This window comes from Sycon ciliatum, chromosome 7, assembly GCF_964019385.1.
Source record: "Sycon ciliatum chromosome 7, ocSycCili1.1, whole genome shotgun sequence".
NCBI lineage: Eukaryota > Metazoa > Porifera > Calcarea > Leucosolenida > Sycettidae > Sycon > Sycon ciliatum.
The window spans coordinates 16,311,245-16,383,333 of NC_088649.1; the positions used below are offsets into that span (position 1 = coordinate 16,311,245).

A 72,089-nucleotide genomic window follows, 5' to 3' on the forward strand; every position below is an offset into this window, starting at 1 on the left:
ACAACAATTTGATAACTGCAATCAGTAATACAAGGCTGGATCAACATTTGTGTACACTTTATTCATGTAATGTAAAACTGTGGAGACAATGTGCAATAAAACGATGAAAATGTGAAGAAATTGTGTAGAGAAAAAAAAGGAAAGGGATTCAAACAAGTTTTCGTACAACACTCATCAGGAATCTTCGTTGTACTAAAGGACACTGAAAACAAAATTGAACTATTATAGAAAATCTAAGTTTGAGAAATAACACTAAGAACAACAGCAGTGAAATTTACAAGAGTGAATTTTAACAATGAAAGCGAGAGCAATAACGAATGTGTGTACCAACACTAAACTTGCAACTGAAACATGAACAAAGAAGAGAAAGAAAGAATGAAGGACAAAGTGATAACAAATAACAGCAGTACATTACACTTACTTGGTCCGCGTCAGCAATATTGTCGCTTATCTTTCGACAATTTGAACTTGGACTTTGGACATGAACACGTGCACTTGAAGTGATACAACTTGGTACGATGGACGGCAAGGTATAGAATGACAACTAGCTGCGAGGAATTTATTGTCCAAGGAAGGGTTCCTACTTTTTTCGGTCCTCCTCGTCGCTGCTCTCGTCGCTGGCGACAAATATTTTTGCTCGGGATCGACTCTCTAGGTTTTGCAAGCTCATCTCTCTTCCTCTCCGCTGCCTGGCTATTTTCTAAAGAGAAATCCATCGTGACGGTCGCCTTCTCTATAGGACTTCGCGTGGGCAGCACGACAGCCTGTATGGTTCAAATCATACGCCGTTCTTTGCAAGATTTTATTTTGAACGACGACGACGCGTACAGTACTTGCAAATCTCCACGATGCGCTGGATACTCCGAGCGTTGCGCTGGATACTCCGAGCGTTGAGCTGGAGGTAAGGGAGCTGCGATCTCAGCTTGATGAGCGATCCCTGAGGTGAGCGATCTCGGCTATTCAGCAAAATGGAGCTGATTCCGAGTAGCCGATTACTTTCTTGTGGCTTGCGCTGCTCTTGCCTGCACAGCGTAAAAAGATAATCTATTTTTATGCGGCGCTGTATCAATCAGAATCGCCCACCTGTCGCTCTTGAAATCCACTCGACCTCTAGCTAGACCTTTCAGGTACTAGCAAACTAACTTGCTAACCAAAATTGGGATGAAATGGGCTGCCAAGTAAGCATTGGCGACATATAAACAAAGCTGAAAGATAAGCGACAATATCGCTGACGCGGACCAAGTAGAACATTAACGGCCAAGCTTGGCCGCACCAAACATGACACTTTACTTGAACAATTTCAACTATCTTTCTGTACACACAAATTAGGCTTTTACAGACGCTGAGAGATGGCTTCCAAAACTTTTAACTGTAGTCCATAACCATGACGACCACGGCACAATACAGTGAAAGAAGAGTCGGAATACGAATTGCAACAATCAGGACTAGCCAACAGATGATTGTACACTGAAGACTTGCTACCACGAAACCTACGCACAACACTAACATTCTCACTGGCACTCTCATGATGAATACAATCGCCGGTCTCCGACTCTCTGCTCCCTTCACCGTCCGCCCCATCATCCGCTTCATCTGCGCTCTCTCTCTCTGTTATCCTGGCTGACTTGGTCCATTGAACGGGACTCGGCCGTCACCCTGCTGTCATGTCCCTCCTTACGCCCTTGTCCGTTGAGTGCCTAGCTTCTGTTGTAGTTGGCTGTTGATCATCTTGGTCTTTCAATAGTGGGCTTGGATGGTGGATTAGTTGTGGTTGCTGTAGATTGCATTGTTGGTGATGGTGTGGGAGCTGCTGATACGCAAGGTGGGTCTTTTTGGGTTGGCAATTGTAGTGGTAACGCCACTGCCGGTGTTGCTCGCGGTCGGTCACTGGCAAGCTCCACCGCAGCAAGAGCCGACGGTGGAGGATCAGGAGGAGGCAGTGGGACCGGGACCGGCACCACTCCAGCCAAAGCCGCCGGGTGCACCGACGAAGGAACCACCGACGGCAGAAGCAAAGGCGGCAACACAAGCCGGCCCGATGAGCCACCCCGACCACCCTCCTCCACCACCGCCACCAGCGACGGCGGAGCAAGCACAGTCTGTGAGCCAGAATCCGCAAGTTGTTGTTGTTTGTTGTTGATTTTTATTTTGCTTCGCAAGGCCAAACGGGCAATGGTGCCCAATTCTATGGAAGCGAATTTCAAAAGGGAGAGAGCTACGGGGAGAGAGAGAGAGAGAGAGAGAGAGAGAGAGAGAGGGGGGGGGAGGGAGGGAGGGAGATGATAAGCAATTTTGTAGCGTCAACAGAGCGAGTTTGCATTGTCAATAGAGCGATTATGAAGCGTCAACAGAGGGAACACAAAGAGTTCATAAGCGCACAAGCACGCAGAGCAATTTTGTAGCGTCAACAGAGCGATTTTGCAGTATCAATAGAGCGATTTTGAAGCGTCAACAGAGGGAACACAAAGAGTTCATAAGCGCACAAGCACGCAGAGAAGAGTAAATGACGTGGTGTGTGGACGGGAAAAGTCAGACAGAGCATTCATTGCAAGGTGTAGGGGATGGAGGCAAGCTTAAATTGCTGGGCAGCCTTGATCTCCCTTACACTCCTTGGGAGAGCGTTCCAGGCCAAGGCTGCCTGAAAGGCCAGGCGAGATCTGCCGGCTTCTGACTGTGCCGAGGGGACAGTGAGGCCCCTGGAAACCTGGTGCCAGGTGGTGCTGCCAGCTGATGGTGAGAATAGGTCCTGGAGGACACTGCTGGCTTTCCCATTGACACAGCACCACACCAGGACGAGCCGCTTCTAGGCGTAGCAATCGCGAACTCTGTACAGGGAAATCCGTTCGAGCAGAGGCTGAGCCGAGGTGTGAGGCGGAAAACCGTATACCGCTCTCGCCGCTCGGTTCTGCAGGACCTGAAGGCGATCAAGCTGCGAAATCTTGAGGGAGGAAGAGAAGGCGTTAGACCCATATAGGAGGTCAGGCATGATGACTGACCTCACATACTGGATGCGACTACTGAGGCTCAGACATCTGCGGGATCGCCACAATGCTCCAATCTTCTGCACAACATTCTTCGCCATCGCGTCAACATGGGGGTCCCACTTCACAGCGGCGTCAAGGGTCACGCCGAGGTACCTTGCTGTTGGGCTCAGGGGAAGCTCTGTCTGGTTGCAGCGGACAGCGACATGCTGACCCGCATTGCGTTGTGGTACAATTGACAGCACCTGGCTCTTCTTGTCATTTAGTAGCAGATGTCGATGCTTGAGCCAGTCAGCGACGTTGGTGACGGCCCCTGACAGGCAGGCTGATGTGGCTAGCACTGATTTTCTGTGGCAGTGCACTGCATCGGCAAATTGCAGAGATGGAGCAGGATGGGCTATGGCAGGGACATCACGGGTGTACATGCTAAACAGGATCGGTCCTAGGACCGAGCCCTGAGGTACACCAGATGAGCACTTAGCAGCAACACTGTAGGTGGGGCCAATGCGCACTTGCTGGGTTCGATCGCTTAAGTAGCTGCAGAACCAGCGAAGGGAGGCATTGTCCAGGCCGAGATCGAATAGGTCCCGGACCAGTTGGCTGTGATTGACCTTGTCAAAGGCTTTTGACATGTCGATTAGGCAGACGCCTGTGGTCAACTTGTCGTCCCGGGCCTTTAAGATGGCATCTGTTGCTACAACTAGGGCGTCCTCTGTGGAGTGCTCACGGCGGAAGGCAAACTGAGTCGGTGGTATGGCACATGATCGCTCCAGATGTGCAACAAGTTGCTTCTGCACTATCTTCTCGAGTAGTTTGGATACGATCGGCAGGAGCGACACAGGACGATAATTTGCAGCTACCGATGGATCGCCATCTTTGAAGAGAGGGCTTATTACAGCATGTTTGAAAGCCAGAGGGACTTCACCATGCCTCCGCGATGAGCTGAAGAGCACTGAAAGCGATGGAGCCAACAGGTCAGCGCAAGGACGTAGCAGACACCCAGGAATCCCGTCACTGCCTGTGGCTTTGCAGGGATTTATCCGTTCCAGGAGGTGCTTGACCTCATCTGGGGTGGTTGACTGGAAGGTCAGCATTGAGCCTTGCGGCTGTGGACCAATGGGAATCTGGAGGTGCGCCGGACGGGACGGATCATGTACAATGCTGTGGAAGGCATCCCAAACTTCTGTGATGTCGCACGTTGGCTGATGATGTTGACGAGAACGGCTAGTGACAGAGTTGATCACGGACCACATCTTCCGCAGGTTGGAGGAGTGATCACGACACTGCTGTTGGAAATGCTGATTGCGTTTTCGCCGGTAAGCATTTGAGGCTTCTGCACGGGCTCGCTTGTACTCCTCATGTAGATGCACGTTAGTCTTATCTCGTAGCCACTTTCGGTGAAGTCTATTCTTGCGCATGTTCAGTTGGAATAGATCACGGTCGGACCATGGCGGGGGAGTCCTCCTGGTGGAGATTCTGACTTCACGCAGGGGAGCGTGACTTTCGAGAACCGACATAAACTTGGCATGCCAGCCATTCCACATCTCGTCTACAGTTGCAGCAGGGGGAAAGGAGTGGAGGCTGCACGAGGCAATATCTTCACGAAATGTTGCAAGGTTAATGGCACGGATCGTGCGGGTGAGGCGCACAGATTTCCGCTGCAGTGGGTGTTGCGAGGAGGGTAGAGACAGACTTGCATGCACAAGGAAGTGATCGCTTATCGTGCAGGGTACAACTTCACACTGACTTATAGTACCCACGGTGGAGAGCACTAGATCAAGCAGCGTTCCATCCGGACATCGGGGTGTGACTCGTGTGGCAGACTGAACATAGTTGCGGAGCCCTTTGAGGTGTAGGTAACGGTTGTTTTCTAGGTTGCCCTCGCTTCGGTCTTTGTTGTTCTTGTAAATTTCGCTGCTGTTGTTCTAAGTGTTATTTCTCTAACTTAGATTTTCTATAATAGTTCAATTTAGTTTTCAGTGTCCTTTAGTACAACAAAGATTCCTGATGAGTGTTGTACGAAAACTTGTTTGAATCCCTTTCCTTTTTTTTCTCTACACTATTTCTTCACAGTCATGTTCATCGTTTTATTGCACATTGTCTCCACAGTTTTACATTGCATGAATAAAGTGTACACAAATGTCGATCCAGCTTGTATTACTGATTGCGGTTATCAAATTATTTATTTTACTAGTATAAGAGGAAAACATGTACAGTTTGCGTGCGACTCGGCTAGAGGCCGAGTTTTCCACATCTATTGAAATACCCCACCCCTCAGGGGTCAAGGCTCCCATCCAGCTCCAAGAGGCAAGAGACTGGACAATTGACCAGGCAATTGTAACTCATTGCGGACGAATGAGCGTTTCGACCGCACAAAAATAGCAGGTTTGGTGATGCACATGTTCTTATTCCTAGCAAGAGCTTGATGAAACGGAATACTTGTTCTGTCGACTTTCACTCAAAATAGAAACTAGAACAAGGCCTGCATAATCAGGGCCAACCGGAACAACTCCAAAGCCTACACACAGTCAGGGGAGGCCATGTTCACACGAAAGGTATACTTTGAGAATTGCATACAATGTAAAGGAAACACTTGAAGTAGACAAATTCAAACAAGCATTTCGGAGACAGAAACTTTAATATGGCAACCAAGAGTACTAACCATGCATTATTACAAAAGTGACAAACATGCGAGAGAAATGTGAATGTGAAATGTACATGTAAAAAGAAGAAGAAGTGTGCAGATCGGTAAGGAAATTCACTTCTACCAAGAGTCCATAACCCCAAGGGTGTGCAACGGGTTGTCTGGCTGCTGTAGGCCCACTGCGCGGCGAAATTCCAACATAACGTCATGCCACTGAGGCACAGAGGACAAAACTCTGCATTCCGCGGTGCTTGGATTTTTGTTTGGCACCAGGGAGTAGTACAAGCGCAACGAACGTGTACAAAATTTTTGACGTAATGTTGGAAGTCCGCCACGTGGACCCCATGTACAGAGTTGCAAACTCTTGGGGTTATGGACGCCTGCTTCTACTTACCCTTCTGGCAATTGTCTCCAGTGAATCCCTTCGGGCAGATGCATTTGCCTTTGTCGTCACACTGACCCTGGTTCAAACACTTGCACACTGCAGCAGCCACCGCATACACGCAACATGGCGTGAAACAGAGAAAATACACGGTTTGGTTACGCAATGAGCAGTGGAGATAGAGAAATTAGACTACACAAAGTTACCAGGCAACTTTCGCTTGCAAGGAAACTGGGGCGTGAACACTGTTGAAGCACTGAAGCCAGCACTCGAAATAGTACTAGGACAAGAACACATGTAACCGTTAGTAGATCTACTCGTAACAGCCATTCATAAACAAATATGATACAATTCGCCTGTAGGGATTGCCCATTTCAAAATTTAAATAATAATAATAATCCGACAGGGAGCGAAACAGCTGTCTAGAGGCGTGGAGCAATATTATCTCTCAACGGAAGTGTCCTTGCTTGTGTCTGTATGGTTCGGCTGAAGAGCGCGTGGTTGTGATGAGTTGGGAATGCAATGAATAATAATAATAATAATAATAATAATAATAATAATAATAATAATAATAATAATAATAATAATAATAATAATAATAATAATAATAATAATAATAATAATAATAATAATAATAATAATAATAATAATAATAATAATAATAATAATAATAATAATAATAATAATAATAATAATAATAATAATAATAATAATAATAATAATAATAATAATAATAATAATAATAATAATAATAATAATAATAATAATAATAATAATAATAATAATAATAATAATAATAATAATAATAATAATAATAATAATAATAATAATAATAATAATAATAATAATAATAATAATAATAATAATAATAATAATAATAATAATAATAATAATAATAATAATAATAATAATAATAATAATAATAATAATAATAGGTAAACAGTTTCCTCTGAGACAAAAATGCGATAATACTCATAAAAAGGACACACTTCAGGCTCATTACAAACATCTTGAAAGTTTTCGTCTTCACAAGTATACTTTCAAGCCTTCTCATCAGGTGAAATACAGGCAAGGGAAAAGGAACAGGAACAGTGGATTAAATACAGTAAGAAGGTGGTAAAACAGCGCAAAAAGAAAGAAAGAAGATAGCTAAAGTAAACAGCGAAAATTGCAATAATGACACAAAGGTGCAAATGCGAGAAAACTCAATAAGCGCGACATGTAGTGCGACAACAAGAGACAACCACTGGACATACATGTAACTAACGAGGTTTTGACGACCTACCTAACAGCCTAAGTGTGAATTTGATTTGTTTCTGCTTGCAAAGGTTGGGTTTCCTTGTGTGGATGTATACAGCTTCCAAAACATTCAGCAATCTAGCACTGCGTACACGTGACACAATCGAAAAACAATCATCCGAATACACAGCACGACAATCAGGATGCTCAAACAAATGACTAGCAATGGACGACTCATACTTATCAGAACTAACATCAGAACAATCAGCATGTGCGGTGGACACTGAGGAGTCAGATCGTCTACCTTTTCTTGATGTGCTCGTTGAGAAGTCAATTGATGGTGGTGTTGTCACGTCGGTCTATCGCAAGCCTACGTTCACTGGCTTGTACATTGTTTGGGATTCGTTTTGCGCGACACTGTATAAGATCAATTTGTTGCGTAATTTGGTGGATCGTGCACGTCGCCTTTGTTCGTCTTCAAGGTTGGAGCAGGAGTTGGAGAAGTTACGTGCGCTTTTTCGTCTCAATGGATACCCCGAGTCTGTTATTGTGAAGTATGTAACTGAGACCAGTCCAAAGAAGAATGCTGAGGTTTCCACTAATCCAGTATACCTATGTTTACCGTGGAAGGGCGAGTCAGTATCACGTATGGTTCAGCGTCGGGTTAAGTCTGCCGTGGAGTCTAATTACCATAATGTTCATATTCGCTTCATCTACTCCACGGTGCGTGCGTTCACGGTGAGGAAGGACGTCCTACCTACAGGCCAATTATCCAAGTTGATTTATCACTTCGAGTGTCGGCAATGTGAGAGCCGATATGTAGGTAGGACTCTTCAACATCTGGACGCACGCATCCGACAACACGCACCGCTACACCTTATTCCACAACACGCACGATCCACTCGACCACGGAGGGGACGTCCAGCAAAGAATCATCCTGGTACAAGATGGTCCAACGCAGCGGCATCAACACCAAGGAACGTCACCTCACAATTAACTAGACCACCAGAAAAACAACCGGACAAGACACCTACGTGCGTGGCAGTGACAGGAACCGCATCAACCAGAAGAATAACAAGATCGGCAACGGCGGCGATGGCAGCGACTAAAGCACAGACAGAGGCAACGGCTAGGGTCCACTCGACTAGCCATGTGAAATCGGATGTGTCCACCGCACATGCTGATTGTTCTGATGTTAGTTCTGATAAGTATGAGTCGTCCATTGCTAGTCATTTGTTTGAGCATCCTGATTGTCGTGCTGTGTATTCGGATGATTGTTTTTCGATTGTGTCACGTGTACGCAGTGCTAGATTGCTGAATGTTTTGGAAGCTGTATACATCCACACAAGGAAACCCAACCTTTGCAAGCAGAAACAAATCAAATTCACACTTAGGCTGTTAGGTAGGTCGTCAAAACCTCGTTAGTTACATGTATGTCCAGTGGTTGTCTCTTGTTGTCGCACTACATGTCGCGCTTATTGAGTTTTCTCGCATTTGCACCTTTGTGTCATTATTGCAATTTTCGCTGTTTACTTTAGCTATCTTCTTTCTTTCTTTTTGCGCTGTTTTACCACCTTCTTACTGTATTTAATCCACTGTTCCTGTTCCTTTTCCCTTGCCTGTATTTCACCTGATGAGAAGGCTTGAAAGTATACTTGTGAAGACGAAAACTTTCAAGATGTTTGTAATGAGCCTGAAGTGTGTCCTTTTTATGAGTATTAATAATAATAATAATAATAATAATAATAATAATAATAATAATAATAATAATAATAATAATAATAATAATAATAATAATAATAATAATAATAATAATAATAATAATAATAATAATAATAATAATAATAATAATAATAATAATAATAATAATAGGTCAGACTCAGATGGAAAGACAAGGATAAAAAAATTAAAAGAGAGGATCCAAGGTTTACAAGTTATGCGTTTTGTGCCAAACACTAATGACAAGAGTACATAAACCAGAGTGTGCAACTCGGGGTGGTTCCTGTGGGAGCGTAATTTGTGCAGTACGTCATTTCTGATCTCATGGTAGGCCACAGGTAAGGTGAAAATGTGCGTAAGCAGTCCCAGTGGTGCAGGTTGCCGAGTTTGTTAGGCACATGCTATAATTTTATCGTATTGCTTTTAAAAGTTCAAGACATCTCACTTACTGACACAGAGGATTTGGGCTCGGTGATTGCTTGTGGTGTTCACAAACCTCTGTTTTCTCTCGCTAAACGTTACGGTTCTGTAAAGGGAGTTGCCGTTCACCACGATTGGTTTGACGTGGTAAGGTGCTTGCCGAATAGCCAATCTCTCTAGGAATCTCTCTCTTAATACATGGCCATGTGCTTGCAGCCAGGCCCCGGTTATGAGGTGAAGTCCGTACTGCTCACATGCCTCCTCTGCGAATTGCTCAGTGACGTTGGGCCTCAGTGCTGGCGTTGCTGTGGTGTATACTGAGGAGTTGGCGTGAAGCCACTTGGCTGCAAAACAAGGGCACATACAGTAGGCAATAGGGAATACAGTCGTCCCTCTCTAATCCGGCACTTGTGTATCCAGCACCCTTGCAAACCAGCACACTTTCTGGTTAAACGATTTTTTTCAGTTCTTTTTCTACCCTTTAATCCGGCACTTGAATTCCGCCTCCAGCAGCGATTTTCTGCAACAAATCACTCAAACTGAACATAATTTGATTTTCTAATTCAGCAGTTGTACATCGCATACTGTCAGGGACCATTGTAACATACACAACACATGTAACATACATTTGGGAATAAATATCCTATGCTAGTACATAAGATAATCCCAAGTGTATGTTATAGACATGCATTCCATGATTCCACAAAGTACTTGGTTTGACACAGAAGATCCCTATGTTTTGATATACGACACAAACATGTATGGTAACATGTGGGCCGGGTTGGAGGGCAGGATTTGATAATCCACTCGCGGCACCCTTGTTTATCCAGCAGAAAATTCCATTGCAACAGGTGCCGGATTAGAGAGGAACGACTGTATGTATAACAAACGCAATGACAACAGTGAGCATTCCCAGATGGCTTGGAGTACTCAACACCACCAGGATGGAGCGATCCAACAAAGGACTGCCTTAGCTCCACTTTGTGCATGAAACGAAGCATCACAACAATTATTTAACCGATTCTCTCTGGTCTCTTCTGCCTTTTTGACAAAAGTCACGAAATAAATCTAAATAACGGGTGCCCACAATCTAGTCATGCTCAATAAAACCCGGTCTAACGGAAAGGTCAATGCTACCATTTCACCCCTATTCTGAGACAGGTTCAGGTGTCGGCCTATATTTGCAGGCATGGGGCTGGGTGGACTTCACTGAGCAGCACCGTGCCATAGTTGGGAATCACCCAGCGGTTATACCAAGAGTACATAACCCCCCAGAGTGTGCAACTTCCACATACCCTGCTCTCCCGACAGACTTTCAAGTTGACGTCATTAATTATGGGGCTGGGGAGACTTCATTGAGCAGAACCATGCCATAGTTGCGGATTACTTGGTGGTCAAACGAAGGGAGTAGTATGATGCCGGGTTACATAAGCATATGATAGAAGTGTTTTGATTGCTTCCGTGTGTGTGGGTCTGAATCTGGCTATACCGATCAGTTTCCAATTGAACTCAGAAACCTCGGTTGTAATAACTCTTGCCGTGCCTACCCTATCCATTCGTCCCTGGCTACTCAACATTTTTCTCTCACTCGTTCATATGATCACAATGCAACAGCCTACCTTCGCAGATGACATCATGATGGCTTGCTCCGTTACTATCAAGTAACTCTTCTCTTAACTGGTTCTTGCGCTGCTGGTACATGATATTTTGGTCATCCTCCTCGAGCGATGCCGATATTGAGATAGAGTTGCTGTCACCGCTCGCCATCATCTTGACATCAAGATGGCTTGCTCCACTACCATCATCATGTAACTCTTCTCTCAACTTGTTCTTAACTTGTCCTTGCCCTGACGATAGGGAGATAGGGTTGCTGTCACCGCTCGCCATCATCTTGACATCAAGATGGCTTGCTCCACTACCATCATCATGTAACTCTTCTCTCAACTTGTTCTTAACTTGTCCTTGCCCTGACGATAGGGAGATAGGGTTGCTGTCACCGCTCGCCATCATCTCAAAATCAAGATGGCTTGCTCCACTACTATCATGTAACTCTTCTCTTAAGTTGTTCTTGCCCTCCTTGTAAATAACATGCTTGCCATCCCTCAAGAAAGATGTCCATATTGTGATAGGGTTGTTGAAATTGCTTGCCATCATCTTGTTGAGCAATGCTTCCATGCAGTCCCGCACGCCCAGAGACAGGGTTGTGAAGGCATTATAGTCTACCACGTCGTATCCTCTTCTCTTGCACATCTGTCGGGCATGCGTCAAGTTCGTCTTCTTCTGGCAGCTGTCACCGTCGAGGTGTGGATGACACGGCAAGCCGGCGAGAGCCATCCAGGTGTACATTGCCTTATCTGTACCCAGGCACTTTGTCTTGAAACCTTAACATAACACAGTGCACATGCAAGACACGGTCAGGTGAAGTAGAACACAACTGGACCACAGCCTAACAAGACGTACACTTGCTCCGTAGGGATACCGCAGTCCATTTCAGAATTTGTTTACTAAAATGATCAGAAATATCATCGGATCATCACAGCTATACAGTAAAACCTGGTGTAAGCGACCTCTGGGTTTAGCGACCACCTGCTCTTAACACGGACCATTTTTTCCATGGACTGACAGTTCCACACAGACACTGTGGGACCTGGTTCTAAAGACCACCTGGCTTTAACGACCGCTTTTGCTTGCACCTTGGAGTGGTCGCTGAAACCAAGTTTTACGGTAGTTCTGGTGATGGCAGTCATTTTTTTAATCAGACTTTTCCGCCCTCAACTTTCCTCAAACTTCCGAACAAAACACCTACGTCAGGCGCTATTTGCTTTGTTCCTTGCCCTAAACTGTTACAGTACATATCGGTTATAGTGCGGTCGTGTACAAGAATATGCTGCCTACAAGAATGAACTCTAATATCTTCATAATCGAACTTGCATTTGTTCGTAACGCTGCAAGTGCACCTGACGTGGCCAGGTATCTTGTTGCAGAGCCACATGGACAGACCTATGGGACTATGAACAGCCGCACGTACAAACGCACTACGAATGCATGTCCAATGATCTTCCCCGCCTGCAGGTCCATGAAGCTAGCTGTCCTGTTGTATGGTGCCCGTGGGCCTAGTAAACTCGGACACTGGCGTGTACATAGTGCGGACGGAGAATGCCACAAATGTAAAGACCCACCAAGCGCAGCTCACAGCCAACAGCAGCCGCGCTTTCGACTACAGTAAATCGCCCAATATCCGCGTCACTAAATTTTCGCGATTTCTTAGAACCAACAAGTTTGCGATGGCAAAAGGTCGCGAAGCACAGTGGACACCTACATACACCCACTGTTGAAGCTTGATTTCACGATGGTTAATATTTGCGTCATTTTACAGTATTCCAGAAACATGAACAAAACACGGGTTTACTTCATACGGCATATACTTACTGTGCTGACACTGATCTCCATGGAAACGTTTCCGGCAGATGCAGGTGCCATCTTCGGTGCACTGGCCGTCATTCAAGCATTTGCATGCTGCAGCAGTGATTGGGAATATTCACGCATTTCCAAAGCACACAAAAAGGAATAGAATACCGGACTGTCGAGAAATTGTTCACATGTCCTTGCCCATCATCATTGACGCCTCAAACCAGCTTTTTTAACCACTTACGAGGGTGTCCAACTCCCCATATCAATATTTTTGCCGAAGGGGTAGGGGCGCAGCATTGACTTCCGTGCACGCTGCTTTGCACACTTCACGCTTTACACTTCAAGTGCAGAGATGTATTAATTTGTAGCTTCTTCTTTTCTTATTTTTTAGATCAGTTTTTTTACAAGGCAACACAATATTTTAGCTTCTTCGCCCCTTTTGGTGTATTCTAGTTGCAGTGTTCAGATTAGCCAGAATTCTTGTAGCCGACATATGCTCTCCCAATCAGTTTAAAATAATTACATCCCGGCTACAAACTGAGCATATGTTGCAGAATAGGTCGGAGAAGCCCGCATGAGGACTCTGGAGTTGTTTTCTTGTCTTCAAAATACAACATTCAAGCATGCGTGAGAGCATAGGTCATACATTCTCTGACATGCCTACATACATTACAGCAGCTTTCTTCAGCCCTTACCTTCTGTGCAGTTAGGTCCATCTAGTCTGGTCGCACATTCGCATAATTTGTTCTTTTTCACCCAGGGATGTGTACACACAACTGCATCACACATGGCAAGGAAGGGGAAGAAGAGGAAGAGAGTAAATCAGCCAGACACGAAGTCAGACAGACTAAAGTTGCATTTAGTTGGGCAATTCCAGAATGATATTGACCACCCGTGATTCTGGATTGTTAATGATTGCTAGCATGCCGTCCTACCGGTAAGACCACGGGTCCTACCGGTAGAACCCAAGAAATTGCGCTGCAAAAGTGCTGTTGCTTGAGAATCTTGTTGAAACAATGGGTGAGATGAGGTTCTTGTAGTACAAAGTAATGACGCAAAAGGCAAGACTACATCCAGGGCATTGCATATGTGCAATTTTATCAATTTTCAAAATGGGCGCCCATGTTCCTGTCGAAGCGCTTGCAACTGCGTCCAAAGTGAATTTCGACCATGGCATATTGATTGCCATGGCAGTGGAATGCAAAATTCCACACTCTGTTTCCATGGCTACCATGGACTGTTGACATAGAATTTCTTATTATGCCTCGTACGATCATGTCCAATAAGCGTGGACTCCTTCATTAGCGAGTCAAAGTACTTGTCAGTGCATGATTAAAAAATCCCAAGGGAACTGAAAAAGAATACTTGAAGAAAACTAAATCTCTTCTACTTACCGAGTTGGCACTTGTCTCCGGTGAATCCTTTCGGGCAGCTGCATTCACCTTTGTTGTCACACTGACCCTGATTCAAGCACTTGCATGCTGCAACGCCCATCAATAAACGCATGCACGGAGTGGCATAGAAAAATGCACGGGGTGTTACTCTATGCTTAGTGGAAATCGAGACATTTATCATTTAGTCTTGTCTCCGCTGACCTGGTGAGAAGGCAGAAATGCCTGTTCACTTGGTGAAGTAAAATAAAAATAAACAACAACAACAACAACGAATTCTTCATTTCACAGAGCAAGCTGTCCGTGGCCAATGCGGATGAGCAAACTTCAGCCATCAACACCACCCCTGACATCCTCAGTCCCCTTCAAGAAATCTCGACTTCCCAAGCTGAGGTCGAAAAACTCCTCCGCGGAGTTGATACCAACAAAAGCCCCGGGCTCGACTCTATTCCAAACCGCCTACTCAAAGAAGCGGCTAAGGAACTTGCACCGTCGTTATCGTACCTCTTTAATATATCGTTCCAAACCGGAGATATCCCACAGGAGTGGAAAGATGCCACCATTACTCCAGTACTCAAGCCTGGTGACCCAACCCAACCAACAAATTATAGACCCATCTCTCTCTTGAGCACTACATCAAAAATCCAAGAAAAAAATTGCACGTCAACTCCTCTACAAGCACATCACACCCCACCTGCCAAACCAGCAGTCCGGATTCCGCGAGAAAGACGGCACTGCGCAGCAGATCGCCCGTCTCGTCCATACCCTCTCCACTGCGAGAGACGACGGGAAACACGTCAATGCCTGCTTTTTTGATCTAAGCAAGGCCTTCGATCGTGTGTGGCATGCCGGCCTTCCAGCAAAACTCTCCCACTATGGTGTCCAGGGCAACGCCCTGAAGTGGTTCCGACGGTACCTGTTGGGGCGTCGGCAGAGGGTCCAGGTGGATGGCGACCTATCGCCTTTCCTCGAGATCCCTGTCGGCGTCCCTCAGGGATTTATTCTTGAGCCGCTTCTATTCCTTGTCTACAACATAGACCTTCCACACGCAAGTGAGAATCCCGGCACCACCTGTAGCCAATTTGCAGATGACACCGCTCTGATTTCCAAAGCGAGAAATCTTCAAGACTGCACCCGAAACTACAGAGTGTCACAGCAGCTGGAGACTGGCTTCAAAGATGGCACCTGCTGGTTAACACAAAGAAAACAGTCATCCTCCCGTTCTACCACAATAACCGCCCCCCTGAACAGCTACCCCAGATCACCCTCAGGAATATTCCGCTTACCGTAGCACAAAAACACAAACACCTCGGAATAATCTTTAAGCATGACCTCCGTTGGACGGAGCATGTTGAATACATAGTCAAAAAATCACTCAAGTCTTTCAATATTCTTTTTAGACTAAGGTCTACACTCACCAGTGATTCTTTATCTCACATCTATCAGACATACATACTACCTATATTCTCATATGCGAGCAATGCTCTCACACCGTTGTCACACACTTCCCTTGACAGGCTAGAACGACTCCAGCGGAAAGCCGCCAGAATATGTCTCCACCTTCCCCTTTACACACACTTAGAACACTCCCACCTTTTGCATCGCATCAAATGGCCAACATTATTTTCACACTTTTAAGTTAAACATACACTCTTCGCGCATTCTTTGCGCCACAATTATGCCCCACCACATATACTCTCGCCGCATACTGTTAGCAACGTGCAACCTTCGTATAATTTACGTCGCTCTCATACTTGGCATTGCCGACTCCGCGGACTGACCGCTGTCTCCATTCTCCCCTGTACAAAGCCCTTCATTACTTTAATTGCTTGCCCACCCAGCTTCGCGAAATCCCTTCTCGTTTTCCCTTCAAATCCGAGATATCCCTGCTGTTGCACAACTCTGTATGCTCGTGTGGCGACCACCCCTGCCCGTACACTTAAGTAGTCATTAACCCCTACGCCTTGCCCACCCAATTCTTCCTCACTCTTTCTCCTTTCTTACACTATTATCTCTTATTGGCCACTGGCTATCGTGAGAATAAAGATTTGAAACAACAACAACATTTGACTGGGATGGGCATGATCGATAGGGCGAATCCAGAGCAAGTGCGTTCCGAGCAAGTGCGTGATCAATTGGCCTAATCTGGCCGAATCCGGAGTAGGTGTACTTGGAGTGGAATCCGACCACACCGGCCCCCAACCCGGGAGTCGCTGGAGTGGAAATGGACGTTGACGTTTTTTGGAAGCCTTCACAGAATCTTTGTACGACATGCGTGCATTTTGCGTACTACACCCTTGCTTTGTTAGATTTGGCCAGCGTTGTTCGAATGTCACTGCCTGCTCGCACTCAATCCAGTTTCGCCAATCGATGAGACCCTTGAGCACGAGTTAATTAACCATTTAGCCGTGGCAATGTCAGCCATCTCCAGCAAATGCTTCATGCGAGGTACAAGGCTCTCCATGACTTTCACACTAACTAAGTGGTCTAGGTAAATTGGGCCGGTCTCTCCGCTTGCATAGATCATGATACTGGATGATCTCCAGCAGTCTTGCTGCGTGTTCTCAGATAAAACAAAAAAACGAATGGCTTGGTGTCTTACCCTTTTCACAATATTGACCATAGGTTGAGGTGCGGTTACACACACAACTCAGGTTTGGTCCAAGAACACCGGTCTCACATGTCTCTGTGCAGAACAGGACAACAAAAAGTCAATTGCATTACACTCTAAAGGTCGATTCACAGTACAACTTTCTGCGACGTGACACACGATTTGCGACAGTTGCGACAAGAATCTGCCTGTCGCGAGCTGTCGCAAGCTGTTGCAAAGCACCTGTCGCAGAAGTTGAAGAATGTTGTACGACATACACAAAATGGAGTACTGTTTTGACCCTGGGTGCACATGCAGTGCACGTGCATAGTACTACTAGCGCATAAGGATGTCGCAAACATGAAAACGATAGATGATATGCCATATAACGTGCAACTAGACTTGGGAGGGCATTGCAGAGTAAGTAGTTGCATACAACGTTCAAAGTTGTACAGTTACCTGTGACTTGTCCTCATGCAGAGCTCAGGGCCTACCGTGTACACATTGTAGTATAATTTGTATGCAACTTGTGTGCAATGCCCCCTCAAGTCTAGTAGCACGTTATTTGGGATATCATCTATTGTGAACTGTGTGTCGCTGTCGCAGCTCGTCGCAGGTGTTGTAAAGTTGGATGTCGCGTCGCAAGAATTTGTATTGTGAATCGGCCTTTACAGTCCCTAACACTTGACATTTTTGATAATCCAAAATGATGGTCCAAGAAACCTTATCATTCAGCAAAACATTATAGGAACTGATGCGTGAGAGCAGGGATTTTTCAGTATTTACCCTCATAGGATCTGCCAAGGAGCTAAAGCATAGTGCATTTGACAGTTGCCGTTAAAATACAGCAGGGTGCCAATTGTCAGCCACCCTTCGGGGCACTGGCCATTTCCACGGTGATCAGAGGAGAAGAATGGTCGGTTATGGGACCACTCATACATCTATCACATGCATATTCCAGCAAATTTTCACCATTTTGAATTCTCTTCGGTAGTACAACAGGACCTAGGTGCACTCCAGCTTCTCATCGTTGTACATTTTGACTGAACAACCTGCTGTAAAACATCTTGGGCATCGCTTGAGTGGTGCTCCGAGTGGCAAAAATCAGCAAAACTTCAAAAAAAAAGCTACCAATTTTGTATGTTGTCCAGCCCGACCAGGAGATCCGGATAACCGATTGTCCGGATAGTTAACGTCCGCACAATCGGTGTTTGACTGTAAAATAATATCCCATCATACCCCTCATTCGAACACCTAGATAATATGGCCTGCGCTCCCAGGGTTGTGGACAATCGCCACGCTACACTGCATAGACTTTCTTCCAACAAATAAAGTTGCTTGCGCCAAACAAGCAAGTCGCAATCAAAACTTCGAAATTACAAAAAAAAACACAACCTGATCCTCAGTTCAGGAAGGGCTCTCTATATTGGGATCCATTGTGCGTGCAAGGAATGCTTGGATACGACATGTTTGCACGTTGCAAGGTCACATCGTACATAGTGGCACATTATTAGCACAAGCCCTGTTCACACAGTTAACGGTGGCACAGGACACATGTTACACAAATGCACAAATGCACAACAGTATACTCATCGTGCTGAGGTCACACACAAGGGCAGAGCACTACTTGTGCATGGTAAGAGCACTACTTGCGCATGGTCAGCCTTTTAAGTTAAGGAGCCTTGTCTCACTTACTGACACAGAGAATCTGGGCTTGAGTTTTGCTTGTGGCGTTCTGAAACGTCTGCTTTTGTGCGCTAAACATTACGGTTCTGTAAAGGGAACGGCCATTGACTCGGATTGACGCGACGTGGTAAGGTGCTTGCTGGTGCTTATGCAATAAGGCCAACTTCTCTAGCCAGCGCTCTGTTAACACATAGCCATGTTCTTCTAGCCACTCCTTGGTAATGAGATGATATCCGTACTCCTGACATGCGTCCTCTGCGAACTGCTCAGTCACGCTGGGTCTGTGTGCTGGAGTTGCTGCGGCGTGTACAGAATCGTTGGCCTGGAGCCATTTGGCTGCAAATCAAGGGAAAATACAGTTGCGGGTAGAAACACATCATGAAACAAATCTACGAATAAGGGAGGCTTGAAATCAAATGCCCCGCTCCATGACACGTGATCTCATGGATACGGAAGTGCCCAGAGCTAGTGAGTAGTTCAATGTTCACAGGCCTGGGGCTCGGCAGACTTCATAGAGCAGCACCGTGTCACATTTGCAAATCATTCAGCGGTTCTACCAAAGGAGTAGTATAACACCGGGTTATGGCACAAGCATACACATGAAATGTTTCTTCGCAGATGAAACTAATTGGTTACTCATGTGTGGATATGACCCTGGCTAGAGCGGTAGGTTTCTCATTGAAGAGGGAAACCTCGGTAGCATTCACTACTCTCGCCGTCTCTGTTTCATTCCTCCTGTCCCACTACTATCACTGGACACACCCTTTAACCCACTAACCGCTGTATATATATATACATCATTGAAAATGATGCCCAGGCGCTGAGGACGTATATATATGAGTGGTTGCTCCCAAGCTTCCTAACTATATATAGAGAATTAGAAAAGTTGCCTGACGATTGAAAAAAAACTCAAGAAACTCGGAGTACCAGATATGGATTGATCGAAGAAGGATAGATTGACCATCACTGTGGATAAGAGTCATACTGTAGCTCAGTTGGTTAGAGCATTGCTCGCGAATAGCAAGATCCCTAGTTCGAGTCTCGGTGGCGTGACTGATGATTTTCTTTCTTTCTTTCATATCTGGCTTGCAAGTGTTGAGAGAAAAGAGCAGTACGTGGCATGTGGCCTCTGGTTTCCCAATGCGCTTATAATGTGAACACTATTGGTGAAACACCCGGGAGCTGAATATACTGCTAAGCATTGTGATAACACCGTTGTTTAGAACACAGACAAACCTTTATTGCACATAATATAAGCGTATGGGCTTCTACCCGGACATGTTCACACAGCAAAAACTCTTTTTTTGCAGCAAATTTTCACATATATGCCCATGGGCGTATATGTGGGGAAGTATGGTATATACCGGTATAGATTATACATCTTTTTCATTGCCAAAAAAAGTGCAGAGCCTGGGTGCCATGGTCTATAGCCTTAAAGGGGTTAAAACGCAACAGCCTACCTTCACAGATGACATCATGATTGCCTCTTCCATCCCTGTCAAATAGTGCGTCGCTCGAGTTGTCCTTGCCTTGCTTGTAAATAACATGCTGACCAAAGTACATGTACGATGTCCATATCTTGAGAGGGGTGCTGTAGCTGCTGTTACTTCTAGCCATCATCTCGCTCAGCAATGATTTTATGCAGTCGCTAACACCCAGCTTCAAGCCAAGCTCAGTGAAGGAATTATAGTCTACGAAGTTGTATCCTCTTCTCACGCACATCTCGCGGGCGTGCACGAAGTTCGTTTTCTTCTGGCAGCTGCCATAGTCGAGATGTGGATAACACGGCAAGCTGGCAAGAGCCATCCAGGTGTATATTGCATTATTTGTGCCCAGGCACTTTGTCTTGAAAGCTGAACATAACACAGTACACATGCAAGACACAGTCAGGCGAAGTAGAACACAACTGCAGCACACTCTAACACGACATACACCGACTTTCTCAGATGGATACCGGAATCCAGTTCAAATAATAGATAGGTTAAGATGCATGTTATTTCCGATAAAATATTGGTTGGGGATTGTCTGAAGCATATTCAAGCGAGGTACAGTCGGGCTTGATGACTGATCAAAGCCCTCGGGCTGGTCCCTTGGGCTTCGATCAGCCATCAAGCCCTCCGTATCTCGCTTGCCGATTATCTACTTTAGTAACGTTACTCTGATTAGGCGTATATGCAAGCAGGCCATTGAATAATTTCGCGGTGACCGTCTTTGCACCGGGTTTGGAGAGCTGAGCCATGGTTAATTCATAGATAGTGAGGGAAGGAGGTGCGGGGGGGGGGGGAGGGGAGCGGGGGGGGGGGGGGGGATACCAATAACGAGAGAGCTTGGAAGCTCAGGGCCCTACGCTATGCTTTTTTGCCTTGATGACCTAGACAACAAAAAAAGCGTAGGGATGTTATAAATTCTTTAAAAAATTCCTTTTTTTTAGACATAACCTGGGATTCGAACCCGCACTATCGCGCGCCCTGCATTCATCCCCCGATGCACTTCGCATACATACTAATTCTTCCAAGTTGTTTCACATTGTGATCTTGCATTTGAAAGCCCTATTTGAGTTATATGCATTGTGGCCAGCCGTCTTTGATGGCACGGTACGGTAGGGGATAGGGACGGGACAGGTACGATCGAGGGTAATACGACACCATCTCCCGTACCGTACCATCAAACACAGCTGGCCACATACAGCTTCCCGCAATATTCAAATAGGGCTTTCAAACGCAAGATAATAACGTAACGCAACTTGGAAGAATGGGTATGAATGCGAAGTGTATGGGGGAATGCATGTAGGGCGATAGTGCGGGTTCGAATCCCAGGATATGCCTGAAAAAAAAGGAGAATTGAAAAATTTATAACATCCTATGCTTTTTTGCCGTAAGATACGGATAGCGCCAGGCGTGACACAAACAAACAAACACACAAACAAACACCAAATTAAAGCTGTGTGGACCCTGGCTAGCGCCAGACGTTACTGAAGTAACGTCTTCTGCATAGCTACGGGAATTAAACTTCCGAGGCACTTCTTTTGGCACTTGAGACAATTTCTGTAACAATCAAGTGCTTTAGAGGTGATTTACACGACGGCAGGACTCATCCCATGCCTGATGCTACCATGGAGATCTAGTCACATGTGCTCATATTTCGGCGCGAACGGATCCCGGTAATGTCCCGGTGCCATGAGGGGCTGGGGGAGGGGGAGGGGGGGGGGGGGGTGGTTGGAAATGCATATCGTGACATTCCGTGGTCTGTTTTGCAAGCTCTCGGGATCACGTGCTTCTCTTCCCGGCGGGATGCACTGCCGTCACGTAAATCGCCTCTTAGGAAGTCAGAGAGATCTCGAGCTGGTCTCCAGAAAAGCATGCTGTCTTCAAGCACTAGCTTCCTGTGTCCGAAAGAAGGGGGGGGGGTGGTAAAACACAGGTATGAATCGGTTCGGAACCCAAATTTGGTTCCGAACCGATTCATAACTTAAGAATAATTGTTGATGTATGCATGTACATGTATGGTCACAATTCCCAGGAGCATGTGAATCAAAGAAACACGAGTATTCACTTCATTTAGCAGTTACTTACCATGTTGACACTGGTCTCCATGGAAACCTTTCCGGCAGTTGCAGGTGCCGTCTTCAGTACACTGACCATCATTCAAGCAATTGCACACTGCAGTAGAGATTGGGTGCATTCACATATTTCCCAAAACACACAAATAGGGATAGAACTTGAATAACCTATTGGATTCTCAAGTCGTTGTCGCATGTATCTTGATCATCATGACATTGTATAGACCTCAACATCACCACAAACACTAACACTAACACCCATTCACCAATCCCAGGTATATTATTATTATTATTATACGCATTCCCGCGTTGAAGTGTAGCAGCAGTATGCTGCGTCCACAGCTTCGCTTATGCAGAATGGCTTGGGTGAGAGGAGAGGGGAGAAAAGCAACAAGGCAACCAACATCTATGAAATTGGTCACAATAACATGAAGAGAACCAACCAGTAAAAAGGCAACATTGCCTGTTGGGAAATCCCTAACAAAATAAGAAAAAATAATAATAATAATAATAATAATAATAATAATAACCTACATGTACATATGCATGATTGCACAAGAATGGAGACGACCAAATATAATGGCTATAATCACTGTGCCACAAAACCGGTACACAGGAGATCTGACGACAATGTAACGAAACATAAAACTCAGTTACTCAATACAGGTTCCACTAAATTACAAGAGAACAACGCTACAACGTTAGAATTGCCGCTAAATTATCGCAAGTGTAGAGAACGAGTCCAATAAAACATGAAAACCATGAACAGACTGTCCCGAAGTTATTTTGGGAACAAATTGTACTACATGACTGTACTTGCTGATACTGACGCTGACGGAACACGAATTAGAGTTGAATACTCACGAAGTCTTGTACATGCACATCATTATGCGCCGGTGTTGTGGAGTAAGCAGGTACGTCAGTCACCAATCCAGCTTCAGCTCCACGCTCGCTTCAGCAGAATGTTGCCCGCGTTTGCTTTGCCTCCACACGGATAGACGACCAGCGCAGAGTCCCGCAGCTCCGTGGCCGTAAGGTCTTGATATTCGCCGTTAGCGCCGTCAAGTCTCAGTCCACCTCTCACACCAAGCCGCCCTATAAAAATCTTTCTCTCTCCATTGGAGTGCTCCCCAGTTGCGCAAGGAGACTAGAGAAATTCCTCCGGTGAGCGAGGAAGAAGAGCGGAGTTACCCAACTCAACCTAATCCCAGGTATAACCAACTTATAATCATGCCTTGCACTTGAATAGAACACACTTTCAGCTAATAAAGCTGGAGAACCAGGCATAAACGCCGGGAAGTACTTTTTCTTGTCTTCAAAAACAACAGTCCAGCACGCGGGTATGCATGGGTCATATATTCTTTGACACGCGGGCTAAAATGGCAGCAGCCTTCTTTAGCCCTTACCTTCTGTGCAGATGGGTCCGTCTGGTCTCGGTTTACATTCACATGCTTTGTTCTTTTTCACCCAGGGATTTGTGCACACAGCTGCATTACATATCACACACAGAGAAGACAAAATGAGAGAGCGGATCAGCCATACACAAAATGGACAGACAAAACGAGAGTGTTGTGGAATTATCCACCACCAGACCAGCGCAAGGATATAAGTTGGACTATAATTATTAATTTCAATTCCAAAATGCACAAGAAGTGTACAGAAGAAAAAAGCACGAACTCGACCAGGCCAGAAGCAAGAAGAACTGAACACAAGATATTGAAAACCCTTCTCCTCAACAAGCTGCATCACGTACAACGCAAAACAACTGGCTGCACCAGTGTGTGCATCAGCGCGTGCACCAGCGCGTGCACCAGCGCTGCACCAACGTGTGCACCAGCGAAATCAATATCGAAAGTACGTATCAATCATTACATTACATACAACATGCGCAAGAGGGTTACTCTACTTCACGACGTAGAAGAACGGCATCACCAACGGCGAACAGACAGTTATCAGCTTCAGACTCAACAAAGTCCTTGGAGGACAGCTCAGCTTCCACAAAATCACGGATCCGAGCAGCCTGGCGTTCAAGATCAGATGGAGCCAGGAGTAGCCGACAAGAGAACACCGGAGGGCTCCCAGCCAAGCATCGCACACATAGGAGAAATCTTGAGGACAGAGTGCGGACGAATACGGTCGAAATACAGTAACACGTCCAGCTCAGATCGCCAATCATCAGCCTCATCCAACACCTTCCAAATTAAGGTGAGGAGAGTGCGGTTAAATCGCTCAACAGATCCCTGTAATAGGGGATGACTCACGGCACCATTGAGCACTGTCACACCCAACGTGTCAAACAGCGATGACATCACGGCGTTGATGAATTCCGTGCCATTATCACAGCGGACCACTCGGGGCGGGCCCCACCGCGTACACAGGCCGACAAATGCCTCGGCCACTGATGCCGCGTCATGTTGACGGAGCAGAACCACTTCCACCCACTTGGTGAAAGTATCCATGCAGACGAGAACACAATGGTACTCTCCACTCTGATCGCCGCCCAGTTCCAGAGTATCTATTACTACAACACTCCATTGGGCCATTAGCCACCACAGGGCGACTGGCATCCGCCGAAACGCCCTTGGTTGGGCTGGCAGCAGCACACGGCGAACAGTGGCGCACAAAAAAACTGCTGACATTGGGCAGCCATGTTCGGGAAATAGCACTTCGAGCGGAGGAAGCGCCATGTACCCTCCCAAGACGCATGACCACAGTTCACATGAGCAGCACGAACGACATCGGACTCGAGTGAACTAGGAATAACAGGAATGACGACGGCATCATTGGGCGGCAACTTCACACTTCGACACAGCATACCATCATGGACTACGAGCTGTGACTTGACCTTGACAAACGCAGGATCAGTAACTGGGTCACCATCGATGACTTGCTGGCGAGTCGCAACAATCCGAGGATCTGCATTCTGAGCAGCACATACTCTGTCCAATGAGAATGGACTAACGGTCACCGCCGCAGCGGTGACAGACGGTGCAATCCGAGAAAGGAGCGTCTTGCCACATCGGATCCAGCTGCTGGGAACACGGGTCAATTGATCCGCCTTGTTCTGCTGACTGCTGATCCACTGGACCTTGACTGTCAAACCCGTGACAGCGACGAGATCAGTGATAATCTGGAGACGGCGCTGTACAAGTACCTGCTGCAGGCCGCTGACGCGAACACGAGACACCTTGCCAAGCACCGATTGCAACCTAGCAGCCACAGTCTTGGAATCGGTGAATAGCGTGAGCTCCTTCACTTGCCACTGCATGGCAAGGTGCAACCCCTTGATCACGGCGTCACGCTCAGCAATGTTAATGTGTCGCCGGTCGTCCTTCTGCCGCAGCCAGCAGCCATCCTCGACAATCATACTATCGGCCTGAATGACAGCACCATGTGCGATGTCCGAAGCATCACACCACAACGACCACTGTGCGTCTTCAGGAACTGACCATACACCTTGCGCAGGGTCATCGGTCTGCAGACGGTGAATGACTTCCGCACAACAAGCGACGACTTCATGAGACACTGGATCGTCCCATCCAGGCTGAAGGCTAGACCGACGCTTCAGATAACTGCACGCCAGGCGCAGCCAGGAGCAGACAGAATAGTGGCTGGTCAGCTTGCCACACCACTTGAAAATCTCGCGCCTTGTGACGGCATCGGGCTGACAGGTCGGCATGACGTCACCACGACACATCCACCTCACTTGGCCATCTGCAGACTCTGACAGCAGCAGGCCGAGTACCCTAGCAGAGACGACTGGCTCCGCTGGCTTGGTGGGCAACCCGTACTGCGACAACTGATCGGTGACAGCACGTAGACGAGGCTTCGGAGCATACAAATCATCGACATAGTTATCCACATCAGCATACGCACGGAGGACCCACTTAACGATTATGTCCATGAATTTGGGCGCAATCGATAGACCGAAGCCCGTCCTCTCCATTGCGAACAGCTGGCCCTTCCAGACGATCGTTTGGAACTTGGCGAGAGCTGGCGCGATGCGGATGTTGAGGTAAGTCTTGCTGATGTCCAGCAACACGTGGCTGTCGGCGTTGCCAATAGACCTCCACTGACGCAATTTCCCTAGCAAACAGGCACGTCCAAACCTCGATGCGACACAATCAAATTGTTGAGTTGCCGGTAGTCCAAACACGGGCGGACAGGGGTGGACTCCTTGTGCGTCTGGGCCACCGCCAACAAGGGAAACACAGCACCAGGCTCACCATGGACTGCTTGGTCATGGGGTACCAACCATCCATTGCGGATCAACATGTCCACTTCCTCGCAGAACTGTGACTCCTACCCTCTGTCCCCCTCTAAGTCGAACAAATGGGGACTGAGACCTGTACACCAGGGTTTTTACGCCTGAAAGCAGGTGCATGATTTAACAAGCAGGTTGTCAGTCTAGATTTTATGCGCAGATGGAGAAAAAATGCGCAATTTTTTTGTAATGTGATGAAAAGCAGAAATAATAAGAAAAGATGAAATGAAAGCCTGCTCCGCACAACCCCGTCCAGCCTTGCGAACTGGGTATGGTGGATTAAGAACCTGGGTCAACGCTCGAGCAAGCGCTCTCCACTCCAGGTGTTCACAGCAACTGTTAGGGAAATTATAGAAAAGAAATAATAAGATGAAGTCAAGCTCATTTGAATTTTCGGTTTGTACGGTGTTTGCAGCAGCGCGGATTCGAATCTCCTCACGCATGTTCCTGTCGATGACCCCGAGTACGTTGTCGTGCCTCCAGGTGTATACGTGTAACGTCCTGGTCCAGCGCTACGCGACAAGCGCCAAACACGTGACGCGTAGTACAGGCCCAGCAGAAAGAGAGAGGGGGAGAGAGAGAGAGAGAGAGAGGAGAGAGAGCGAGATGGAGGGAGCACGAACGCACGTACCGGAATGCTAGCATAGCGCAGCTACCTTGGATCGTGATGGCGTACTTATCCATGCGCTGTTGGGTTGGTTCCTCACCGAACGACTTCACCTGTACATTTACAACACCAACGTGTGTTGTTGACACCAACGCTGCAGTCACAAATGACGCCTCAGCACCGGAGTCCAGGAACACGCGAAACTTCGCCTTTCGAGTTCTTCCCTCAACTCGTGCAACTCCGCTCATCAGCCGCACACTTGCTGAGTGTAGACAGCACGATCCAACATTCTTCTCTTTTACTACCTAAGTCGGTTTCTCCCGGCTGTAACCTGCTCCATTCAACACATCATGTATTAGCAGATGGTGCTTCCCCTGGCATTTTGTGCACCTCAAGCCTGACCGATAGTCCCTTGCCACATGGCCATAGTTGAGGCAGTTCCAGCAGAGTCTCCCTTGCTGCAGAAAAACTTTTCTCCCTTCCTGTGGCAGCGACTTTAGCTGCTTCTCTGCATGTGCGACTAGGTGAGAAAGTACTCATTATGTACAGTAACATTGAGTGCCGAAGAACAACTCTCCTTTGCCTAGCTTGAACTTTCACCTGACGACGGACAAAAGCAAAAAATAGCTTTCAATGTTTTGCCGAGAGTAGGTAACAAGCTCATCAGCTCAAACGCCTTACTCTTGAAGAACAAAAAGATTACAATTTTTGTGATGAAACAGGCCGAACACTAAACTCAGGAATAACGGGGTTTCATGTAAAGTTACTTTGTACAGTTCACATCTACTCTCGGACACTAGCGGAATACAATAAGAACAAGAAGCTGAAATCTGGAAAACAAGAACATTGCTGGTCTGAAGCCGGGACCCCATCCTAGGTACCTGTATGCTATTGCATGGTTTTAATTGGCATGAGTAGACTGTAAACAGACTCTAAACACACCCTGATAGATGCAGGACTAGATGAAAAAACACAGGCTAACAGCTGGATCTTGAGTACCTAGCCGGAAAATATAAAGACGCTCCGTAACGCATGACAATGGCAGGCCTCTATCAGCCACATGTAAAGTGCTGCCAACAAAATTGGTCTCTGGAAATTGGCGCAATGAGCATAACTTTTGAGTGTCCACATCACGAACAATTTGACTGTGCCGACACCTCTGTACTCATTACAAATTGCTGACTGACCTTGACATTGAGTTCCATTTCCGTGGTAACCTGACTTGCACAGACACATGTATCCGCCCTCATTATCAATGCAGATAGCATCCACATGGCATGGGCTAGCCGGCAAACATTCATCAATGTCTGAACAACAGTAGGTAAGCAGAATGCAAGGGGTTACTAACTGATTACATACTGCATTGTAACCATGGCCAGCGTCATAATAGGCACAACAAAAACAATTCAAATTCATCAGACAGCTCTAATAGCCTCAATCTCAATTGCTGTGAAAACAATTTGATCTGTTCTCGAGATTATAAACACTTGTGTCGCTGTCGATTGATTCTACAAACTCTGCTATAATCTATACTTGTCCAAATTCTGAAATCAGCAGAACATGTGCACAGATAAATCATGCTAACTGCTGCTGCACAGATCATTTCAGCGGACAGAGGGGTGTTATGGCAGAAGCAGCAGAGAATGCGGCAAAAAACGAACAAACACAAAAAGGCACTCTGACCAGCTTTCAATACCACACAAGAAAACAGGAAATGGTTTGGTTTGCAAACACTGCACACCATCATCAAGTAGAGCATGAGACTCTTAATCTCAGAGTTGTGGGTTCCAGCCCCACGTTGGGCGCCAATGTTGTGAAATTTCCCCCGCTCCCCGCCAAACCACCACTCTCTGACTCATTCACGTGGGCAAGAGGACGACACAGTTACTTGAACAATATCTCTTGGAATAAATAAATAACTGGTGGGCGGGATAACGGGGGAGAAAAGACAAAGAAATAATAAACAACCAACAGAGAAAAGGGCGAACACATCGAAACGACCAATCAGGGACTAATACGTACAGAACACATGACCCGACCAAGACAACCAGACCACGGACGAATCACACATGACTCTCATTCCCAGACCAAACTAGCACTGCGCATGTACAGCATTCATTTGACAGTCACTCTCACACAGACGGAAGTACATCCTCACTCTCTGACAACGCGTATTCTTGCATGCACCACATACCATAAACGTCACACATCACACCATATTCGCGCGTACACTTAGACCATATATGACATCAGACACTGGACTCCACCAGCCAAGAGCCAAATACAACAACATGCGTAAATCATAGTCGATCAGAAATCCGCAACAGTATGGTTGAACTGTGTGCCATAATCATCGACTCGAGTGGTATTTGAGAAAACTAGCGAGTATTCAAACGAATACGAGTATTCTATTGACCAGACATAAAACAATGCACGCCTACACACTTGCAAAACCAAACGCAGTACACCTGGTACGCATGATTGTAGTCTTGCTAGCAGCCTAGTTCTGGAAATACTCGCAACTACTGTGTTATTCTGCTAAGTAGGGACAAGTAATATTACATGTTGGGGGTCATACTACTGACAGTAGTTTTTGCGAAACAACGACTCGCTCATTTCAAATTTTCAAGAGAGGGATTGAGTATTGGACATACTCATGTTACCCTAACAGTAAAAGGTGTGTTTGGTTTGTACAAACTAGAAAAGGATCGGACAGCTGGTGCACATGGAGCAGCCTCATGCCAACCAAACGGTACTCCAGAAACAGAGCACATTTTTGTGAAAAATGTGCCAAACTTTGTTCATTCTTCAAAATGTTTATGAGTCACCATGGTCATTTTGTACGGTACAACGAGTTCAACCCACAAAAACGTATGCACGTGATCATTTTGGGACCAAAATCGATGTTCCTGCCAGGTTTTACTGTGAACAAGTGAAACTGCTCGGTCTTCTCCGGCCTCGAGGCCGGAGCTAGCAGAACATGTTCTGGTCGACCCAGAACAGGTGCAGTCCCAACCAAACACGCTGTTCTGGTGAATCCTGTTCTAGGTCATACCAACCAAACGCACCCTAAGAAGCATGCGTATTCACTTCACTTACTATGCTGACACTTGTCTCCGTGGAATCCTTTCTGGCAGTTGCAGGTGCCATCTTCAGTACACTGACCGTGATTCAAGCAATTGCATACTGCAGCAGTGATTGGGTGTATACACGTATTATCCAAAGCACACAAATGGAAATAGAACATAGTATATTGGATTCTCAAGAAGTTGCTGCATATATTTTGATCATCAGGAGATTGTCTAGACCTCAAAATACCTATTTAAAACACTCATTCACCAATCCCAGGTATATCCGAATCATACTCATTCGAATCTTTTCTTGTACAGTGCGGATCGGCTATAGGGTTATCGGCTATAGTAATATGCCTCTTATAGTGATCGTATTCTCAAATTCATTTTCGTAAACCACCCCTTTCTATACATATCGGATCGGCTATAGTAATAATCGGCTATAGTAATAATCGGCTATAGTAATATATCGGCTATAATGATACGATTTCTTTGTCAAAATGATCTTATTGCAAACATTTTTCATCGGCTATAGTGATGATCATAAACAATTATACATCGTACATGGCGAGATCTGATCGCGGCAGTCAGGAAGCGCTGGTACGACTATGATATCCCTCGGAGGAAATAATTCGAAATCTTTGGCGTGGGCTGTGCTTGTTGTTCCCGGGCATCCTCGAGCGAGATCGGAGGCAGTAATGAGTACCAGCGCTGAAGCGCTACCGTGGTCTCCGTCGAGATGTTGGAGAAGGCATTCAGGTAACAGCGAAGACAATCAAGGACGCCGAGAAGCTTCTCCGTGAAATACGATCGACCTGCTACTTGGAACGGTTTCAGCGGTGATGAGTCGAGCGATGGCGACCCAGACTGAGACTCTACTCCCACTAATCGATCCTGTAGATATTGTTATGTCGATTGAATGTGTTGAAGTGTTTCTCTTCCAAAAGAACACATTTGTTGAGCACAGCAACTCCATGAAAACTCATGTCAAAAAATCACGAAGTTTTTGTTTCCGCAGGAAGTAGCTCTGCACGTTGCACTGATTCGAATGACACCATACACGCATTTGTCAGGCATACCTAAGTATGCATATCGCCTATAGTAATATATCGCCTATAGTGATATTTTCACGAAAATCAAACACCAACGCTATAGCCGATCCGTACTGTACATAAATGGAACAAATTTTCACCCACTTGAAGTCGGATTATGCTGGAAACCCTGGCATGGAAACTGGGAAGTACTTGTCTTGTCTGGAATTATAACTTTCCATCGTCCATGTACCCATGAGTCTTAGTGTGTTGAACTGCTCTGGTGGTGGCACACACAAACAATGCTATCAATACCTTCGGAGATAACACACCACGTCAAACGTACAACGAACCAGCATAGTCGATGCCGGTAGTTGCGAACGGCCTCTCGTGAACAACTCGGTCTGTTGGCAGCGGCGGGCAGACTTCTGAGGCAGCCTTAGCCTTGTAGCGGCGGCATATAACACATCACTGAGTAATTTTGCGTAGCGCTCGTCGACCGCCGATAATCCAGAATTTCTGACGGATGTACAACAAGACCCCTTCTACACCTTGGTACATGCTTTCGACGTGCGTTTTCTCCAACAGCTACTCGGTCAGATGATGTTTACCTATTAGAACTGGGTGCTTGGCTCCATACGCCAACTCGCTGTAGTGGAGTCGTCCCCCGGCTCTGAGCTACCCATGCTCCTCCAGAGACGGTGCAAGATGATACACCTTCGACCCAGCCTTCAATGGTTGACCTTGCTTCATCAGCTCAAGGTCCTCAGCGAAACATTTGGCTTGAACGATGCAGTACAATACGTTGTCAGCTGCAAAATAGTTTAGCAAGAGGCTCAGTGTGCTTCCACTGCAACATTCGAGTCGCCATGCCCTGTGCCCACGACCACTTACTGAATCGGAGCCACCATTCATTATCAGTTTCTCGACTACAGGTGGTGGGTGACACTCGCACTTCTACACTGGACTCATCAGTACCAGCGGTTGAGGATGTGGTGGGCCAGTCATTGGGCTCCGTGATCCAGGTTGGCCCGCCCAACAAGAACAGACTACGGATCTGCTGTGCATTACTCCCACGTGACGGAAAATCTGCCGGGTTGTGAAGGCCCGGGCAATGGTTCCACACAAAGCCGACCTTCTTCGATATCTCTTGGTCTTAAAGGACGCGGTTCACCACAAATGTGTTCCATTTGTACGATGGATTACCGATCCAATAAACGGTAGTGAGACTGTCAGTCCAGCCATAGACTTGCGTGAAGGTCACACGCAGCTGCTTCACCACAAACTCCGCATAGCAAGCCGCTAGACATACTGCATGTAACTCAAGGCGGGCTAACGTCGGCGGAGACACCCTTGCCACTTTGGCCTTGGCAAATACCAAGTGTGACTGTCCATTGATGACTGCATACAAAGAGCATCGAAACGCTTTCTCACTGGCGTCCGCGAAGGCATGAAGCGCAATAGGCATGTCAAGATTTCAGCAAAACCAACGTGGTATGTCAAAGCCTACCACTTCAGCCAAGTCTCCCCGCCATTGCGCACATGCGGCTGCGATGCCATCAGGCAACTTATTATCCCAGTCGCCACCGAATTTCCAGGCTTGCTGTAGCAGCATCTTTACCGGCACAACTGTAGGTGCTGCTGGACCTAGCGGATCAAACACTGACGCAACACACTTAGGAGGGATCGCCGTGTTCAAACAGGTGGTCTATCGGACTCATCACTGGATTTCCATTTCAGACTGAGGACTTTCTCTCCAGCCTCTGGATCGCATTGGTAATTCGTCGCCTCACCACTTGCGGAACTCCATGCCAGCATCTGTAAGCACACGCACGCTGAACTCTTGCATCTTCTTGGCTTCCGGGGCATTTGAGACACGAGAGACCAAATCGTCAACGTAGAAACTCGTGTCACTTCGACCGGTCCACAGGAAACGCAGGTACGGACGGTCTTCGGGATAAACCACGACCATGAAGAAAGCCTTGCGGATGTCCACTTGCAGCGCGCTCTTATATTCACGGAACCTTAATTGCATACCCGCGAGACTTGGCAATAAGGACGTTTAGCAAAGCAAAAGTTCGAAAGAAAATTCGAGTCTGGGAATGAGTACAGAAACAAACTTCGAAACTTCCAAAACTTGGACGCGAAGTTGCAGTGGTTTGCGAAAGTTACTTTCTACTTCCTCAGTACGTGATGCACTCTCATTTATGGTAGAACTCCCGTAGATCTACCCCGTATGCGCGCGCCAGAGCTCATGCTTCCTTTTGTGTTCGTACACACTTTCCTTTTGTGTTTAGAATGAAGCTTTCATCGTCTCCCTGCCCGATATGAAATAAATTCTGCCGGACACCACATGGCACAGCAGTACAGTGAACAGAAGTGATCGTGACTGGTTGACGTTCAGTTTCCTTTCCTTTTCATACTTGTTTCTTCTTCGCAATGGCTGGCCAGTGGACCCTTGCGTCTTCATCCACCGCAGCACCGGTGCCTGCGATGACGACTACCCCACCAAGCCCCACATCGCCCTCAACACCGTCCCAAGTGAGGTTCGATCTCCAAATGGATTTGTGTATGCTACGCCAGCTCCGTGCACAGGACGCCCCAATCAAGTGTGGCTCCTCTGCGTTTGAGACTGTGGCGGCGGAGCTGCCAGCTCCCAGGAAATTTGGGTTGGTGTCGAAGAAAGCGGTTAGGGATCACGTGCTGAAGTGCATGGAGCAGCACACGAAGAAGGAGAACTGGGCAAAACGGCAGTAAGTTGTCAGGTGCCCTCCGTACATGTACCAGTAATGTATCACTAGTGAGGAAAACATTCATTGCAAAATCAAAAAAACAGTGATGTGGTTGATTTCAGTTTTGTACTTGTCTTTTACAAATTCCATTTTACTGAATTTTGACATGACTGCTGTCTGCAGATTCTGTATAACAGAATCCACGCAGCATCATAGTTCAGCATTAAACTGTGCATGTAAAACAAAATGTGTATGGCTACATCATGCTTATGCCCTGACCATATGTGTACAATGTGTTATTTTCCTTTCGTGCAGGTGTGGTTCAGCTGATGAGTTTGCAGAAAAGGAGACCCTCCTGAATGAACTGGTGGAGTTGCAGCGTGAAAAGGAGCAGGTCATGGACAAGGACAAGCAAGCTGCGAAACAGCAACGAGAGCAAGCTGCTCAGCTACGTGAGGATGCCTGCGTCACACTTGGGAAAAAATGTTATTACTATAAGACATCTTCGCTTCTCCATTGGCTGCTCTCCATTGCAACTTGATGCAGGGCGGTGGCAGAATAGTGGATGTATCAAATCTGTTCCCCTTATTATCCAGGTACTGAGAGGTGAAAACCATTATTGCTGGTGATCATATGGATGCTGGAAGTTTATCTTTGCAAGTGGTATTCCTGCCTGCAGACAACCTGTCACTGATTCCACTGTGTGAAAAGTGCCTGATCATAAACAGGAGACATTAAGTCAGTTCGTGAGAGATGATCATGAATCGAGATCCCTCCAACTTGGGGAAAACAGGTGGTAGGAAGTTATTGTACCATTCTACAGCCTTTGCTTGTCGTGGTTTCTTCTCCTCCTGGTCTTGTGTAGATAAATGCAGGACCAAGATACTCTTTTTTATAGCATTTGACTGCAGGCTTGGTATTACAACCGTCCACAACTACCAGTACCTGCTTCACTAGAAAAGTCGGGCACGCAATGCTGAGAGCTCATATGGATTTGTAACTGAGTCCTTGAGTATGGGTAATTCTAGTTTTTCTTCGAGCCTCCTGGCCTTGGCTGGCAGTAGCAAAGACAGTTCTTTGGACCGCTCTCCGCTTTCTGTTCATAGCCGCTCCTTCATCCTGGTGGAGACGCCATTGCCAGGGTCTGAGGCACAACGAGAAAACTCCTCTTCGTCTGTCTCCTCCATGATCCATGGCTCTCCAATATTTCTAAACAAGCATCTACTCCATGTAAATCATCGTTTCGAATTTGTGGAACATCTTTGGTTGTAGTGCCTCGGCTCATTTCAAGTCCAAACTCCATTACCATACATCTTGCACCGTCCAAAAACCGTTTAACATCCTAGGGCCCCATGGGTGCTGCCTTTGGCTTTTATCATGCGTCATATTTCTCTGACTCCGACTGTACGTACATGACTGTACATTTACCGGTACGTACCTGACAACATTGCTACTTACAGTGAACAAAGTTCTAAAAGTGTTACTTGTCCACAAAGTCATGTACGGCTACAGGTACATGGTAGAATGTGCTCCAACCGTAGATCTATGCATTTCAGACACGACGAGGGTTGCATCTCATGACTGCATATAGCAGATTGTTGAGAAAAAGAACAGGGATTTCAAAATAATTATCTACTATGCAATTTTTAATGCCGCTAAAACATCACACAATGCTCGTTTTGTTTGAATCTAATGCTCCATAATGCTCTGATGCTCGGATAGTCTCATAATGCCGAATATAATGCCGGCATTATCCGCTGGACCCTATGTACGTCCAGATGCATTCATGCCGCTTTCAGGGCGTCAAAGGCCGTACAAGTTGAGGGTGCCAAATGTGCACTATTGGCTGGATTTCACGGAGCGCAACTGAAGTTACCAGAACAAAAACATTCCGTTGAAGCTCTATTTGGCATATTATCATACGAATAACAATTGTAACATACCGCAGGATCTGCCGTCACCTGAAAACCCAGAGTTACACGTGCAGTTGTAGGACCTAGCCGTGTTGGTACACGCAGCATTGGAGTCGCAATTATGAATCTGATGTAGACATTCATCTCGCTCTAGACCACCAGCCAGGTTGAAACACGAGGAGTACATAAATGTAATGAGCCTCAGGCCGAGAAAAGGGTGATATTTGTATTTTTGGTTAAATTGAGTTAGACAGCATACCTAAAACTCAAAATCTCACTGATTCATATGCGGAAAACCGTGTTGAAAAATCTCGAAGTATTTAAAAGTAACGGGCACAGATGTGAAGGCAACTTTACAGAGCGAAGGTCTGTACCCTGCTTTCAAGTGCCCTTTTCTCAGTTGTGCGAGTGAGGCCAATAGCACCCTTTTCTTAGCCCGAGGCTCTAAAATGTACGAGGGACAAAACAAACTCACGTAATGGATATTGTTAACACTAATACACTGCCGGTAATGATTGATACTAATTCTAGGAAGTAATGAAATATGCTAAGCTGGCGTTTGAGTGCTTCTCGGTTCCATTGCTGTATTTGTTGTTGTCCCGTCCAGTGCTCGGATCCAGCGGATAATGCTCCGAAAATGGTTTGTATAGTTCTAGTCATAATGCTCCAAAAGCTACTCTAAAAATGATAATTTTTCATCCAGCACTTGCACCAAGAGTGAATAGCAACTGAATAGAGCGGTTGCCAGTTGACAAACCCCTTTTTTACGATGCAGTTGCGTGATGCCCACCACTTTCTGAGTGATTAATTATAATGCTGATTAAACGTAATCAAGTAGCGTGCTCAATTGTCCGAAGAGTGCTCAACACCCATATAGGGGCAGATGCACACACAAGAGGGAGAGAGACAGAGAGGTAGTGATGGGGAAGCTGTGTTTTGTCATTTCCAAAATCGGCCCGATTTTCTCGCCTAATCGGCTTCTTGATCGGCTAGGACAATGTCCAAATTCGGCCATACAATCAGCCCCGAAGTCAGAATTTGGCTAAAAGCGGTACTTGAACACTTGAAGTCACATCATACAGTATACTGAGTGTAGATTAGGGCTACAAGGAATATGTAAAAAGGCGACGTGGAGACAATAATCTTAAGAATGCATTGAATATAACTAAATGCGCACTCATATCACAACCATGGGGACGAATCATGTATTCCAGAACGTTTTCTTGTCACAATTATCAATGGAATTCGTGACTAAAGAGAATGATGAAACTACAATAGGATTTATACACTTGGAGTGGAACAGCGAGGATACAAGCATAGTAAGAAAAAAACACAAACCTGGACCTGGTGATCCAAACCTTTGTAAACAAAAAGAAAATGTCACCGTACTTACGCTATTCCAGTAAATTCGCACTCACACACACTTGCACATGCAAGTCCATTGTCACACTGCACTTGCTGAATTTCCTATCATTTCTCACCTCACCTATAGTTTATCACCTGTGCTATTTGTAGACCAAAAGGGAGAAAAACTACACATTGTCGAACCTCCAGCAAGGAATGCACATTGTCAAGTTGCCTCCGAAGCCGCCGCAACTTATCTCTCGCCAGCTCCGTCACCTCCTAGTATACTATGACACAATCCCTTCTCCTGTGGCTCCTCTCCCTGGAAACCTTGAAGCAAGCAGGGCTGTAGCAGGATAGTGGGTGTATCTTATCTTCCCTTCGTTATCCTGGTAGTGAGAGGTGAAAACCATTATTGCCTTCATTCGAAACAGTAGGAATTGGGGCAGTTCCTGAGACCAGATCGCCGATCAAGATCCTCCCATCTACGGAAAGCCTAGTAACTCGTGGTGAGAAGGGTTTTTTTTCGCCGCTTTCCATTCTTTGTTGTCTTCTTCTCCTTTTGGTGTTGTGTTGATAAATGGGTGACCAGAATATTCTTTTTTTGACCCCTTATCTTTTTTTGCCATAGTTAAATTGGCTCACTATCCGAGTTCAGAATTAGTCGTGTGCACAGGTAGTCGGGTATCCATGCTACCCGTGAGGACCTCGGGTAGACTGGTACAGAATAACAGAATAGTACCCGGAAACTTGAAGTCGCAGATGACATCATGTACAGTGCACATGTGCAAATTCATGTAGTAATCCGCACGTCTACCCAGTATGTAAGGGAAAGGGTGCATTGCGGTGTTACCATGGAAACATTACCCGGTCTGCTACTCGTGCAAAACTACCCGAACCCGATACCCGAAGAAAATGACTTCCTTATAACCATGTGTAATTCTAGTTGAGGCACAACAAAAACCACCTCTTTGTCTGCTTGATAATCACTTCACGAACGTTTCTTTGATCCTCTATGCACGGCTGTTTCGAGTGCGACATTTATCAATATGGCGGTGTACCGTAGCAACCCGCATCGCAACAGCTTGCGTACGCACAGCGTGCCGACGCTCGCAGTCTTTCTGCACATTTTTCCAATTTATCGAAGAAAGTTTTTGTTTTTGGGGCGATGGATTCGTGCCTTGGAGGGGTCGTATGAGGCCATGCTGGAGGAGAATAAGTCTACCAAGACCTGGAAGCCTCCCTTCGGCGAAGTACTGAAGTTAGCATGTCCTGGAATCAATACAGGAATTGTTTTCAAGACGATGCAGTGTGATAAATTCTAGTAATGTAGTGCATCATGGAATTCGGTGTGTTTGAAACTTCGGAGCAAGAAGGGGGCACGTTTGCTTGACTCACTACTATCATGACGTGAACAGATGGAACCCCACTGCTCTTATTCTAGAACATGTTCTCCCCTGAGGACAGCTTACAGGCAGATTTCCGTCCATAAGAAAAGAGCACAAATAAATCGTTAGACTGATTGCAATTCATCTTGGAGAAGGAGAAGGATAGAATTCGATCATCTGCTACTCTCTCAACACAAAGTTGATGACATAGCAGCTACATGTACGTGTCTTCATGCGTGTGCTCTTCACCTTGGGGATCAATGTGAGGATTTTAGGATTGCTGGAAATCAGATTCTGTATACTATTGGACAGCAGTTTCTGCATTGCACATGCTCCACAGTGCTCATCGGCAAGGATGTTGAATTTGCGTGTAACCCTTCACCACCCTGCTCTCCATACTATTCCAGATCGGCACTAACTGAACATTGAAGTGTTTCATTTCAGTAGAATGTGCTCCTCCAATAAGTGCGGCATTGGAGGCGGCAAGAGTCCATAACCCCCCAGAGTGTGCAACTCCAGGTTGGGGTCTGGCGCAACGAAATCCAAACATTGCGTCATCCGGTCCCCGGGCAAGCATGGGCGGATGGGGCCATATCCCCATGTGCATATCTGGTACATCCGGCGGGGGTTCCAAGTTAGTTGAAGGTTGCTTTGATTCTGTTTGAATCAAGCCACGGAAGTGTCACGTAAAACGTTTGCTGCACGGGCTATGCAGTGTCAGCAGAACGGCTTTGATTTCACAGTCACAGAATTTTTTATTTGAAGAGAGTTTCTCTGCTCGTTGTCTGAAAAGCTTGTATTGGGAGAGTTCGTGACTCCGGGATAGCAAGAATAGGCATGGATATAGATTTACAAGATTTGATGGAAATAGCTCTTGGCACACGGCATGAAGACCCGATCGATTTCGAAGTAGATGTGCTTCAACCTGCAGTGAATGTTTCTGCTGGGTTCACAACCAGACGGTTCAAATTGACGGGTGTTCCATTGCATGTGAGAAGCACAGACTTCGAGCAATAAATCTCTATCCAGGTGCTGGAAGAATTAACAATTTCCAACACTCGACAATCGAGAGAAGAAAATGAGGAGCCCAGATCGAACAAAAACTGACGAATATCGTCCACAGAGACACTGCACTCCGGCGACAATGGGGAGCGCTTTGCTTTAGGTTCAACAGTGGCCATTGTTCTTCACTTATCGGAGAGACACTCAAAAGAGAAAACTGTTCGACAACTCCAAAATAATTTTTTGTGTACTTGAGCCTTTCCAGGCGTGTTACGTACAATACCTGACCGTGGATTCGTAAAGAAAGACCCCAAATTGGGCAAACGGGCGAAGTAGGTCCGGGCCAAACTTCCCATTTCGTCATAGCTACTCACTACATGACGTATGAAGTTTGGATTTCGTTGCGGCACTGATTTGTGCTGAGAAGGATCACGAGTTGCACACTCTGGGGGGTTATGGACTCTTGGAGGCGGTGATATTTATTGCCACAGTTGCACTGCTGATATTCGTCATGAAAGAAGCAATGGAAGATGGTCAGGTCAACCAGTGGGCTTGCAGTGATAAGCAAAGCACCACAACACATCATCAAGTGTCATAGCACGGCGGAGTTGGTTGCCCGCAACGCTTCCATGTTGGTGTTGTTGGTGTACAAATAGAGGATATCTTCCAGTCTCTAACTTTTAAAGCACATGGACCTGCTATAGGTGCTATTCTATCAATGCTTGTTTCAAGTTACAGAATTATTTAGCTTCTTACAGCTTTGATTTAATTCACCGTATTGTAATTAATGTGAAGAAGAGGTTGATGCGACTTCGGCGATACTTGGGGAATTAGTGAGGTTCTGCCACACGGTAAAACGTGCCAAAGTACGTATGGAAACTTCACCGCGGTATTTAGTTTGATACGGATTTTGTCATACCGTTTTCCGTGTGAAGCGCGCTTCACACGGACCGGACTCCGTGTGAAAAGTGAGCGTACAGAGTAGATCTACATGTGGCGGGGTGTTCGTGCATGGTTCGAGCATGCTACGTACAGCAGAACCGGTGCAACGTACGAAAAATCCGTGTCAAAGTTCACTGCAGTTGACACGGAGTTTGGTACGTAGTTCCGTGTAGCAGAACCTATCTATTGTGTGTTGCTCCCTACGTGGGAGCTTGCGCTATTCCTGCCGACTTGAATTCTCACTTGACCGACTTGTTATTTTAAAATGAATTCATGGACATCTGTCAATTCAGCAGGTGAACTGCATTGACATCAAGCCCTGAGCCAGCTCCATAGGAATGGCACGGTCATGAAGATGCGTGATGCTGTGTATCGTATTCGCATCAGAATAATAACCTGTTTGTTTTGGCTACACACTCCGGTAGCAACAGATACTCTGCATAATGCAGCTTGTACAGTAGTCCTCACTAAAGAAGAAAGCAGTTTAGGAGGGACTCTAGTGAGGAGTGTACGAGGATAGCCTATTAGTGTTCTACATAATCATTTGCATATTGAACATGTTACATGTAATTATCATGAATGCTGAGAGTGGTAAAACCGGGTACGGCCATCACCAGCGGCTGCGGCCCTGTCCTGAGTGCCAATGCTGTGCTTAGTGCTGATGTAGTGCAAGATATATAAGCTGCATCACGGTTGCCGTTTGTTGTTGTTCAATTACTTGAAGTATTTCAATATGGTCTTTACGCATGCCTTTACGCATGCAAGTGTGTGCTTTTCAGCAGGATCATCGAAAGACTACATTATGCGTGGCCTAAATCTGCAGTAACACTAGTAATACAAAAACCCATGCCTATGTGTCTACACGTAAGGCCTCAGACAGATGGGGAATCTTGCGTCTCTAACGTTTTAAAACATCTCTACACAATGTCCTGTTTCTACATACATTTCGAAAGCATGAATTTCAAAAAATGTTGATTGGATGCATGTCTGATTTGTACTTGCTGACATCCAGAACGAATGCCCGTATCCCTCCTATAGCGGACGAAACCGGGGTATTCGTTAGGCATTGAGGCAGAAGAACACACCTCCACTCGTCCTGCAAACACTTGCAATTGACGTCCAAGTACGCCACGCAAATCAACTTGGGCACGAAAACGATAATCTGGGCGGCAATGAAAATATAACTACGACGTAGGAAAAGGACAAACCTTTCAATGAAAATTGGCGTGAAGGCTGCCAACAATTCTGCACCCCATAGGAGGAAGCCTCGAATGTGAGCCAATTCTGATAAACGCCAATGGCCGGCACGACGAGGGAGAACGAAACGAAAAAGATCATAACTTCACTTTCCCATTGCGCATTTTGACGATCAAAATATCTGCTTGCGCAGCTTGAAGGCAGGAAGGTGAATTTGCTTAGACTTCGCGAATCCAGTGTAGAAAACGGCTGGAATGGACCGAAACATAGGCGAAACCTTGCCGAATATTTCCAGAGATTTAATAAAGGCAGCAAGGTCGCGTATGACACCATCATGGATCACTGGGGCGACGGGAAAATGTTGTACCGTACATAATGTCGCTGGATTATGCATGCATAACAACCGTGTATGGCTAATCTCCACATGATTTCTCGCAAAATCCCAAAACACGTCTGCACCTCGGATTTGTGTAGCAGCTTTGGTTCGGCATGCTGCATTAGTCTTGTACATTTACCTGACTAAAGTTGCTACACATTGAAGTGCTAAAGGTGTTGCATGTCTACTACACACAAAATTATGTACCGGTACAATTCGTTTTAGCTAAACTGTTACACAAATCCATGGAAACCAAGGAGCCGTGCGCGAATTAAACAGACAAAGGTGAGCATTCTCGCTGTGCCCCAGGGTCTGGCGATAGTGTCAATGGCGATACTAAAGTAGACACTGATTCATTGATGAAATTGGACGAGGTTTTAGGAGAAACTATGAACAGAAACAGCTAGTTACACATATCTTCAATTATTGAGTCCAATCCAGCGGGCTCAAAAAGAACTAGATCCTTCATAGCATAAAAACGTCGCTCCTGGACTCACACGTCTCTGGATGAGAATTGTCAGATGACATATGACGCAGGTACCTTGCATTTATATTGTGGAGCTTCTGCTTACATAACTGCTTGATGTTCTTTCTCTTCTTCTTGTTAGGTACCTCCGCCCGTGGTACGTCATTCTCACCTACGTCATTCTCACATGTCGTTCCATTGGCCTGGGTAGCTACTTGCGCACCCGTGTTTGCCATAGCTACCCAGGCCCTATATATTGCGTCAACTCTCTTCAGATCTCTCTCTCTCAACTCTCTTCAAAATATCTCTCTCTCTTTCATAATGTAGTCATTTAGTTCCTCTTTCTCTCCGTCTCTCCGTCTATGATAAATGTCCCAAGTTGTTCCTTTGTGTCTGGGATGGTGACTCCTTGTGTGCCTCAACATTATCATTACGTCCTATATTTTTTAACATATGACCTCAGATGGTGAGCCAAGGAATATTTGTGTCACATGGAAATTGTGGGTACAAGTTATGCGATCGAGGCCACCAACTAATCCGTCGGTTAGCCCTATTGTGCAGTGTTCAAGCTGACTTTCATGCCATGTCCCAGTACTCCCTGTCAGTTTTGTGCTAGATTGTGTTCGTCTGACTGTTCAAAATCTTGTTTAGTTGGGCAACTTGATCGCATAACTTGTGCACACAATTTCCATGCTACACATTTTACGATAATACATTTACAATGGAACGTGTTTTACATAATTATCGTAATTTCGCGTACAAACGCCGGGCTTATTCCTGTAGAAGCCGATGTCAGAGTTTGGCTTCTATTCAAATCAGACTTCTATTCAAAATTATTATTTCTACGTATGTCAACACTAAAACAAGGCTGATGTGTCGATCATAATAATTATTGTCTTCAAAATCACGTTCGTGTTCAATTCAAACCAGGCTTATGAGGCAGGCTTTTACACACGACAAAACGATTTCCCGAAAAGAAAGGCAAATCCAGGAATTGTGCCCTGATGACCCTGGAAAAGCACTGTCAGCACTTTGCTGGCATGGTCTGAGTGGAGTACGTACAAGTCGAATACCACTACTCACCTAGGCAATTGTAGTTGTACAGATAACCGGTACACAAATCGCATTTGTCCAGGTCGGAAATGATGCTACAGTTTTGCCGGCATTTGGCCTCAGTCAAACCTATGTGAAAGAAGACAAAACCATCAGTTGTTATCTCGTTTGGGTGAAACTCAATTCTCTGTTCTTTCTCGTGCTAGTTATGTAAGGCAGTTGAATGTTCTAGAAGCTGCTCGAATCTGTTTATATAAGCCTGATCTTTTAAACAGAAGAAGCCAGTTGTTGATCTGAAGTTGTTTTCGTAGGTCTGCAGATCACTCATCAACATCATATCACTTGGAATAACTGATAGTTTTGGAATTTCGGAACCCCGACACAACACACTTTCTAGTTCTTCAAAAACAGTTCTAAGTTTTAAAATTCATTATCTAACCGGTTTCTGCTCTGTAGAGCTTCATCAGAGATATGAATGTGAATAAAATTAGAACTGTGGTTTTGTACCAGTAACAAAGCAAAAATGAAACTATGCAATGCAGTTGATACAATGTAAACTTTGTACAAGTGCAGCTGAGTCATAATGAATTTCAAAACTGAGAACAGTTTTTGAAGAACTAGAAAGTGTGTTGTGTCGCGGTTCCGAAATTCCAAAAAATATGTTTTACATGTTCATGATGTAGATCAGGTTGCAACTATACTAGGAACAAAAGGGGGGAGGTTTTGTCTGACTAAGACTTTACGGTCTTTCAAAAACAACATTGGTTTGCTGGTTGTGTTTTTATTTGAATTCGCAAAACCTAACGGACTGACATGTCCGATGACAAGGAAGTGAATGAGGTACAAGGAACCCAGACATGGAAAAACGTGGAAAGAGAAACAGATGAAAAGAAAATATGCAAAAAAAAGGAGAAAAAAGGAAAGGTAAATCGTGTTCACGGCTCTTAGCAAAGGAAAAAGGAAAGGAGAAAGGAGAAACGAGAAGATAAATCGTGGTCACAGCCAAAGCCCAAGTAGTGGCAGGACACAATATACACGTACCTGGGCTTACATACTAAAACAACAGGAACAAGCATGCATGAAGCGTGGGCCATGCCGCGCAGAAGCGGGAGACACCAACAGGAAGAGAGAAGAGAAGAGAGAGAAGTCGAAGCCACACACACGCACGCACGCACGCACGCACGCACGCACGCGCGCGCACACACACACACACACACACACACACACACACACACACACACACACACACACACACACACACACACACACATGCATACATACATACATACATACATACATACATACATACATACATACATACATACATACATACATACATACACACTTACCCACACACATACACACACATACACACACATACACACGCGCCCACACACACACACAAATTCACACACATTCATGCACATCCTCACACTCAGACATATTCGCACACGAGCACACACACACACAAACACACACATGTACACTGACAGCCACACATACAATTGCTTTTTTTTGTACTCAGTTCATAGTAGAAACGGGATAGCTGCCCCACAGAACTGAAAAGGAATGGAGATGGAGCGAATACTGTTATTTTTGTAGGCAGGTTGTTCTAGCATAGCGCACCCTAACATGACCGATCCCCTTTCACGCAGCTCGCATCTTTTACGTGATTAGGAAATAGGCGAAACATCCCCTTCTTCTAGTGTATATGTGAATGCTATAGAACGTAAATTGGAGATGAAACCAACCATAGCGATGCACGAGTGTGACAGAGGTCTTGCTCCCAGAGACTGAAAACTCGCACCATGACCATCTGCGCGACCACTACTGAATGAATGAAACATGGGGCTACGAACATAGCCAAGTGGCGGTCTATTACAGAAAGTTTAAGTTCTGTTTGGTGTATATTCTCTTATACCTCTCTCCATATACACCCGCACTCATATACCAGATCTCCCATGAAGTTTATAAATTTCCATATACACTGTTCAATATACACCACTAATGAGGTATATACACCACTCAGGAGGTATATACACCACTGAGGAAAACCATCAGAAAAAAACTCACTGAGGAGCTTTCTTTCTCTAAAAAGGAGTGTATATAGCTTTCTTTCTCTAAAACTATATTCACTCCTTTTTAGAGAAAGAAAGCTATATTCGCTCCTTTTTAGGGAAAGAAAGCTATATTCACTCCTTTTTGCTCTTGTCAGTCTTGAGCTTGCGCATGGAGAGGTATAAATATATTATAACAAGGGACCTCGTGTATATCGAGAAATATCGACCAGTTATTAAAACCTCGGCTTCGCCTCGCTTTTTATACTGGTCTATATTTCTCGATATACACTCGGTCCCTTGTTATAATATATACATACAATCATAGAGATCTGATAAAGAGAATTCAAAGTTTACCTCGGCGTTGGAAATAGTCACGATGCTAATGAAGATTGCATTGCAGGGGTGGGCGCAGTCGGACTGTAGATCTGCTGAGGAATGTGTAGAACTCTGCCGAATCGCAGAGCTGGACAAACAAAAGTTGCTATTGTTCACCGGGCGATGCATCCACGGCTTTGCGGGGAGCCTGCTCAGTTACGCACTGATTTTAAAGTCACCAGGTTGGCGGTACCCACTTGTAGAAGAACATCGAAGCGCATCTGCCACCCGCTGCAAGCGGGGCTGGTCAGACTAGGTTCTCTGTTGCCACTACCCAGCGATATTCGTACCATCCCAAAACGCAGTGTTTTCAAGAGGTCAGTCATCTCCATACACTTGCTCCATGAAACGTATCAGCCATTATTCCATTAATTTTGTTGTCATCATTGCCACACCCGCACGACCACGCCTCCTACACACAGTCACTTTTGCTGTCACATCCACTCATAGTCTAGTTAGTCCACGTCCACTGATGTTGACGGAGGCAGCTCTCTTGCTACGGTGCTGCTGTGTGATAGTTGCATGGATCCAGCTAATGCCTCTGCTTCGGTCAGGGAAATCAGAATAGGAAAACGGCTGTACCACCCCGCTCTTTTCTTTTTCATTTTTTCGCCTATAATTCATTATCTTTAGCCCTTAATTTCAATTATAATTGTTTTCTTATCCTTCGATTTCTTGTTATTGCCCGTTAGAATTTGAGAAGTAAACTAAACAACAACAAAAACAAAAACAACAACAATAACAACAACAACAACAACAACAACAACAACAACAACAACAACAACAACAACAACTGCTGAACTGGAAAGAAGCATTAAAACCGCTAGAGCCGAAGGTGACGACCTCCTACTACTTGGAGACTTCAATGCCAAGAACAGTGCGTGGCTCACCACAGACAGAACAAATTGCCTTGGGGACGACATACAAACTCTTCTGCACACATACGGCCTCACACAACATGTCAGATTCCCTACTTACATCCGCCGACAAACACCTCTCTCATGTCTAAACCTTGCTATCTCCTCACTCCACTGCAATGATGTTCATATCTAATCACTTCCACCGTTTGGCGCATCCGATCACACTACTATCAGTGGCCACATCAATAATCAACTGCCCCCCCCCCCCCCCATAATTAACAACTCCCCTCCACGAGCCAGAAGCACCACATTCTGGTCATGGACAGACAGCACTATCCACCTTCTTCGAGAAGCCCTTTCATGCACAAATCTCAACCACCATCCAAACCAACACGACCCATGCCCAGTTGACACCTTCTGGCGATCCTGGCGCGACAAAGTCCTGAGCATCGCCCAAGAACACTGCCAAGTTACTCGCACTCACCCCCCCCCCCCCTTGGGACAGGAAGAACGTGCCAGCACGACCATGGATATCAAATGGCCTCTTGAAAGAGATCAAGGATAAGCGCAGAAAACACAGAATATACCTTCACTCACGCTCGCCCGACGACTGGAACACGTTCACTGCCCAAAGAAACCGTGTCACCACTCTCCTGCGTCATGCAAAATCGGAATTCGTAAACAACTCAACAGCCTCCTCTACTTCCCTACACCGCCTCATGAAGCACCTAACTACAGCTACAAAACAACGCATACCCGAACTTGTCAGCCAAGCAACTTCTGCAACGACACCAGCACAAAAAGCCGCTGCCCTCAACGAATTTCGTTATTTTACAGAGCAAGCTGTCCGTGGCCAATGCGGATGAGCAAACTCCAGCCATCAACACCACCCCTGACATCCTCAGTCCCCTTCAAGAAATCTTGACTTCCCAAGCTGAGGTCGAAAAACTCCTCTGCGGAGTTGATACCAACAAAGCCCCGGGTTCAACTCTATTCCAAACCGCTTACTCAAAGAAGCGCCTAAGGAACTTGCACCGTCGCTATCCTCCCCCTTTAATCTTTCATTCCAAACCGGAGAAATCCCACAGGAGTGGAAAGATGCCACCATTACTCCAGTACCCAAGCCTGGTGACCCAACCCAACCAACAAACTAGAGACCGATCTCTCTCTTGAGCACTACATCAAAAATCCAAGAAAAAATTGCACATCAACTCCTCTACAAGCACATCACACTCCACCTACACAACCAGCAGTCCGTATTCTGTGAGAAGGACGGCACTGAGCAGCAGCTTGCCAGTCTCGTCCATACACTCTCCACGACGGGAAACACGTCAATGCCTGCTTTTTTGATCTAAGCAAGGCCTTCGATCGTGTGTGGCATGCAGGCCTTCTAGCAAAACTCTCCCACTATGGTGTCCAGGGCACCGCCCTGGAGTGGTTCCGACTGTACCTGTTGGGCGTCGGCAGAGTATCCAGGTGGATGGCGACCTATCGCCTTTCCTCGAGATCCCTGCCGGCGTCCCTCAGGGATCTGTTCTTGGCCCGCTTCTATTCCTCGTCTACACCATAGACCTTCCACACGCATGTGAGAATCCCGGCACCACCTGTTGCCAATTTGCAGATGACACCGCTCTGATTTCCATAGCGAGAACTCTTCAAGACTGAACGCGAAACTTACAACAGAGTGTCACAGCAGCTGGAGACTGGCTTCAAAGATGGCACCTGCTGGTTAACACAAAGAAAACAGTCATCCTCCCGTTCTACCACAATAACAGCCCCCCTGAACAGCTACCCCAGATCACCCTCACATCTATCAGACATACATACTACCTATATTCTTATATGCGAGCAATGCTCTCAAACCGTTGTCACACACTTCCCTTGACAGGCTAGAACGACTCCAGCGGAAAGCCGCCAGAATATGTCTCCACCTTCTCCTTTACACACACTTAGAACACTCCCACCTTTTGCATCGCATCAAATGGCCAACATTATTTTCACGCTTTAAAGTTAAACATAATAATTATTATACTCTTCGCCACAATTATGCCCCATCACATATACTCTCGCTGCATACTGCTAGCGATGTGCAACCTTCGTATAATTTACATCGCTCTCGTACTTGGCACTTGCCAACTCCGCGGACTGACCGCTGTCTCCATTCTCCCCTGTGCAAGGCCATTCATTACTTTAATTGCTTGCCCATCCAGCTTCGCAAAATCCCTTCTCGTACTCCCTTCAAATCCCAGATATCCCTGCTGTTGCCCAACTCTGTATGCTCGTGTAGCGATCACACCTGCCCGTACACTTAAGTACACAACTCGGTATGCTCGTGTAGCGACCACCCCTGCCCGTACACTTGAGTAGTCATTAACCCCTTGGCCCTGGCCACCCAATTGGTCCTCACACACAATTCTTCCTCACTCTTTCTCCTTTCTTACACTTTTATCTCTTATTGGCCACTGGCTATCGTGAGAATAAAGATTTGAAACAACATCATCAACAACAACAACAACAACAACAACAACAACAACAACAACAACAACAACAACAACAACAACAACAACAACAACAACAACAACAACAACAACAACAACAACAACAACAACAACAACAACAACAACAACAACAACAACAACAACAACAACAACAACAACAACAACAACAACAACAACAACAACAACAACAACAACAACAACAACAACAACAACAACAACAACAACAACAACAACAACAACAACAACAACAACAACAACAACAACAACAACAACAACAACAACAACAACAACAACAACAACAACAACAACAACAACAACAACAACGACAACAACGACAACAACGACAACAACAACAACAACAAAAAAGTTGAGTAGGAGTAGGAAGCAGATTTTGGCGCTCCCAGTTTTTCCCTAGATTTCTGCGGATTGAGGCTTACCCGGGGTACCAGACCCCAACCATGGAGCGCAACATTAGTACTGCTGCCCGAAATGGCGAGCCACGATGGAAATCACTTACCCGTGAAGACATGAAGGCCAACACCGTAGTTTTCACCAGTCACGCCGGTATCAAGACAGTGGATGTAGCCGAGGCCCTTGTTACCCAAGGGTACACGGACGTCGCCTCCGTCCAGATCACCAATTCCAACCTCACAAAGGTAACGTTATTATCTGCTACGCAGACTGACGCACTGCTGGGGCACGGGTTTTTTATCGGCGACAGCCATTTCTCTGTACGCCCTGCATTCACCAAACAACTACAACTCCATATCTTTGATGTCCCGATCTGGATCGAGAATACCGTTATCTGCAGTGCTTTGGCTGCATTTGGCCAGATCCAGGGAGACATCCGCCATGGTCAAATTCAAACCCCGTCGGGGATTACTGTAGGGACAGGTATGCGATTCGCCACCATTGAGCTGAAGGAGGGATGTCGGCAAGTTCCGTCATTTGTCCGCACAGCCGACCAGCACCAGTTTCGTGTCCGTCACGAGGACCAGAGGGCCACCTGCAGGATCTGCATGGGGGAGCACTTTGCTCGATCGTGTCCGAGCAAGCGGCCCACGAACAAACCACCCACAAATACACAGAGCACCAATTCGGCTGCACTCCCTGGATCACAACTGAGCTCGGGTACAAGTGCGCCCGATGCAGGAGGTAGTGAGGCTGTTCTGAGTGCTAGTTCAGGTAGTAGCTGTACAAACACGGACCCCAGCGCGGAGCCCGAGAGCTCAAATCAATCCACCAGCTCAGCACGCACGCGCACAGAGCCCAAGGGTTCACACTCGTACGCCAGCGCAGCTCAACAGGGAGCCCGCGCACAGTTCAACTGTACGCACGGGGCGGCCGAACAGGTGAGCACTGCACCCGACGGATCCCCTGCTAGTACTAGTACTAGTAGCAAGGATGCAACACAGAAAACCGCTGAAATGAACAGCGCCAGTGCGTCTGAGAACACAACCAGCGACGGGGAATCCAAGGAAATACAGAGCAATACTCCATCCTCTGTCGACCAAACTGAGGTAGCTGAGAGTTCCAGCTTGCAGGTAATCGCTCCCAGTACACCCCCAATGTCCGGCACCCCTCCGCCTACAGGCACTGGGGCAGGCCACGACGACGGGGCCACCACGGTTGCCTCTGACGATGCGGATTGGATACCCAGCGGTCCTCGTCGTCGCCGACACAGCCACGGCCATTCGACCATGGAGGAGAAAGCCAAGGCCGATGGGACATGGCCCTCCCCTCAGAGGAAACACCCGAAATACTGAGTCCAGATAAGTTTCAACAGCTAGCCAAAAGACAAAAACATAAAAAAAAAAATTAAATAAATAAATAAAATTCCCCCCAAAAAAAACAATACCAATGTCAGTGAATTTGAACTTTCTCAGCACCAATGTGCGTTGCATATTCAACAAAATGGACGAGTTACTTACCTTTACCCGTTCGTGCTCTGAATCTCAGAACGAACTATCAGTCATTGCAGTCCAGGAAACCTGGGCTGACACATCAGACCCTGACAGTCTCTATGCAATCCCAGGCTACAAGCTGATCAGAGCTGACAGACAGGACTATGGTGGTGGTGTTGCCTTGTACATAGCGGAACGTTTCAACACAAGGGTACTGACAATACCAATGACAGCAGCAGAATGCATATGGACGAGAATATCCACCTGTAACCTTTCCCTCGTTGTTGCAAACATTTACCGACCACCCCGTAGCGATGCCACCCTCTTCTGTGCGGAACTGGAAAGAAGCATCAAAACCGCTAGAGCCGAAGGTGACGACCTCCTACTACTTGGAGACTTCAATGCCAAGAACAGTGCGTGGCTCACCACAGACAGAACAGATCGCCTTGGGGACGACATACAAACTCTGCTACACACATACGGCCTCACACAACATGTCAGATTCCCTACTTACATCCACCGACAAACACCTCTCTCATGTCTAGACCTTGTTATCTCCTCACTCCACACCAATGATATTCATATCCAATCACTTCCACCGTTTGGCGCATCTGATCACACTACTATCAGTGGCCACATCAATAATCAACTGCCCCCCATAATTAACAACTCCCCTCCACGATCCAGAAGCACCACATTCTGGTCATGGACAGACAGCACTATCCACCTTCTTCGAGAAGCCCTTTCACGCACAAATCTCAACCACCATCCAAACCAACACGACCCATGCCCAGTTGACACCTTCTGGCGATCCTGGCGCGACGATGTCATGAGCATCGCCCAAGAACACTGCCAAGTTACTCGCACTCACCCCCCTTGGGACAGGAAGAACGTGCCAGCACGACCATGGATATCAAAGGGCCTCTTGAAAGAGATCAAGGATAAGCACAGAAAACACAGAATATACCTTCACTCACGCTCGCCTGACGACTGGAACACGTTCACTGCCCAAAGAAACCGTGTCACCACCCTCCTGCGTCGTGCTAAATCGGATTTCGTAAACAACTCAACAGCCTCCTCTACTTCCCTACACCGCCTCATGAAGCACCTAACTACAGCTACAAAACAACGCATACCCGAACTCGTCAGCCAAGCAACTCCTGCAACGACACCAGCACAAAAAGCCGCTGCCCTCAACGAATTCTTCATTTCACAGAGCAAGCTGTCCGTGGCCAATGCGGATGAGCAAACTCCAGCCATCAACACCACCCCTGACATCCTCAGTCCCCTTCAAGAAATCTCGACTTCCCAAGCTGAGGTCGAAAAACTCCTCCGAGCAGTTGATACCAACAAAAGCCCCGGGTTTGACTCTATTCCAAACCGCCTCCTCAAAGAAGCGGCTAAGGAACTTGCACCGTCGTTATCGTCCCTCTTTAATCTATCGTTCCAAACCGGAGAAATCCCACAGGAGTGGAAAGATGCCACCATTACTCCAGTACCCAAGCCGGGTGACCCAACCCAACCAACAAATTATAGACCCATCTCTCTCTTGAGCACTACATCAAAAATCCAAGAAAAAATTGCACATCAACTCCTCTACAAGCACATCACACCCCACCTGCCCAACCAGCAGTCCGGATTCCGCGAGAAAGACGGCACTGAGCAGCAGCTCGCCCGTCTCGTCCATACCCTCTCCACTGCGAGAGACGACGGGAAACACGTCAATGCCTGCTTTTTCGATCTAAGCAAGGCCTTCGATCGTGTGTGGCATGCAGGCCTTCTAGCAAAACTCTCCCACTATGGTGTCCAGGGCAACGCCCTGGAGTGGTTCCGACGGTACCTGTTGGGGCGTCGGCAAAGGGTCCAGGTGGATGGCGACCTATCGCCTTTCCTCGAGATCCCTGCCGGCGTCCCTCAGGGATCTGTTCTTGGGCCGCTTCTATTCCTCGTCTACACCATAGACCTTCCACACGCATGTGAGAATCCCAGCACCACCTGTAGCCAGTTTGCAGATGACACCGCTCTGATTTCCATAGCGAGAACTCTTCAAGACTGTACCCGAAACCTACAACAGAGTGTCACAGCAGCTGGAGACTGGCTTCAAAGATGGCACCTGCTGGTTAACACAAAGAAAACAGTCATCCTCCCGTTCTACCACAATAACCGCCCCCCTGAACAGCTACCCCAGATCACCCTCAGGAATAGTCCGCTTACCGTAGCACAAAAACACAAACACCTCGGAATAATCTTTCAGCATGACCTCCGTTGGACGGAGCATGTTGAATACATAGTCAAAAAATCACTCAAGTCTTTCAATATTCTTTTTAGACTAAGGTCTACACTCACCAGTGATTCTTTATCTCACATCTATCAGACATACATACTACCTATATTCTCATATGCGAGCACTGCTCTCACACCGTTGTCCCACACTTCCCTTGACAGGCTAGAACGACTCCAGCGGAAAGCCGCCAGAATATGTCTCCACCTTCCCCTTTACACACACTTAGAACACTCCCACCTTTTGCATCGCATCAAATGGCCAACATTATTTTCACGCTTTAAAGTTAAACATATACTCTTCGCGCATTCTCTGCGCCACAATTATGCCCCACCACATATACTCTCGCTGCATACTGCTAGCAACGTGCAACCTTCGTATAATTTACGTCGCTCTCGTACTTGGCACTTGCCAACTCCGCGGACTGACCGCTGTCTCCATTCTCCCCTGTACAAGGCCCTTCATTACTTTAATTGCCTGCCCACCCAGCTTCGCGAAATCCCTTCTCGTACTCCCTTCAAATCCGAGATATCCCTGCTGTTGCACAACTCTGTATGCTCGTGTAGCGACCACCCCTGCCCGTACACTTAAGTACGCAACTCTGTATGCTCGTGTGGCGACCACCCCTGCCCGTACACTTAAGTAGTCATTAACCCCTAGGCCCTGCCCACCCAATTCTTCCTCACTCTTTCTCCTTTCTTACACTATTATCTCTTATTGGCCACTGGCTATCGTGAGAATAAAGATTTGAAACAACAACAACCGACCTGCTTTCAAACAAGAAATCTGCTCACTGCTGATTAACTCAATCTGCTCCTGCAGCGCTCACCCTCTCCCATACTTGTAAAGTTCAAAGTGATGTAAATCACTTTCCAACTGTTTAACCCACAATCTCACCCTCTCATAAATTTATCTCTTATTGGCGATGGTGCCATCGTGAGATTAAAGAATTCAAACAACAACAACAACAGTAGTGTGTGAGTAGGAGCAGGAAGCAGATTTTGGTGCTCCAAGTTTTTCCCTAGATTTCTGCGGATTGAGGCTTACCAGACCCCAACCATGCCGCAGGGGCGTCACACACGGTACGACCACTACGACCATGGTCGTACCACTTTTCGTCCAGGATGGTCCACCCAATTCATCCGAAAAAGCAATAAAAAAATTCAAGGACCTTCGGACTTGTACAAAACATCGCAACTGTTACTTTCATTGCAAGGAGCATACAGACTTGATGCCTAGCACTAGCAGCTAGCTATTTCCCAAGACTCCAACCGCTATCCATTACGATAGGCGGTTGGAGACAACCAGACAATGGATTCCTCACGGACGCATTCACTGCAAACTTGACGGAAACAGAGCTGAGCTGGCGGCAATCACTGGGTCCAGAACTAAAATTTTCCAAGATATACCATGTTACAATGGCGATCAGCACGTCAAGAGACACTACATGTATGTAACTTGTCAGCTACAACGTAATAATTATATTCTTTCCACAACGACACCTACCTAGTACCTCTGGCTCCTGACGATCTACTGCAAGCGGATTCGAAAATGCATTACACCCGCGAACGCAGCGCTTGTCAACGGAAAAGGGAAGCGCTTCATTCTCCGAAGCTGAAAAGTGTTTGGACTGCTGCTCCACGGCGGCAGAATATTCTGCAGCTGTTTACCGACACGACCCGCTTCACCTATATTATAACGATTTACGATCGTTTCGTTCCCCGAGTTTTCTGGTAGCAGCAACAAGAATTTCGTCCACGACGACAGGACGAAAGTCTCTCGCAAACTAAAGTCCTGTTGCCACGAAGACAGAGAAGATTCCGCAAGCGCTTTCTTCTGCTTCCATTGTTGTAGCTCTCCGGTCCACTGGCAGATCTTTCAATCCCACCGAACAAAAACAAAGGATCTTCTTTTCTCTCTAAAAACAACTAAAATAATTACTTCGCGACTGTCCAGCCCGGACGTGTACATAGTGTACGCGACGCGGCAGACTTTTGCAGGACACGACATACATGTACGTTTTTGCATAGCCGCTGGCGCTAGAACGGGCAGCACGCTTGTACTTCGGATTTTGCGATTTTTTCGAGGGCAATGGCCCTGAATCATTGAATGGGTTCCATTTGCCTTGCTTGGCTACCTACGATGTACAGAAAATACCAAAAATCCATGAGAAGTATGTTTTTGGAGCTGGAGTGGGGTTGTCGAATAAGTGCTAGGGGAACCCTCCTTTGCGGCTGTAGAGTGCTAAAACCTGGCCTGTTAGCCGAAAAATCCTTATTTTTTTCCCGGACCCCCCGCGCGAGCCCTGACTTCGTCTTGACAAATCCATGGCAAAGAGGCCCAACGGCCGATCCAAAGACACCCAGGCTTTCGATAATAATGTCGGCTGGACCCAGATGGGCACAACATGGATTTGGATTTCCAGGGAATCAGGCACCAGTTGAGTGACGTGCACTTCCACTGACATGAGATGGAAACCGTTTCGGCAAAGTCGTGTCAGAGTGTCTCGGGAATGAAACGTGGCCTTGCAGCTCAAGTTACTGTAGACAGCTGCACGGATATCAGGTCGGGGTAGCCATGTTCAATCAGGGCCTCAGCAACTTCGAGGGTTTTCGTGTGCAGTGGAACGTGGAAAGTCCCCGTGTTCCTCTTTATAACTTTCGGAGAGACCGAATTCCAACTGCGATTTTCACCGGACGTGGGCATTTTGGAACGCTCTAACTATCTACTACCTAATTTTAAACTATCCAGTCCCTACCCTGCTCCAGACCGGCCTGCTGCCGGCTGGCTCCTACAAAACCTGCGAAAAACTACGGAGCTCGAAAAAAGCAAACTGCCCTGTCAGCTTCAGTACGTGGTAGTTACCACGAAGAAAACACTCCTCCTCCCGTCCACCACAATAACCGTCATCCCACATCACCCTCAGGAATAGTTGGCTTACCGGAGCACAAAAACACAAACCCCTCAGAATAATCTTTCAGCATGACCTCCATTGGTCGGAGCATGTTGAATACATAGTCTAAGGTCTACACTCACCAGTGATTCTTTATCTCACATCTATCAGACATACATACTACCTATATTCTCACATGCGAGCAATGCTCCCACACCGTTGTCACACACTTCCCTTGACAGACTAGAACAACTCCAGCGGAAATTCGCCAGAATATGTCCCCACCTTTCCATTTACACACACTTGGAACACTCCCACCTTTTGCATCGCATCAAATGGCCAACATTATGTTCACGCTTTAAAGTTAAACATATACTCCTCGCACATTCTCTGCGCCACAAGTATGCCCAATCACATAATTATACTCTCGCTGCATACTGCTAGCAGCGTACAATATTCGTATAATTTACGTCGCTCTCGTGCTTGGCACTTGCCAACACCGTGGCCTGCTTGCTGTCTCCATTCTCCCCTGAACAAAGCCCTTCATTACTTTTTAAAATTGCTTGCCCACCCAGCTTTACGAAATCTCTTCTCGTACTCTCTTCAAATCCCAGATGTCCCTGCTGTTGCACAACTCTGTGTGCTCCTGTAGCGACCACCTCTGCCCGTAAACTAAAGTAGTCATTAATCCCTAGGCCGTGCCCACCCAATTCTTCCTCACTCTTTCTCCTCTCTCACACTATTATTTCTTTTTGGCCACTGACTTATTGGCCACCGGTAAGCCCTGGAATGTATGATGTGGTATAAAAGGGTTACTTACTTGAAGCAATATAATTCTTTACACCACCTGAATTTAAGATGTTGCCATTTGAAAAATCCGTAGGAAACTTGAGAGCGCACAAGCGAAGGTTGTGTGAAACTCCGTTGTTAAGAAGACTGTGCATGCAAAGCACACAAAATAAAATGAAAAGTGCGATATAGCCGTCTGCGATCTTGACAGACAGACACGCACTACCGTTGACGGCATTACTCTTGACAAACTACCGCCTGCACTCAATAGACGCCCTTAACAAACAACGGTAACACTATTTTTTACGGTACTCGTACCTTGATCACCCAAATAGCAGTGAAGCTGCAGCGTAAAAACGTTATGGGGGATGATTTATCGTTGTGACCAAAGGTACGTGTTTTGGCCAAATATTGCATAGTCCGTACGAATTTCACCTTGTATTGCGTATATGATGACATTAATGGTTGTACCGCGCGAAGTAAAAGCTATTCTCGTGGCTACAGCGTACTAAAAACAGTGTGCATCTTGCTAAAAGGTCGAGCCCAAATCACGGTATTTTCCCCCTTACGATAATACCGTTACAACATAACCTTGTTAACTGGTTTGAGGGAACATAACCTTGTTTGCTAAGGGTGTCTAATAAGTCTATACTTCCACACATTTACGACAAAGTCAATTCTACGGTTCCTTTGCGACCCGTCGTATCCACATGCGGCTCGTCGACAAGCAATATCTCCCTGCTGTTGGAGAGGAATGTCTCCAAGAGTCGAGAACCCTTGGTAGTCTTCCGTCCGACTGTGTTGTTGCTTACTGCTGTATTGTTGCATGTGAGAACATTGCACGACACTGCACCAGTATTATAGTAATGTAGAGAAACAGAACATAGAAAGGTACCACATAAAATCTTCGATCACTTTGTGCATAAATTTCTCCAAATTGGGCGTCTGTTATCCAATCGTTAAGAAACTATATGAGAGTAATTGTGGAGCGGACCTGAGCAATATTCCGAAAACTATTCTCAAAAAGCTCCAGCCAAATTTGAAATATTTCAAAAAACCTACGCGTCTATAGTTTTGAAATGGAGTTGATTACCCCATCTTTCCACTTCCCGATATTGTTTTGGAAAACACGAAAAATCGAAAAATAAGTAGAGGGCGGCAATTTTTCACAGGAGGGGGGGGCGCAAACAGCGGAGGGGGCACTGTGCCCCCTTACCCCCTTTGGCTAGAACCCTGCCAAAGTATGTATGTGTGAAAGTCGATCTCTCAGATTTCGCTCAAAATTTACAGGCACGTTCCCTTTGGGGGTTTAAATTGACTGTGCAATCCTGCGAAAAAGTTTCAGAGGAGAATAATTCTCAATTCATTCAGTCATATACCTCTGTAAGAAACACAAACCACACGTTTCCATCTTTCTCCTTGATCTTGCACAGATCATTCCTATTGCAAAGGTTTTGTTGTACTGAAGTACTCCCAATTTAACGTTCCTGTAACCTAAGGGAAGCTAAAAGGGAAAACCCCCCAATGCATTTCATGTTTCTCTGCAAGGATCGCTACAATGGTATTATATAAAGCACTGTTGAAATGGTGAAATTCTATGGACGACAAAGGGATTGTCATTTTTGCACGCAGTCTCTTGGTTCATCCTTTCCGGGTCAGTTCCTCTGTCCAGGGTCGAAAAGCATGAGCTGACAGGTACTCGGCCACATCCAAAATATCTATAGGCAGCTGAGCTGGGTGTCCGAAATACCTCCTGGTTGGACCACCACTGGAGAACTGCCAGCGAAAACACTGTCCATATCTGTAGATGGCCGAAGAAGTTTGCACTCCACGTCCTCTCCATCACACTCCACCTGTACTTTCAGATATACAGTATACACTGCTGCACACAGTCTTCCTCAACATACTCAACGTCGCACTCATATTCCCCACACAAAAGCCCATCTGCACACGTTTTTCTCCGCTCGCCAGAGAGTACTGCTTTCGCTGCCTACTGCTCGTGCTAGCGATGTTCCACATAAGGTTACTCAAATTATTGACTTGAGCAAGTTGAGGGAGCAGCAAAGTTCATTGATGTTTTTGCACTTGCAATCAATACTGGCATTGTCCCGGATATGTGCAGCGATGTCCATTCTGGTCAATTCATCGGCCGACTCACCTCCCAAGTCAGTGTCGATGCCAATCGCTTGCCAGGTTGTCATCAGAGTAGAATTCCTCGTCACTGCAGATCGCGGGACTACCAGCATCAATTCTTTTACGCTCGATGAAAGTGTTGCCCTCAAATGAATCGTCGCTGTAGCCATCATCGTCTTCCTTCTGTTTCCGACCCAAATCCTCAAAATAATTCATCCTGCGCATGGAGTGCGAGATTGTCGTCTTCTTCCGCTCCGCAGTACAGTACTACCACTAGGCTCTTCCGTCGATACATCGATGACGATCAGTTTTAGGCGACTCAGCACAACATGGAATACAAACTCAAACAAATAAACTTACTTGCAACAAAGAAAATGCATCCGGAACAGTCCAGTCGACCGAGGAGAACAACAACAGCCACTCCCGTTGCACTGCACTTCGTATTCTTTGCTGCGGAATTCAAATCGCGATTTTCTCGACTTTTTCCAAAAAAGCTGTGGTCATGTTTTAGCGCACTCTGGCTCATGTATCCCCCCCCCCCCCCCCTTCGCTATGATATTATTGGGCAACGATCCCATTTGACTTTGCGAAGTAAAATAAAGAATACACACTTACATACATACATACATTCTCTCTTTCACTTCAGTTCAGTCAGGGCAGTCGATGCTCGGGTCTCAGCTCTTAGTCTTGGTTTTTCTTTGAGCTCGGATTTCTATACTACTCACAACAGGCTTTGACAACATCCAAACTCGGCTCCTGAAAGAAACTGCAAAGGAAGTCTCCCCATCTCTCACTAGTCTCTACAATCTGTCCTTCAGAACCGGAGAAATACCACAGGATTGGAAAGACGCAACTATTACACCCATTCCCAAGTCGGGCAACCCCTCCCATCTTACCAACTACCGACCCATCTCCCTGCTCAGTATAATATCAAAACACAAGAAAAAATAGTCCACTCTCGTCTGTACAATCACATAGCACCGCACTTAGGCACAACATCCGCCTTCATACCAATACCAGCGGGAGTGCCCCAGGGCTCGGTCCTGGACCACTTCTGTTCCTGGAGTACACCATTGACCTGCCCACTGCCTGTGAAAATACTACAACCTTGTGTAGCCAGTTCGCAGACGACACCGCACATATTGCCATTGCAGGCAGCTACATTGAGTGTGAGGCTGCGCTACAAAGAAGCGTCGATGCTGCAGCAGAATGGCTAGAGCGCTGGCACCTGCTAGTCAATAAAACGAAAACCGTCATCCTCACGTTCTACCATGCTAACCGACCCCCACCACGACTACCCGAAATAAAACTGGGCCAAACCCTACTAGAAACAGTAACACAACATCGGCACCTCGGCATCATCTTTCAGCACGACCTAAGATGGTCAGCCCACCTTGACTTTGTGCTGAAGAAAGCCGTAAAATCTTATAATATTCTCTTTAGGCTCAAATCAACTCTACACACTAAATCACTCTCTCTCTCATTTACAAAACGTATATCCTGCCTATAATTGAATATGCGTGCATTGCTGTCACCCCGCTCTCAATCTCAGCCCTTGACCGTCTTGAGCGAATCCAGCGCAAGGCGGCCAGAATCTGCCTCCGTCTCCCCCTCCACACTCCTCTGTATCATTCAACACTGCTCAATCGGCTCAAATGGCCGACAATGTTCTCTCGCCGTAAAGTGAAGCTCACCCTTCTTGCTCACTCCATAAAATACCAATATGCCCCACAACACATACGCTTGCTCAACACCCCAGCTCAAGTTACGGCCCAGTACAGCCTTCGACACGCACGCACTTGGCACCTCCCACCCTCCAGAACCGATCGCTGTAAAGACTCCCCACTGTACAAGTCCCTAGAATACTACAATGCCCTCCCTGCTAGCATTCGTGACGTCTCCTCCCGACCTGCTTTCAAACAAGAAATCTGCTCACTGCTGATTAACTCAATCTGCTCCTGCAGCGCTCACCCTCTCCCATACTTGTAAAGTTCAAAGTGATGGAAATCACTTTCCAACTGTTTAACCCACAATCTCACCTTCTCATAAATTTATCTCTTATTGGCGATGGTGCCATCGTGAGAATAAAGAATTCAAACGTGAAGCTAACAATCCTTATCTGTTGATCGTGTGGGGTTCAACTTGGACCAAGCCAGCTATATTGGTTGGCCCCTGGTTTGTGCTGGGCTCATCGTGAGGCCACACGTCTGTTTGGTTGCCGCTCGTAGTGATTTCTGGGTCCGGTTTACTGAGCGTGGGGATGCGACAGAGCTATTACTGCAGAAAGTATGAACGAGTTATGAAGCAGCTATCCACGAATGTAGCAAGATAATAAGCGATAATAAGTGGTCAGTACGTGCAATGATAGGGCACAAAACTGACAGGCTACTGAGACCTTCAGCGACCTAAGACTTAGCTATAACACATTTCCAGCACGCAAACCAACAGCCTTCCAACTTGGAAGGTTCAAGGTTGGGTAGAACCAAAGAATGGAAGGTGGGCGCAGCAGAAATGAGCACTAGCTTGGTCCCACGGCAACAAAGAATGCCGACTGTTACAGCACGATGACGAGACCAGTTAATAACATGACAACTACATGACAATAACATGACAACTACAATTATTCCCGTAGCTATGCAAAGCAACATACCACGCAACTTGGGTGGGTCAGCAATATCAGAGATAAAAACAGAACTCGATGTCCGTGTTTTCTTCTAGTTTTCAAATCATACTGGCTCATTATCCGAGTTCAATTTTCCACACCTGGTGAGCCGTCACAAACAGTACGGCGAAACGTACGTCGAGTGAAACTACTTGTTATGGTAGTCGGGCGTTGAGTTTTCATTTGGCAACATTATGTATAAACAAATAGATGGTGTTGCCATGGGCTCGCCGCTTGGTCCTGTATTGGCTAATATATTTGTAGGATTCTGTGAAGCGTCCATTAGTCCACCATTGTGGCCCTCTATGTACTGTCGTTTTGTAGACGATGTGTACTGTCACGATGAGGATGAGGATGTCTGTGGAACTTTTCTATTGACTCTGAATAGCCTCCACCCCGGCGTTGAGATTCACGTCGAAAGCAGAACAAAACGGCAGCTTATCCTTCTTGGATGTACAAATATCACGGAATAAAGCGGTCTAACTACAATTCGAAGCAGCAAAGCAGCACACCACCCAACTTGTGTCGGTCATAAATATCAAAGATAAGTAAAAGTTGGAAGGCTGTCGGTTAGCGCTACGGAGATGTGTTGAAGCTACTTCCTCCGCGTCATCGAAATTGTCGCAGTTTGACTAGTGACTTGTCATTTGTTACTGACAACTCCATAAGCTAAGACATTCAAAATTAGACAGTTTGATAGTCTGAAGACTAGAGTAACGTACCAGGACAGTTGGACTGAAAGTTTTCATGCAGAGATGAAGTCCTCGTCGTCGCTGATGTCAATGGACGCAAAAATATCGTTCCGAAATATTTCAAGGAAGGTTGAAAGTTGGTTGCGCCTCATCCCAAACGCTTTGACTATCTCCACAGGACAAGAGCTGCTATGCTTGTCGTCTACTAGCTCTGGATGATTTCTACTTCACCACCAACAAAGCCTAGTAAGAATACACGATCGTTGCGAGGTCGGTTGATTACCGTCGGCGAAATCACCTCGATCTTGAAATGAACTTTTTTTAGCCGTGGCATGCCCATATATTTTAGCTGTGTGGTCACAGCTCATGCAGGTAAGTGTACTATCACGTCCAGCGCGCCCTCTTTTTCAGCATCACTGGTATACCATGGTATGGCACCTGCGCGTGCATCACTAGCACTACGTGTAGAGTCTAAACGGCTCTTGCAGGTACAATCATGTACCATGTGTACTGTGTGTGTCAGCCAGAGCGACAAATTTTATCGCTGTTGCAGGCATCTAGTTTGCTGACCCCTCGATGTTTCTCCAAGCGCTGCCACTTGTTCCACAAAGTCATTCTCGCCCCAGCTAAGGTTAAACAGTGATGAGGCTTGAGTGAATGGCCATAAGCACAAGAAATGTGCAGTCTGCAACGCCTGACTGATCTCAGCGAGTCGAAATTACCATCGCAGCGACATCAGCGAAGAAATTGCTTCTAGTTCAAAAATTCCAGCTCCCAATAACAGAAAATAGAACTTTGCCGTCACCCTATACTGATGACTATCGCCTATGTCCGATTCCTTGCCTCTGGTACGAGTGCTGGTGAGTAAATACCCCGTTTTATATCAAAAGTCAAACTGCGACACTTTCGATGACGCGGAGGAAGTAGGTGTCAGGATGTCGAATGTCTCAGTACTCTTGTCAGTTGTGTGCCTAGTTACTGCACTTTCTGACTGTATTATAGTATCCAGTTTCCTTTCTACATTTATTTATGGCTCAACATCCGAGTTTCAAATTGCAAACCTGATAAGCCGTCACGAACCATACGGCGAAACGTACGTCGTGTGAAACAACTTGTTTTGTAGTCAACTAGTCCATCACAATGTCATGCATGAGGAGTACTGTAGGAGTTTGGCTTTCGGCTTGTACAATTCGTTTCGCAAAGCTTCCCCTTTCTTTGCTTATCTTTGATATTTATGACCCACCCAAGTTGGGTGGTGTGCTGCTTTGCTGCTTCGAATTGTAGTTAGGCCGCTTTGTCAAATATCGTACTGGTCTCGTCATCGTCCAGTAAGAATCGACATTCTTTGTTCCGTTGGAACTGTAGCTTTTGCTTGTTTTCGTTGCGCTTGCCTTCCCCTCTTTGGTCTTTCCATAAGCTTGAACCTTCCAAGTTGGAAGGCTGTCGGTTAGCGCTACGGAGATGTGTTGAAGCTAGGTGTCAGAACGTCGAATGCCTGAGTACTCTTGTCAGTTGTGTGCCTGGTAATTGCACTTTCTGACTGTATTATAGTATGCAGTCACAGTGATGGAGAGTTACTCTTAACTCGTATCCTTATGTCCTTATGTCAAGCTGTACGTCATATTTGGGACAGTGCGTGCGTTCAGTGTGAAGAAGGATGTTCTACCTACCCTTAGTAAAAGTAACCTTATCTATTTCTTTCAATGCCGACAATGTGAAGATCGGTATTTAGATAGAACCCTCCAGCACCTGGGCGCACGCACTCGTCAACATGTGCCGTTAAGTTGTGTTCCGCATGATGTGCGCGATTGTCATCCTCGCCGTGGTCGTCCTCCATAATGTGCTGTCCTGTCCATCAGTGGATCTTCCTCTTCCCGTGATGATGTGACTGCATGCCCGTCCTCCTCTGCGTGTGTAGGACAGGGGCCAGCAGAGAACAGCGTGAAAGATGGTGAAAGACCGACATGTAAACCACCGTCAGCGTCGGGAAGGGTGACGCGAAGCCAAATAAAAATACGGACTGGTGAGGACACGTACAATGACAACGGAAGTGACAACACCAGTCAGTATTCAATAACGTGGTAGACCGCGAAAACCAACCTCAATACCGGACACCGGACAAGTTAGAGTAAGAAGCTCAATAGAAATCCGCAATGGAGGAGACGAAACTGAAAGGACACTGGGCATCGCGCACCAAACGGCTAGTGTCAAGAAATGTGGAAGGCCGCGGAAACGCGAAGAGACGGCCCTCTTGATTGGTGTGAGTTGCCAGTATGATGCAAGCCAGATATGGATTGATCGAAGAAGGATAGATTTACCATCACTAGTGAGATTTTGAATTCCGAATTTCGGTTCGGCGTTCCTCGGTCATTTGTCGAACATCAAAATGTCGAATTTTCGCACCAACGTTTGTTTTGCAAGTCGAAAATGATGTGTTTTCATTTCGTGAGCCCCAACATCAGCAACGTCCTGTCCCGTGCTCCCTTTCTTGCTGATTCCAACGAACTTTAATCGCCCAAAGAGTCGAGGGCTGATCTGTTTTCATTTCGTGAGCCCCAGCATCAGCAACATCCTGTCCCGTGCTCCTCTTCTTGCTGATTCCAACGAACTTTAATCGCCCAAAGAGTCGAAGTTGCTGTGACAAAAACTGAGCCGTGGATGGTGAAGGAGACGGAGACTGTTCTCCATTTCATTTCGGTTGTTATTGTTTCCTTCCGAGTGGACTATTTCGCGAGCATTGTTGGGCTCGTCGGCCGAATTCTTCATTCAGACTGTCCACACACTGAGTCCTGCGAGGAGTAGCCCCGAGCAGATTCCTGCAGGCGTTAAACACGAAAGAGTTCAACATCTACGGCCCGGCAGCTACGCCGCTATAATATATATAATGCACAGGCGCCGGTGACGGGATCGGGAGAGTACAAGCACTCCTTGATGTTGATTGCATGGAGCAATGACTCACGTAGTGTTCTAGATTTAGTTTCTCCGCCGTGAAGTCCTGTTGTGCACACGCCTGGTCTGCGAAGAGCCGCGCAACGCAGTAGTGTAGTTACTATGTGGAGTTGTGAATTATTTGATTCGCCACTCCGTTTCGTTGCAAGAGAACAAGTCCAATGGCTTCGTCGTTGTGCTGGCCATGTATTTCTCCGGTCGGCCATAACTCCTGAAGGACACAGCGATGAAGCGCCAGGCGAGTAGCAAAAACATTTCGAAAATTCGCCTTGCTGTAGTGTTGTTTCCGCATTCACAACAGGTCCAGCGCGCGCCGTTCTTCCTCGCGGCTGAACTGCAGATAGGGTCGCCTTCGAAATGTTCGTTTGTGCCCGTCTCTTGCACGATTTTGATGGCCAATAGCTTAAAATTTAAAATTAGAAGAATTTGTCGGAGAGAAATTTCAATTTTAGGACAATAATTCATGACAGTAGAATTACGCCTGCACCAACTGATACTTTGGCTCCGTTTGTACACCAAACCGTATCGATTAAAACAAAGTTCTCCCAATCCTTTCCAAAAATTTAATCACTTTCTTTCACCTCTGGTGGTTTCCAGAAACTGACCGTAGTTGGTCCCCTGGGGGAGGGAAAAAGACCCAAGTGCCATCAGTATGTGTGGCACGTGTTGTGAGCTGCCTTTGGAATGAAAAACTTGTCAGCGCCTTCTAGGTTCAGCCTGGTCCCATAGCTCAGTGGTTAGAGCATTGCTCATGACAAGCAGGGTCCCAGGTTCGAGTCCTGGTGGGTCTGGCGTTTTTTTCTCTTTTCAGGCAGTTCCCTTCCCCGACTGATCCTTTGAATAATAATAATAATAATAATAATAATAATAATTAACTGGTTTTGAGGGAAACAGAATAATAATAATAATAATAATAATAATTTGGAAAGGATGGGAGAACTTCAAATTCAAAGGATCAGTCGGGGAAGTGAACTGCCTGAAACGAGAAAAAACGCCAGACCCACCAGGACTCGAACCTGGGACCCTGCTTGTCATGAGCAATGCTCTAACCACTGAACTATGGGACCAGGCTGAACGTAGAAGGCGCTGACAAGTTTTTCATTCCAAAGGCAGCTCACAACACGTGCCACACATACTGATGGCACTTGGGTCTTTTTCCCTCCCCCAGGGGACCAACCACGGTCAGTTTCTGGAAACTACCAGAGGTGTAAGAAAGTGATTAAATTTTTGGAAAGGATTGGGAGAACTTCAAATTCAAAGGATCAGTCGGGGAAGTGAACTGCCTGAAAAGAGAAAAAAACGCCAGACCCACCAGGACTCGAACCTGGGACCCTGCTTGTCATGAGCAATGCTCTAACCACTGAGCTATGGGACCAGGCTGAACCTAGAAGGCGCTGACAAGTTTTTCACTGCAAAGGCAGCTCACAACACGTGCCACACATACTGATGGCACTTGGGTCTTTTTCCCTCCCCCAGGGGACCAACCACGGTCAGTTTCTGGAAACTACCAGAGGTGAAAGAAAGTGATTAAACTTGGAAAGGATGGGAGAACTTCAAATCGTTGAAATTGTTTGTGAATTTAGATCAGTAGTTCTCGTTTGTGGTTGCATGGTAACTTTCTAGTGGTGAATTTATCGCATCTGTTGTCACCTGATATCGTTGAATGGTGTAATGTTTCTTTCAGCTCTCATTTTATCGCGCTAGTTAGGGTCTAAATTATTACTTGCATTGTGCGTATATATATATTGAGTTAAGAGCTTTTGTTGATTTGCCAGTAATCCTCTGATGAGATGGCGACGAAAACGTTTAGGAACAAGCTTCTTTATTTACATGAAAACAAGTTTTGCTTATGCTGTTTGTACTGAGTGCGCAGCTTACTCTATTTATTGCGTTGAATACATTTTTATCTCCACGGAAGCTTAATAATAATAATAATTAACACCCCTCGGGGACGGTTCAGCTTTTTGGAGCTCTGGTAGCCATCCGCCTCTGAGCGCGCTACCCGCTCCAATTCCTTTGAGTTTACCCTCATCCCTTTACTAGTAGCCGTTTCATCATTTTTGTGAAGTAGGTCTCAGCAAAGAGAAGGTCTAGTCTTGTTTTTTAGTGAACTGGTGTATGCCACCTCGTAGGAAATGGTCTGGTTCCGACAACCGTATTGCCTTGGAGTGCCATTTTCTGGCTGTATGGCCACAGAAGGCGGGTCACCGGAAGCGTCAACTTGACCTATGGATACAGCGTCAACCGGATGATATTATCTCGGAGCAGAACCTGGCTGGTCAAATTTCGCTAATTATCAAAACATACCTTACATCGGTGGAGCAGGAGGAGATAGCCCGTCAGTTGGTGCAGCGTGGCGAGTTGCCTGTTGAGTTCATGACGCGCTTTGGCTGTGTGGTCCAGTTGCCTGCTACGACTAGTCAAGGTCCTGAATCTGGCAGTGCGTCTTCCACCGGCGCTGTTTCCCTGGATTCGGCTGCTGGGTTACCTGATGGTCCTGGCGCCTGTTTCACTGACACTGACAGCGAACCGCCAGCCTCTCCTGCACGTGATCATGTAGAATATTCCGCCTGCACCGATCCCGTTGACTCTGGTCCCAGTGTACTAGTAAGCGATGGCCTTGACACGTGCGCCGGCGTTCCACCGAGCTTACTCCGTGTGTTTGCTGCTGGGCCTCTGCCTTCATGTACTGAGTACTCCAGCACTGCGGGTGATGATGCATCATGTATTGAATCTGTCTATGCACACTCTGTGGGTAGTCCAGAGGCCTGCGTGCGTCCACAGGCTGTTTATGGCCTGGCCGGGCCTCGGCCACCTGTGGAGGGCGACTTTGCTCCCAGTGGATCAACACCTACTGTGGATGGACCGGCTGTTGGAGTGCCTGAAACAGAGCAAAGTCACTGCACAAGGGAGACGCCTTGTTCACCTTGTAGTAATTCCAACCCTGATAAGCCTGGAGGCATTCTAACCAATCTCAGTGAATCTGGTATTCTGGGCCCTGGTGGTTTGAGTATGGATCTGGAGTGGTCAATCAGGCACCTCTGCATCAATCGCAAAATAACCACACCTGGTGACGTTGCCAGACCTCTGAGCGGTGTTTTAGTTAGAGTACAGAGCTTGCAGTTGACAGGTCGGCCAAGACTCATTGTCCCCAGAAAGGTCCCTAGCCGTGCACTTTTCAGCAATGTTGCCTTGGTCAACGGTGGCATGAGACTGTTCCTGTTGGGTTTACCCCTGCCTCTGTCTTTGGAATTCGCCAATCAGCTCACCTATGCAGCGGCGGTGCTGGTCTTGGTGGTGTCTGGTGTTGCACCTTGCCGTTTGAGTGGTGGTGATCATGAGAGGGAGACTGCGCCAGGCTGGTTGTTGCGGATACAACGCAAAATTGAGAATGTGAGGAAAGACGTGTTGCGCCTCACAAGTTTCATCCAAGCTGGAAACCCGAGATTGTTCACCAGATATCCTGTCAGGAGCAGTGATGAGGCCGCGGCTCTACTCGAAAGCAAGAAAATGGAGCTGCTGGCGCTTTCCGCCAGAATCAGACGGTATAAGGATAACATCAAGAGAAAACAACAGAATCAGGTATTCAGAGAGAACGAGCGCCAGTTCTACCGCTCTCTGGGGACACAGGAGGCTGACTGCAGTGACCAGACTCGGCCTGGTATGGGGGCGTTGCATGATTTTTGGTCTGGCATCTGGTCCGAGCCATTTGCGGTGAGCAGACATGGATGGATTGAACGGGAGGCTCTTGCCTATCAAGATGTCCAGCCACAAGAGGATGCAGTCATAACGCCGGAGTTGTTCCAACTGGCAGTTGGAAGGATGCCTCACTGGCGTGCTGCTGGGCCAGACAACATCAGACCATTCTGGTTGAAGAAGTTTAGTGCACTGCATCCTGCCTTGCTTCGCATATTCCAGCAGCTGTTGGATTCGGAAGTCGTGCCACCGCCCTGGTTCTCCCTTGGTGCAACCGTACTCCTACCGAAGAAAGGTGATCTGTCGAAACCCCAGAACTGGAGACCTATAACCTGCCTGCCTTCTATGTATAAACTTTTCACATCTGTAGTATCGGAGCTTATGTGGTCTCACATCACCGCTAACAGTCTGCTGGCCCCGGCACAGGTCGGATGTGCACGTGGCCGAGGAGGATGCACAGATCAGTTGTTGATCAACAACATGATTATTGAAGATGCCAAATGCCACCAGCGCTCCCTCAGTATGGCATGGCTAGACTTCCGAAAGGCCTTCGATAGCCTTTCCCAAGAGTGGATCTGGGAAATTGCTACCATCTACAAGTTCGATCCTAGGATCATCCGTACACTCCAAACGCTGTCGGAGCAATGGAGCACACAACTGTGCCTTAGCAGCGGTGTCAGCGAGCCAATATCCATCCGACGGGGTATCTTCCAGGGTGATTCTCTGTCTCCCCTGCTGTTCTGCATCGGTCTCTACCCAATCTCAAACGAATTAGCAAGAAGCGGCATAGGATATCGTTGTGGACCCACGCGTGATTCCCTGTTGTCGCATCTATGGTACATGGATGACGTCAAGCTATTTGCCGCTAGCAGTACTGGACTGGACTCCTTGATCAACATTGTGGAGTGCGTTGGTGGGGCGGTTGGCATGCAACTATCTCCCACTAAGTGCTCGAAGATTGTCTGCCGGGCCGCTAAGCCAACCCAGGATGCAGAGCCTTCGTCAACCTTGCTAACAGAGTCGATCATTCATCCTCTGCACGATGGCGCGGCGTACCTCTACCTTGGCCTGCGGGAATTCCTGGGAATCGAGGCTGGTGAAATTAAACAATCTGCCATCGCTGAGTTCCGTCGCCGTCTTCGCTTGATCACGGATGCTTCACTATGTGCACCAAACCTCATCAGAGCAATCAACACCTACGTTCTGCCAGTGGTGTCCGATGGCCTTGGCACAGTCGTTCCTTGGACCGCGGATGAGCTCCGCTCGCTGGACAGGACAGTGAGGAAGGCTCTGACTTCTAGCAGGGCCCACCACCCACGTGTCTCAATCCCTCGCCTATATCTACCGCGGAGTGAGGGAGGTCGTGGCCTAGTATGCATCGTAGATCTCCACGACCGTACTTGCATCCGGCTCGCTCAGTACCTGAAGGATCGGGAAGATGTCCCTGCCCTGGCCCCTGTTCTCCAGCACCATGAATCACGTCCCTCTAGAAAATCAATACCAAAGCTGGCAAATACTGTCCTGCAGCGCCTTCGCCTGACGAGCCTGGACACCGCTAACAAAGAGACTGTTAAACAGGCCCTCAATGACAACCGCCGCCGTGAACTTCGAGCGATGCCTCTTCATGGTCGCTATTGGGCGCGTGTTGATGGCATCCTGGACATGCAGCTCTCGTTTTCCTGTTTCAGATCCCAGACAATGCGTCCTGAAACGGAAGGCTTTCTCATTGCTTGCCAGGATCAGGTGATTGCCACGAGAAACAATATGCGCCATATCCACAAGAGGCATGATGTCGTGGACCTCTGTCGTGTATGTGGTGCACCTGGAGAAAATATGGACCACATCATCGCCTGCTGTCCAGCCCTGGCACGGACTGCATACATTGCCCGGCATAACTTTGTGGTCCAGGCCCTGCATCGTGCGCTGTGTAAGCAGCATGGATTACCCAGCAGTAAGCAGCTGGTACAGGTCACAAGTTCTGCCAGTTGCAAGCTTATGTGGGAGATTTCCATTCCCACAGATCGAGTAATAAAAGCGAACAGACCAGACCTGGTGCTGGTTCTGGATGATCGGGCACTGCTCTTGGACGTCAGTGTCCCATTAGACCACAGGGTCAATGAGAAGGTGCAGGAGAAGATCAGCAAATACCTGCCCTTGGCAGCAGAACTGAGGAGGATCTGGAACAAAAAGATAACTATTGTTCCAGTTATCATTGGTGCTCTGGGTGGTGTGTCAGGAACGAGCCGTAGCCACATCTTAACTTTGCCTTAAGCCTTGGGCTCCACGCGTCCATGATCCAGCGGCTGCAGCAATGTGCTATTCTGGGCACCCTGGGAATTGTGCGGTCGGTGACTGGTCATGGATGGGAGAGTGGCATGGTCGGAACGGTCGGTTGACCTTATGTTAGCGCGGGGCTCTAGACACCTCACTGGTGGTGTGAGACTGGAACTGGGCTGTTATCACTGCTGTAGCGCAGTATCTACTTTCCTCGCCGTTTGTGCTTGTGTTGTCATGTATATGTAGTAATGCACACCCGCCATGACGTGCTTTGCACTTCTCTACGCGCGCTGTCACTATGTACCGCGCTTTGCTTGCTTGCCTCCTTCTTTTATACTGCTGTTCTTTCCATGGCCACTTCATTCCTGATGATGGTCATAAAGACCGAAACGTTGTAACGATACCAATGGATTTGTGTGAAATGCAGTGCTCTCTTGAGTGTAGGCAGGTTGCCTGCAAACAATTCAAGTACTTCCTCCGCGTCATCGAAATTGTCGCAGTTTGACTTTTGATATAAATCGGGGTATTTACTCACCAGCACTCGTACCAGAGGCAAAGAATCGGACAAAGGCGAAAGTCATTAGTATAGGGTAACGCCAAAGTTCTATTTTC

At 46.7% G+C, this 72,089-nt stretch overlaps 2 protein-coding genes and 1 long non-coding RNA gene across 3 annotated transcripts in view; all 3 read right to left on the bottom strand.

Annotated features, from left to right (window-relative positions):
* The window catches only part of LOC135820579 (uncharacterized), a 6,707-nt gene extending 650 nt beyond the window's left edge, over nucleotides 1-6,057 (bottom strand). Inside the window, exon 1 of the long non-coding RNA XR_010554119.1 lies at nucleotides 6,020-6,057. This is a non-coding gene — a long non-coding RNA (uncharacterized LOC135820579). The remainder of the gene's footprint in view (nucleotides 1-6,019) is intronic.
* A 3,349-nt stretch (nucleotides 6,058-9,406) lies between these two features.
* LOC135821653 (uncharacterized) lies at nucleotides 9,407-22,144 on the bottom strand. Its single transcript, XM_065334652.1, has 9 exons — nucleotides 22,036-22,144; nucleotides 19,924-20,316; nucleotides 18,473-18,799; nucleotides 16,790-16,873; nucleotides 14,191-14,277; nucleotides 13,492-13,572; nucleotides 12,815-12,901; nucleotides 11,005-11,766; nucleotides 9,407-9,729 (listed from the first exon to the last, which is right to left on the bottom strand). The coding sequence occupies exons 1-9, from the start codon at nucleotides 22,142-22,144 to the stop codon at nucleotides 9,407-9,409; spliced, it is 2,253 nt and encodes a 750-aa protein (XP_065190724.1).
* Nucleotides 22,145-23,417: 1,273 nt separating this feature from the next.
* Nucleotides 23,418-59,417, bottom strand: LOC135821654 (neurogenic locus notch homolog protein 4-like). The gene is made up of 9 exons (XM_065334653.1): nucleotides 59,259-59,417; nucleotides 58,819-58,921; nucleotides 57,735-57,915; nucleotides 57,100-57,215; nucleotides 43,439-43,537; nucleotides 35,671-35,790; nucleotides 29,993-30,079; nucleotides 28,081-28,200; nucleotides 23,418-23,509 (listed from the first exon to the last, which is right to left on the bottom strand). Exons 1-9 carry the CDS (start codon nucleotides 59,415-59,417, stop codon nucleotides 23,418-23,420), a joined length of 1,077 nt encoding a protein of 358 aa, XP_065190725.1.
* Between the last annotated feature and the right edge of the window lie 12,672 nt (nucleotides 59,418-72,089).

Bases quoted from the DNA above. Each gene is read 5' to 3' on its own strand.
- LOC135821653 (XM_065334652.1), bottom strand. From the start codon at position 22,144: ATGCACCCAATCTCTACTGCAGTGTGCAATTGCTTGAATGATGGTCAG. The intron at 20,317-22,035 runs GTAAGTAACTGC...TGTTATGTTCAG, and splicing joins TGGAGACCAGTGTCAACATG to CTTTCAAGACAAAGTGCCTG. The intron at 13,573-14,190 runs GTAAGTAGAAGA...TGTGTGATGCAG, and splicing joins CGGAGACAAGTGCCAACTCG to TTGTGTGTACACATCCCTGG.
- LOC135821654 (XM_065334653.1), bottom strand. From the start codon at position 59,417: ATGAATTATTTTGAGGATTTGGGTCGGAAACAGAAGGAAGACGATGAT. The intron at 30,080-35,670 runs GTATGTTACAAT...TCACTGCTGCAG, and splicing joins AGGTGACGGCAGATCCTGCG to TATGCAATTGCTTGAATCAC. The intron at 28,201-29,992 runs GTAAGTGAAGTG...ACTGTTGTTCAG, and splicing joins CGGAGACAAGTGTCAGCATA to ACATTGATGAATGTTTGCCG.